General features: G+C 34.0%; 1 protein-coding gene and 1 long non-coding RNA gene across 3 annotated transcripts; both read left to right on the top strand.

The window, feature by feature from the left end:
• Positions 1-8,800: 8,800 nt before the first annotated feature.
• LOC114318768 (uncharacterized) lies at positions 8,801-17,656 on the top strand. 2 transcript variants are annotated; one of them, XM_028265736.2, is made up of 3 exons: positions 8,801-8,879; positions 9,357-9,400; positions 16,621-17,656. In XM_028265736.2, the coding sequence occupies exon 3, from the start codon at positions 16,768-16,770 to the stop codon at positions 17,437-17,439; it is 672 nt and encodes a 223-aa protein (XP_028121537.2). In that variant the 5' UTR covers positions 8,801-8,879; positions 9,357-9,400; positions 16,621-16,767; the 3' UTR covers positions 17,440-17,656. The 2 variants fall into 2 exon arrangements, with proteins under 2 accessions (XP_028121537.2, XP_028121532.2); XM_028265731.2 differs by having other exon boundaries at positions 8,873-8,960.
• Positions 17,657-55,947: 38,291 nt separating this feature from the next.
• LOC145789619 (uncharacterized) lies at positions 55,948-57,750 on the top strand. Its single transcript, XR_014327730.1, has 3 exons — positions 55,948-56,112; positions 57,155-57,335; positions 57,721-57,750. It is a non-coding gene; the product is annotated as an uncharacterized LOC145789619 (long non-coding RNA).
• Positions 57,751-72,089: the final 14,339 nt, after the last annotated feature.

Here is a 72,089-nt window from a genome sequence, read left to right as displayed (position 1 = left end):
GATGGTATAAACAAGTTAGGTTAGCTCAAAGATGACTTGTAATGGAAGAAGGAGGAGACAAGAGCTCTCAAGGTGTATATATGGTTTCTAGATTTTTGTTCAACCCTTAAAACAATCCCAGAGCTTCGTTTTTATAGAATTCAAGCTCAAAATGTGATAAATATCTTTAAAAATGGACAACTGGCGGCCTCCTACCCAGAACAGTGTTTATCGCCATTGACGGCCGGCCGGCCGACCATTCATAGCCACGACCGACCATCACTGATGCACGGCCGGGCCTTGATGGCGTCCCCTGTTTTTTGGTTCAAACTCAGCTCAGGGTGGGAAAAGGTCCAAAAATGAAACTCACAAGTTTAAACAAGGTAAATGTTGAAGATTTGAGGTTATTTCAAGGGCTTGATTAAATCTGAATCGCTGCAAATTCACAATTCAACTTTTATCATCGAGTGTATTGAACCAAGCGCCTAAGTCTTGCGAGCGGTCAAAAATGGAGTGTCTACATTATGTCAAGACTTTACTTTGTCTTGGTATTCCTATTGAAGATTCATTAAAAATTATTCAAACTGATGCCTCTGACAATGGTTATGGTGGCATCCTCGTTCAGTAAGTCCATCTCAAGTCATCTGGACAAATTGTTTATTTTCACTCTGGTATCTGGAACAAAGCATAAAAAAATTATAATACAATTGAAAAAGAAATTTTATCTATTGTATTATGTATTAGTAAATTTCAAGATGATATTTTAAATCAACGATTTCTAGTATGCCTTGATTGTAAAAGTGCAAAATATGTTTTAGAAAAAGATTTTCAAAACATTGCTAGTAAGCACATTTTTGCCCGTTGGCAATCTGTTTTAAGTATATTTGATTTTAATATTAAATATATTCCTGGTAGTCAAAATTATATTCCTCGTAGTCAAAACTTTATTCCTGATTTTGTTACGCGTGAATTTTTACAGGGTGGCTAGAGAAAGTCATAAGTATATTTATATTACGAATTCCATAGTAAAAATGCCAACTCCATATTGTTCTACCCATAGACTACAAATCACCCGTTATCACAAAATTATTTACCATTATACCTTTGAAATAGTCTACTTAAAGTCAATTGACCAAGATCCCTTCCTCTAATTTCACCAAATTGCTAGCGGATGCAATTTAATTGCTCATTACACAAATCTTCTCAATTTCCATACAAATAGGCTAGATGTCCTCAGTGGATGCTAACCTATTTTATTTTTTTTAATTATAGATGTCAAGTTAGAAGCCTTCCTCTAAACCACTTGCTATTATTCCAACCAGTCAACCCATTGTTGCACCCCCAATTAATTTAGTCAATAGATACCAAATTCTTGGTACTATTCCTAAACCTAGTTATACCTCTGCTCTTTCCACTGACCCCTTTGCTTCCCAATCAATTACATTCATGCCTCCTAATTATCCATATCGGTCAACATCAAGAACATATTATGTTCTTAAAACTCAATCACCTAAACTTTTTTTTTTTATAAAGAACCAGTACATAAAAACAGTCATAATGTCATTGACTTAGTCAAAACCTATTTCCCTCCTATTTGGCATTTCGTTCCATCTCATCTAGACAAGTCAATCACCTTCTGCAAAGATATCATATTCCATCATAAGTCTATAGTCATTAAACCCATTTATGACAGAGTTAATACCAGTAAAATCATTTACCATTCTTTGCATATACACAACATTGTATCCCTTGGTGAATAGGGTCTCCCTTTCTTGTTGCGAAATCTTCCTAATTATACGATAAAATATAGTTATTTTGATTATATTAATGCATAGCTCAAAGTCCTCTTGCATGAAAATGAAACATACAGTCACTCTTAGTTTTTCTCCTTTGATCATCAATTCAAGTCAAAATTTTTTGGTTTCTAAGATGGTGGTTTCAACATGGTGCCATTTCAGAAATCATCCCTTCAAACCTCATGAATCTCATTTCTCCAGAGTCTACAAATTGAGTCAACACAAGAGTCAATTTCCAATATTGCTTTATTTCATGTCCAAATATAAAGTTCCTTGGATATTCAAATGGCAATATCATATTGAAGATAACATAGTCATTAGACAACATTTTGTCAAATGGTGGGGTGCATTTAAAGACCATCACATTATTGATCAAGTCAAAAAAAATTTCCGGTAAATATTTATGCTCCTACTCCAACAATGGTCAAGTCTTCTTAGCAGAATCCAACTGCTTCAGTCACTCAAGGAAGCTCACTTCCTCTCACAATAGTCAGACTTGGAAGCCCAACAACCAACTTTGGGCTTCCCAAATTCAAGTCATCCAAGTTAAAGCCCAAAACAAAGCCCAAGTAAAAAACAAGCAATGAAGAACTCATCCAGATTGCAAAATTATTATTAACGCAAGCCAACTCACAAGATAAAGACAATACTTTAGATGGATCAGCCTCTTTTGATGTCTCTACTAGTCATGATTCATATGGCTCCCAATACCAAGATGCTTAGGACCCATATGCTTAATACAGTCATCAATATTGGATACCAAATATATTCAAAAGCTTCAATCAATACTCTTCTTTTGAGAAAAGCTGCTTCTGAATATATTCAGATTCCCAATCAGTCACTATGAAAGTCACGCCTCTCCAGCTTTTCAAAAAAAAAAAAAAAAAGTAAAAAATGGTCTTTTCAATTACTCACCCCAAAAAGTAAAAATAGAATCCATGAACGGTCACAGCAGCAACCACACAGTTCACATTTGGCTTTTTTCTGGCCTGTGAATTTTTCCCAGGGAGAAAAGAGAAGAATTCAAGTCACCTGCGTCTCTATAAAAAGGGACCTCCTCAGTCATAAGAGAACACATGAAATTTTGGGAGATTTCAAAAAACTCTCTCAAACTCACTTCTTCTAATTTTTTATTTTGTAATCTGTATTTGGAAGAACTTGTATTTTGAAATAATGATTTCTAGTTTCCAGTAAACAATAAACAATTGTAAGTTACTCTTATTTTAGTCTATTTTAATTTGTATTTTGTTTTGATTAAAAATTTATTTAGCCTAGTTTTCATGCTTTTCTATTTAAATAAAAATATTTGCTAGTTCCGCTTTATTTAGACGTATTTTTCACGAAAATGTTGGGATATACCTCCTTATTGGAGTGTGGGACCCAGTTGATTTATTAAAAGAGGTTTAATTTGGCTTGGTTTAGTATAATATATTTTTATATATTATATTTGAAGAAACCCAATTCAATTTGGATACAATTAGGTTTTGAGAAGAAAACCCCAGATTCAAAATATGATGTGTATTGTTTTTCCCAAGAAAAAAAACGCAGCAGTAGCAATTCTTTTTCTTCCCGTGAGAGTGGTTGGGGTATCAATCAATTTGGTGGAATCAAATTTTGGGTGCTTTGGTTTTTGTTCTTGGAAGCACCATTAGTGTGCTTGTTCGGCTGCTTCGTTTTGAAGATAGTTTGGTTCGTTATTTTGGGTCTTCTTCAACTTTGGTTCTGAAGATTTTGGTTCATCTATTTGGTGAGGTCTTTCCTCTTTGTTTATTTGTGATTATTTGGAATTCACCTAAGGGTGGTTTTGTGAGACCATTATTGTCTCGTTTGTAATCGTTTGGAATTATTTGGTTGATAGTGGAATCGGATTTCAATCCCGTGGACGTACCTCACATTGAGGGAACCACGTAAAAATTCTTGTGTTGCCTTTGATTTAATTTTTCCGCATTAGTTTTTATTCCCATTGATTGATTTACTTGTGGGGAATCACATCGATTTTCCCTAACAACTGGTATCAGAGCTTACGGTCTATTTGAGTTTATTTTTTTTGTATAAATCAATGGAAGGGAATGTGGGTCGTATGTCTAGCTTCAATGGAAGCAATTGGGTAACTTGGAAAACTAAAATGGAGGACCTATTATTTTGTAAAGATTTGTATGGACCCATTGAGGGTGATAATGGCAAACCTGAAGGTATGAAAGATGATGAATGGAATAGGCTTAATCGAAAAGCTGTTGGTGTTATCCGTCAATGGATTGATGATAGTGTGTTTCATCATGTTGCTACTGAAACTTCAGCACATGATTTATGGAAAAAATTAGAGGGTCTTTATGATAGGAAATCAGCCACAAATAAAGCTTTTCTGTTTCGTAAGTTGGTTAATTTAAAATATAAAGAAGGCAGCCCTATTCCGGAACATCTGAATGAAATAAAGAGTATTGTTAACCAACTTGCTTCTATGAAAATTATTTTTGATGATGAGTTGCAGGCTTTGATGCTACTTAGTTTTTTGCCCGAAAGTTGGGAGACTTTGGTTGTGACCGTCAGTAATTCGGCGCCTGATGGAGTTGTCACAATGGGCCAAGTCACTAGTAGCCTGTTGAATGAAGAAACTAGAAGAAAATCAGCGGGTTCCTCTCATTCGGAAGCATTTGTTGTGAGAGGCCGAAGCAAAACAAGGGGAAGGAGTAAGACTCCTCATGGTCGTGATCAAAGTCGTGACAAATCAAAAGATGGTTCTTTTTCAAAGAAAGACATTGAGTGCTATTATTGCCATGAGAAAGGGCACATGAAGCGGGAATGCTGAAAGCTCAAGAATAAGGAGAAAAGGCGTGACAAAAGTGTGGACAAGAAGCAAGAAGACACAACGGCAGTTACTACCAATGCTGATCTCATGGTCGTTTGTGAAGATGATTGTATCAATTTTGTGGGCCAAGAGAGCAATTGGGTGATTGATTCCGGTGCTTCTTTTCATGTGAATTCTCGAGTTGATTTTTTCACTACCTACACCGAAGGAGATTATGGTTCTGTTCGAATGGGTAATGAAGGTTTGTCCAAGATTATTGGTATGGGTGATGTTTGCTTGGAAACAAATTTCGGCTGCAAGTTGTTGCTTAAAGATGTGAGGCATGTTCCCGACATTCGCCTCAATTTGATCTCTACTAGGAAGCTAGATGATGAAGGCTTCAACAACAAATTTGGTGATGGAATATGGAAGCTCACAAAGGGTTCCTTGGTGGTGGCTAAGTGTAAGAAGACTCATACACTTTATTCGATGCAAGGAAAAATTTGTAAAGGTATTGTCAATGCACTTCAAGATGATACTTCTACCGAATTGTGGCACAAGCGGCTTGGCCATATGAGTGAAAAGGGGCTGCAAGTTTTGTTCAAGAAAGAGCTTCTACCCGGTTTGAAAGGTACACATCTCAAAACTTGTATTCATTGTTTGGCGGGTAAACAACATAGAGTTTCTTTTCATAAAAATGTTGTTTCTAGAAAAGAAAATGTTTTGGAGTTGATTCATTCTGATGTTTGTGGTCCTTTAAAAGTTAGAACACATAGTGGTGCACTTTATTTTGTTACTTTCATTGATGATTATTCAAGGAAAGTTTGGGCTTTTCTACTAAAAACTAAAGATCAAGTTCTAGAAGTATTTAAGCATTTTCAGGCCATGGTTGAAAGAGAAACAGGGCAGAAATTGAAGTGCATCCGATCAGACAATGGTGGTGAATACATTGGGCCATTTGATGAGTATTGTCGCAGCCAAGGTATTCGGCACCAAAAGACAGTTAAGAAGACTCCTCAACAAAATGGAGTTGCCGAGAGGATGAACCGCACCATTGTGGAAAGAACAAGGTGTTTACTTTCACAAGCTAAATTGCCAAGATCCTTTTGGGGTGAGGCATTGAAGACAGCGGTTGACGTGATCAATTTGTCTCCTTCCTATCCATTGAATGGTGATGTTCCAGAAAGAGTTTGGACCGGCAAAGATGTGTCTTATGAGCACTTGAGAGTGTTTGGTTGCCGAGCCTTTGTTCACATTCCAAAAGATGAAAGGTCCAAGCTTGATAGCAAGTCAAAACAATGTATTTTTCTTGGCTATGGGCGTGATGAATTTGGTTATAGATTGTGGGATCCGGTCGACAAGAAAGTCATTCGAAGCCGTGATGTTGTGTTTCTTGAAGACCAAACAATTGAAGACTTTGGCAAAGGTGATCAACCGGAGCCAAAAGCTAGTGATCTCATTGACATGGATTTATCTCCTTCACCTTCAGTTGATGATGAAAACGGGGGAGATGTGCAGCCACCTATTGAAGATGTAGAGGATGATGCTAATTCTAATGAAGTTGAGCCAGAAATTGAGGAAGAGCATCCAACTCAAGAACTACCACCACAACTTGAGTTGAGGAAATCTACAAGGGACCGACAACCTTCAAGAAAGTATCCTCCCAATGAATTTGTGTTGATTTCTGATCAAGGGGAGCCGGAGAGCTACCAAGAAGCAATTGAGCATGCAAAGAAAGGTGATTGGAAAAAGGCCATGGAAGAGGAGATGAATTCCTTAGTTGAAAATCACACTTATGATTTAGTGAAGTTACCTAAGGGGAGGAAAATTCTGAAAAATAAGTGGGTCTTCAAATTGAAGAATGATGGCAAGAATCTGAGGTACAAGGCACGTCTTGTCGTGAAAGGCTTTGGGCAAAAGAAAGGTATTGACTTTGACGAGATTTTCTCACCGGTTGTAAAGATGTCTTCTATTCGGGTTGTACTTGGCATGGCTGCAAGTATGAACCTTGAAGTTGAGCAACTTGATGTGAAGACCGCATTTCTGCATGGTGATCTTGAAGAAGAAATTTACATGGAGCAACCGGAAGGCTTTGTGGAAAAAGGGAAAGAGAAATTTGTTTGCAAATTGAAGAAAAGTTTGTATGGTCTCAAGCAAGCCCCGCGGCAATGGTACAAAAAATTTGACTCTTTCATGATGAATAATGGTTTTTCTAAAACCACTTCGGATCATTGTGTGTTTGTGAAAAATTTCCCAGATGGTAAATTTATTATTCTTTTGCTTTATGTTGATGACATGCTAATTGTGGGTCAAGATTCTACCATGATAAACAGGTTGAAATTGGAGTTGAGCAAGTCTTTTGCTATGAAAGATTTGGGACCGGCAAAGCAAATTCTTGGTATGAAAATTGTTCGTAATCGCAAAGAGGGGCTGATCTGGTTGTCTCAAGAAAGATATATTGAGAAAGTTCTTGAGAGGTTCAACATGGATAAAGCGAAGCCGGTTAGTTGTCCACTTGCAGGTCACTTCAAACTTAGTTCGAATCAATGTCCTACAAGTGAGAAAGACAAAGAAGAGATGTTGAAAGTTCCTTATGCTTCAGCAGTTGGTTCTTTGATGTACGCCATGGTTTGTACAAGGCCGGATATTGCTCACGCCGTTGGTGTGGTGAGTCGTTTTCTCTCTAATCCGGGTAAAGAACATTGGGCAGCGGTAAAATGGATTCTAAGATATCTTCGAGGGACTTCGAAGGTGTGTTTGTGTTTTGGAGATGGTAAGCCGATGCTTGATGGGTTCACTGATTCTGACATGGCTGGTGATGTTGATTCTAGGAAATCTACTTCGGGGTATTTGATGACTTTTGCAGGGGGAGCTGTGGCATGGCAATCTAAATTACAAAAATGTGTTGCTCTCTCAACTACCGAAGCTGAATTTATTGCCATTACAGAAGCTTGCAAAGAAGAGTTATGGTTAAAGAAATTTTTGCAAGAATTGGGTTTGAAGCAAGAAAAGTATGTGCTTTATTGTGATAGTCAAAGTGCTATTCACTTGAGTAAAAATTCTACTTTTCATTCGAGATCGAAACACATTGATGTGAGATACCATTGGATTCGTGATGTGTTAGATTCGAAGTTATTACAACTCGAAAAGGTTCACACAGATAATAATATTTCAGATATGTTGACAAAGACTTTGTCGAGGGACAAACATTTGAAGTGTCGAACTTTGGCGGGTATGGTTGATCTCTCCACCTAAGTCGGTAGGGGGAGAATTGTTGGGATATACCTCCTTATTGGAGTGTGGGACCCAGTTGATTTATTAAAAGAGGTTTAATTTGGCTTGGTTTAGTATAATATATTTTTATATATTATATTTGAAGAAACCCAATTCAATTTGGATACAATTAGGTTTTGAGAAGAAAACCCCAGATTCAAAATATGATGTGTATTGTTTTTCCCAAGAAAAAAAACGCAGCAGTAGCAATTCTTTTTCTTCCCGTGAGAGTGGTTGGGGTATCAATCAATTTGGTGGAATCAAATTTTGGGTGCTTTGGTTTTTGTTCTTGGAAGCACCATTAGTGTGCTTGTTCGGCTGCTTCGTTTTGAAGATAGTTTGGTTCGTTATTTTGGGTCTTCTTCAACTTTGGTTCTGAAGATTTTGGTTCATCTATTTGGTGAGGTCTTTCCTCTTTGTTTATTTGTGATTATTTGGAATTCACCTAAGGGTGGTTTTGTGAGACCATTATTGTCTCGTTTGTAATCGTTTGGAATTATTTGGTTGATAGTGGAATCGGATTTCGATCCCGTGGACGTACCTCACATTGAGGGAACCACGTAAAAATTCTTGTGTTGCCTTTGATTTAATTTTTCCGCATTAGTTTTTATTCCCATTGATTGATTTACTTGTGGGGAATCACATCGATTTTCCCTAACAGAAAATTCAATATAAATTTAGTATATTTTTTTGTATTTTTGTATATTTATTAATTTTTTAAAATATTTTTCCACAAATATTTTACTTTTTAAATACATCTAAGTAAAGTGCATCTAAAAAAGTAAAAAAATGCTTAAAATTTTAAAAAAATATTCATTAAAAACAAAAAAAATACGAAAAATAAAAATTTCAATTTTTTAAAAACTGAAACCAAACACATTGAATAGTAATTGACCAAGTTTTTATATAATTAACAGAATATATGGAATTATGTAGAAAGTTCTATCTATCTGCCACTCAAGTTCTATATATACTTGGTGGCCTACTTAACAACCACGCTTTAAATGAGTTTGTGCCATTTTCTGTGTTCGTCGACAGATCTACAGGTATGTTTACTAAAGTTTCGTTCTTTCTTGTCTGACTTCATGTTCATCAATGTTAGTTGATCTTGCCCATCCTTCTCCAAAGTAAGTTTTATTATGCTTGATTAAATAGATTTGTTAATTTCATGTTTCATATAGTATAGTATATACATGTGGATGGTTTTTGTGAATTTGTTGATTTCTCTTTTAGGATGTGTTTGGAGTTGGATCTAGATAGAGATTTGTAGAGAAAAAAGAAAATTTCTAAAAATATGAAGGGAAAAAAAAAAACTCATTACATATTTCTCTCTCATTGTTTTTATTTACAAATTTTTATTCATATTCTAGATCCAACACTATCTTGAGTTTGCATCTCATCTAACCGATAATTTTTTTTTTGTTCTCTATGCATATTTATGATGATTTGTGTGTTTCATTGTTGATATGAATATTGTGTCTGATTAAATTTATTTTTTTTTATTTTTTATTTTACTTTTGTAGTTGATCTAGAGCAGATCGTGATTCTGTGGCATTGGTGGTGCAAGGTTTGGGTTGTTTTGCAGATGTGTGATATTTAGTTTTGGATTTGGATGATTCGAATTGTTCATTTTATAAATTAAAAAAAAAATTGTGCAAATTATTCACACAAAAAATTAGATTGATTGGATGATTATAGTTCGATGAATATAACTTTTTTGTATGAATAATATGCTTGAAGGACTATAGAACACTTCGGATCATCAAATATGAACTTGACCTCATGTTTAAGCTCGTGGCGTTCGTTATGGATCCTATTTCGACAATCTATACAACTCATTTTGTAAAACCCTTCATGCATATTATCCATGAAAAAAAAAATTAGATTAATCTGAAAATCGTACAATTTTTATTTTATCATGTTTGTCTCTAAAATATTTTAACAATAATTTATTTATTTTTTCGGAGACAATGTGATAAAATAAAAAGGTGACAATTATTTGATTAACTTAATTTATTTTAATGGAGTTATATACAGAGAGTTTTATAAAATAAATTATTTAGATCATTAAAACGAGACTCGTAGTGAACATCCGGAACCCGAACATGACGGATCAACTATTTATTTATTGAATCTATTCTCCTTTTTGTTGTGCTCTCTCTATACTCATAAGTTTCAACATCAATATATATATATATATATATATATAATTTTTACAGATAGAAACAAAGAAAAAAAAAAATTGTATGTATGTGCAAATATGTATTCATGTATGTATGTAAATATATTATTCTAATTATAATGTTTTACAAATTGAAATAAATTTATATTTAAATTTAGTGTGGTGTTAGTTATATTCAAAATGCATAACTAACCAACACATTTAAAAATGTAATTAACATTTTTTTTTGTTTGTTTTGGTAATTGAAATTTGTTTGTTGAGGACAAATATACTTAATTTTTGAGTTGGATTTCTCTCAATTTAAATATGAATTTTTTGAACTTCAAAGAATTGTTCAAGTTTATTACAGGTTCTGTTTCGATAAACAACTCATTTTGTAAGGTCCTTTGTAGATATTATTCATAAGAAAATATTGATGTGACTTTTATTTTATCGCGTTTGTTTTTTATTCTTTTATTTTAAATAGATAGTCTATTTTAAAAAACATATTTATTCATTTATTCAGAGACAAATATAATAAGATGAAAAATGATATAATTATTGAATCGATCTAATTTTTTTGAGTATTATTATTCAAGATAAAAAAATTAGACCCAATTTTCAAGTCTAGTGATATGACAATCAATTAGAATATTGGAGGTAACACTTTTTCTCATATTTTCTCTAATTATCAACCAATCATATCACTTATACATCATTGAGTCAATGGGTCTAAAAAGTAGACCTGTATATCATTTTTCAATTTTTTTAGGAATGATAGTGAGGGTGTTTGGCAAGAGCTTTTTGGCTAAAATAGTTAATAAAAACACAAAATATTAAAACAGTTAATAAGACAAAATATTACATTTTATACATTCTACATATCAATCAATTATTTTTTCTCTCACAATTATATCTATTCAACAACAAAAAAATCCATAAATCATCCCCAAAATATTTTTTTTCATCTCATAAAATAGCCAAAGTTTACAAAGGAGGCCATACACAAATGATCTTACAATTTTTTTTTATTTTTTTTATTTTTATATCGCTGAAACAGGACGTTTAGTAATTCCACATGCCTATGAAATTGAGAGAAATTCAATCCTTTTTTTTTTTTTTTTGTACTACTGTTTTGTATCACCAATTTTTTACTTGGCAATATTAACTCCTTAATTGAAACAATTATAAATATTTATATATAAAAGTTGATATAAAATTGGTGACAATATTTCGGTGATACATAGCATATTTTTTTTTTTGGATTGTGATCATTTTTATTTCATATATATGTAATGAATGATTTGTATTACATGTCTATCTAGATGCAGAGAGAACTCCTTATTAAATTGAAGAACCAACATGGCTATTAAATAGCCTTACATCAAAGCAGAAAGGAAAATAACAACTCACGACTTTAAAGCCCTAGAATCGTGGTGCATGACTAAATCTAAACAGAAAATAACTTGCCCCTTAAGACTAGGGATTATTATGCAAGACTTCAAAGTACTACAATCCTAAAAACAAGGAAACCCGAACCCTATCAGATAGAAGATCCTAATAACTTTAACATCCTCCCTTAAACTGAATGCTATCAATATTCAGTTTATCCCTGGATATTCACAAACATCCATAAGACCACGCATCTTCACGAACATCTCGAGCTTTAGTGGCTTTGTCAAAATATCTGCAATTTGCTTATGAGTAGAACATTGCACCAATTCAGCAACTTCATCTTTGATGAGATTTCGAAGAAAATGAAAGCGCACATCAATGTGTTTGCTACGACCATGCATGACTGGATTCTTTGACAGTTTAATAGTTGAGATGTTATCGCAGTAAACCACCGTTGGTTTGTATTGACTATGATTAAGCTGCTCCAAAATCCTCCTTAGCCACACAGCTTGGAAAACACTAGATACAGCAACGATGAACTCAGCTTCGATAGTTGAAAGAGTGACTACTGGCTATTTCTTAGAAGACCAAGACACTGCACTTGAACTCAGAATAAAAACATAGCCAGAGGTGCTCTTCATATCGTTCTGATCACTAGCGTAATTGCTATTTGTGTAGCCAACAAGTTCCTTAGTTCCTCCATTCTTGTAGAATAATCCAAAACTGACTGTACCCTTCACATACCTTAACACTCTTTCACTGCTTGCAAATGAGTCTTAGTGGGTCGTTCCATGTATCTGCTAATTAAACTTACTACAAACATCAAATCGAGATGAGTGGCAATCAAGTACATAAGGCTTTCCACGATTTGTTTGTAATATGTCCCATCAATCGTTACTCCATTTTCATCCCTAGTGAGTTTAAATCCAGGAACCATTGGATTGTGCACTGGATTGCACTGGGCTATATTGAATCTCTCCAAAACCTCCTGAGCATACTTCTGTTGACTGAAGAAAATGCCATCCACCCTTTGCAAAACTTCAATTCCAAGAAAATATCTTATTTTACCAAGATCAGTCATGTCAAATTCCATCATCATGGATTTCTTAAAGTGTTCAAACATAATCTCATCATTACCAGTGAATATAAGATCATAAACATCAAGGCACACAATCAAAACTTTACCTCCATCTATCGTTTTTAAGAACAAAGTGTGCTTATAAAGGCATTTCTCAAAGCTTTCTTGAACAAAATAGGTCTCTATTCGACTATACCAAGCTTGGGCAGCTTGTTTGAGTCCATACGAAGCCTTCTTCAGTCGACATACCTTATGTTCCTGTCCTTTTTGTTCATAACCTGGTGGTTGATTCACGAATACTTCTTCATGTATCTCTCCATGTAGAAATCTAGATTTGACGTCTAGTTAGTAGATCATCCAGCTTTTCTGGGCAGCAAGTGAGATGACCACTTGACTGGTATCCAAACGAGCTATTGATGCAAACACGCCAGCATAATCCACTCCATACTATTGACTGTACCCTTTCGCAACAATCCGAGCCTTATGTTTGTTCACTTCCCCATGTTCATTGAGTTTCGTTTTAAAAACCCATTTTACTCCAATTGTCTTTACTCTAGATGGCAGCTCGGTAAGTTCCCATGTATCATTCTTCACAATAGCTTCGATTTCAGCATCCATGGCCTGTCTCCATTTGCTACTCTTCACTGCGTCCTCGTATGTCAATGGATCATGTTCAGAGAATAAGGCTAGATGAGCCACATCGACATTTTCTTCATCGGAGAAGCCCTGCCCACTTAGATAATCTTGCATCTACCCTGGTGGTCGTCGAACTCGTCCTCCATGAAAAGGACTGCCATCACTTGAAAACTCTCCCCTTTCAAGTGAATCACTTGGAACAGATCCTATGTTTTCAAGTTCATGTTCAGGAGCGAAGTTTGCTTCAGTTTCCTCCCCAAGGCTTTCATTTGTCCCTGCATCTTCATCTTCCTCAAATTTCAAATCAGCCAAAATAGTTTCCTTGTGACTATCATCCCAGTTCCACCGTTGGTTTTCTTCAAAAACCACATCTCGACTCACAATTATTTTTTTGAGAAATTGGATCAAATAACCTGTAAGCCTGGGATGCTTCACTTACCCCAAGTAATATGCATTTCAGACTTTTGGCATCGAGCTTTACTCTCTTGCTATCAGGTACATGAACATGGCAAATGCATCAAAAGACCCTAAAGTGACTTACTGAAGACTTGAACCCACTCCCAGCTTCTTTTGGTGTCTTACTTCTCACGGCAAGTGTCGGGCTTCTATTCAAGACATGCATTGTCCAATTCACTGCTTCAAGCTAGAAATTCTTTAGGATTTGCTTCTCTGACAGCATGCTGTGCATCATATTCATGATAATGAGATTATTTCTTTCTGTGACCCCGTTCTATTAAAGTGTGTAAGCTGTCGTTAATTACCTTTGAATGCCATTCTCATCACAGAAGTAAGTGAACTCTTGTGATGTAAACTCACCCCCACGATCAGTTCGAAGACTCTTTACGAATGCATCGGTTTCTTTCTCAACTCTAGCTTTATAGGATTTAAAGGTAAGAAATAAACCCAAGTTTTTCTGCTAAAGTCATCAATAAAAGTAATGAGATACCTTTTTTTGCTGTTCGAGATTGGTTTTATTGGCCCACATATGTTTGCATGCACTAACTGAAGAATTCCAGATGCCCTCCATGTGCTTTCCTTTGGAAAAGGATCGTGATGTTGTTTTTCTATCAAACAATCTTCGTAGATCTTCGAAGGAGCCTTCAACTGAGGCAAACCATCCACCATATTCTTTTGTTGGATTACTTTGAGACCATTCCAACTAAGATGACCATAACGACAATGCCAGAGTTGAGTTTGACCTATGGTTATAGAGGAGAAGCATTTTTCCTCTTTTGGTGGATAGTGACCAAGCACAACAAACATTTTGTTGCATGCCATCTCAGTGTCCATGACTAAACCTTTTTCAGGATGATAAATCTTGCACTTTCTATGTTGCATGAGCATCGCAAGACCCTTCTCTTGCAATTGACCAATGCTTAGTAAATTGTTCTTCAACTCCGACCAAAGAAAACTTCAGTAATCACCTGCACGATCCCATTTATCTCCATTCGAATGTTGCCCTTCTCTTGCACAGTGAGACTCATATCATTGCCCAGCTTTACTTTTTCTCTGAAATTGTTGTCAAATTGTGAGAATAACTCTCTTTTCCCACACATGTGATTACTACACCCAGAGTCAAGAAACCACAAGTGATCTCTTCCTTCCTTGTTGCCATCCACATATGCCATTAAAAGCATCTCTTCACTGGTCTCGACAAAGTTGATCTTTGTATCTCTTGCTCTTTGGGGGTATTCCCATTGAAAATGACCCAACTCATGATAGTGATAACACTCTAGGGTAGATTTATCAAACCTACCCCTACCTCTTCCTCTTCCTCGGTAAGAACCTCTACCACCACCTTTTCCTCCTAGTTGAAGTCCGTGAGTGATCTGAAGGGCTTGTTCATCCACATTGTGACTGCTAATCTGTTGTTCATGCACTAAAAGACTGCTTTGAAGGTCATCTATGGATAAAGTATCCAAATCATTTGATTCCTCGATTGAGCATATAACATAATCGTACTTTGGAGTCATGGATCTCAAGATCTTCTTGATGATCACCACATCCTCCATCTTTTCGCCATGAATGCTCATCTTATTGGCTGTGATGAGGGTTCTTCCAAAATAGTCATTTACCGATTCCCCAGTTTTCATGTGCAACACTTCAAACTCTTTGCGAAGAGCATGGAGTTGAACACGTTTAACTCGTGCTGTCCGTTGGTACTTCTACTTCAAAGAGTCCCAGATATCCTTTGCTGTGTCCTTTTTCAATATTGTCTCCAAAATGGATCGATCAATGGCTTGGAACAGATAGTTTTTAGCCTTCAGGTCTTTCAGCTTTTGATCCTCAATCACTTTCTTCTGTCCTTTAGTGAGATCCGTCCCTTCCGCTACTGCAGAGATCCCAGTTTCCACCAAACTCCAATACACCTTTGGACACATAAATTCTCCATAAGCATACTCCAATGTTCGTAGTGTCCATCGAATCGTGGAATAGTAGGCTACACAAAGTTGCTTTCGCTTGTCATGTTGTGCTTTCATATTGATGGTTGTGATACAAGCTGTTGGTCAGGTCCCGTGATAGAGCTCTGATACCAGATGTTAAAACCAAGCACAATTACCCTTAGATGCATAGAGAACTCCTTATTAAATTAAAGAACCAACATGGCTATTAAATAGCCTTACATCAAGGCAGAAAGGGAAATAACAACCCACGACTTTACAACCCTAGAATCGTGGTGCATGACTAAATCTAAATAGAAAATAACTTTCCCCCTTAAGACTGGGGATTATTATGTAGGACTTTAAAGCACTACAATCCTAAAAACAAGGAAACCCGAACCCTATTAGGTAGAAGATCCTAACAACTTTAACAAAATGCAATTTTATAATTAATTTAAATTAAAAAAATATCATTACACTAATATACAATATGATCACAATCCAACTTTTTGTTTTTGTCTTGCATTTTCACTTTTTAAGTGCAGAAAAGCTTCTTTGACTAGTGCTCTTCAATACTTTTGTCAATCAATCTTGATTTCTCTCTTTTTACCGTTTCTCCGGCCATGTTCCTCCATCATTATCAACAATCCATACATTTTTTCTCATCGAAACCAGTCTTTTAGTATTAGATCTTGATGAAAGTTTTTATTTTTATTATTTTATATATATATATATAAAATCATTAAAAATAACAATTTTGAATATGAACAAGCACCATCAAATCAAATTCATGACTGTGTAACATCTAAGCAAACCCTCCCTCCTCTGTTGTCTCTTTAATTGCATTCGCCTCGGCTGATGACATGTGTTTCAACTCCATGGTAGAATAGCCATATAGATTGCCTTTTTCAAATTGTCCATTTTTTGTCAAAAAATTATTAAATATTCCCAGAATACCATGTGAACGTTCCTACTCATCTTCCATCATCACTAGACTGCAATGTCATGCAAGGGTAAGTATGCCTGCATGTTAACATTGACGTGGTGCAACCATCTCAGGTCATCGGATACAACATTAGGGCTTTATGTCATTTCAAAATCTGTCTCTATTGTGATTTATTTTTTTGTTTTAGCAGAAAATTTTCAAAGTCTCTCCAAAGAGGTAGTAGCAAGCAAGATGGAAGAAAAGCATATTTAGGGGTTGTCCTCCAATTCAATGGGAGCTCCAACTTCAAAGTTTTTTTTTTGTCGAACTAAAAATCAACTTCAAAGGAATTGAGTACATGATCGAGAACGCGTTGCTGAAAATTGATAAAGGGGAGTCAGTTTCTATGGATGCAAAACAAGAGAAGGTCACCATTAAAGGTTCTGCAGACCCTCACCACATCATAAAAGAGCTTAAAAAAGATTTAATAAAAGCAGTTTTGGTGGAAAAAAGGCCACAAATGAAGCAATTTGCATGGGGTGGTTGTTCTGGTGATGGCAATGTTGGTGGTGCCTCGCCAGAGCAAGTTCCTCCAGTACCAAGGGACTTCCCACCACCAAAGCCGCCACCGGGATATAATTATGTTCTATCAGCACCTCCACTTGTTATTGTTGGTGGTAGTGATAGTTATCATCATGGTGGTGGTATTGATGGTTGTAGTGGTGGTCGTGATAGTGGTGATAGTGATGGTCATCATGGTCGTGGTGCTGATGATGGTAGTGGTGGTCATGGTAATAGTCGTAGTGACGGTTATCACTATCGTCACGGTACTGATGGTCGTAGTGGTGGTTATGGTGGTGGAAGAAGTGGTTATCGTCGTTGTGGTACCGGTGGTCATGATAGTGGTGATAGTGATGGTTATTGTCGTTGTTATCGTCATGGTATTGATGGTGGAGGTGAGCTTACTGGTGGTGGTCATGACATGAGCAACAGCTGTCATGGAATTGGTGCAAGTTTCTATTTGGTATGAGCCATTTTTTCCTTTTGTGGTTCATATTTACCTTGTTTGTTCTTTCTAGACTGTTCTAAGTTCACAATTTACTACCAAAATGTTATAATAACTCTGTTGAGGTGTTGTACTGCTGCTACTTATTTTTTATGGAAAAATGTTGCGACCTCCTCTTTGGGAATTCCCACCACCCCTAATACATTGTGATTGGCTAATTTATTTTATTTTTTCCTCTTTATCTTTGGCTGACATGTTTTAGGGTAGCCACTTGGAACATAGGAACCTTAACTGGAAGGACGATGGAATTGGTAGATGTTATGATTAGGAGGAGAGATAGTATAGCTTGCATACAAGAAACTAAGTGGACGGGAGAGAAAGCTAGGGAAATCGAGGAAACTAGTTTTAAACTTTATTATAGTGGTAAGGATAGACGCAAGAATGGGGTAGGAATCATAATTGCCAAGGATTTTGTGGAAAGTGTGGTGGCAGTCACTAGGAAAGGAGATAGGATTATTGTGACGACCCAGAATTTTTCCCTCCGCTCGAGCGGAGGAGTTGACGCTCGAGCGGACTTTTGGGGTTCCCAGCAATTTTGCAGATGGCCTGAGATTCTGGGAGTTGTGAATCTCCGCCCGAGCGGAGAAGTTGGCGCTCGAGTGGACTGCTTTATTGGTCTGTGCGCGCTCGAGCGGTTGAAGCGACGCTTGAGCGTGAAAAGTAAGATTACCCTTGGCATTGTAGTAGTGTATTTGGAACCTTTCTATTTTATTTTGGAGTATTGATTGAGATGGTAATATGATGGCAAAGTAAGATCGGACCAAAAACCTTTAATTCGAACAATTTGTTTATGTTCAACAGTCACTCTTTTGCCCTTTTCTTTTTCCACACTTTGAATTTGGATGTGAGGTTAGAACCATTGAAAAGCTTACTTTTGGGGCTTCAATTTGGGCACAAGAACGACCTAAAACGAAGTCCGGATGGGAGAGTTACACCTGTTTAAAGTTTCGAAATCTGTGCTAGGTACAGGTCCGCTCGAGCGGGAATTGGGACGCTCGAGCGGGAATAGCGGGTACAGCAGCTTAAAATCGGGATTTCTAGATCATTCTTGATATTTTCCTTTCCCCTCTTCTTTTCTCTCCTTCAAGGTCCGAAACCCTAGCCCCAAAACCTTGATTTCCTTTACTTTGATCAACAATCCACCATGGTTTTGGCATCAAGAATGGAGAACAAGGGAGGATCGATGTTTTTACCCGATTAGAACTTGGATTTGTGAAGGCTTCTTCTCAAGCTCACTTCTTTGCTTGATTATTGAGGTAAGGGTTTGCATACTCTTCAATACTTATATCCATAGATAGATTTGTGACTTTTATTATCTAAATACACAATTTCCATATTTAGAGCATGTAGTGTATAGTATGAGATTTGGGGTTTTATGGTTTGAAGATGTTGGGAGCTAATTAATGGGTTAAAATGGTGAATTATGAGTCCTAGGTGTATAATCAATGGAAAAGTTGGAATAAAAAGTGTTAGGTCAATAAGTTCGATTATTTCTTGAAATCTTCATATTTTCTTGAAACCGTAGGTTGTTTAAAGATGATAACCAATGAATTGGCCCAAATTGAAAGTAGAGTAATGAAATTGAGATATTGAATTAGATGTGTTCAAGTTTAATTGGAATTTGGGAATATTTGGAAATTATGTTTACAATTTGCGAATGAACCTTGCTATAAATGTTGGAATTCATGCTATCATGGAAAGGAAAAATTAGGAGAATAATTTAGTAAGGATATGGATGACATGAACTCGATTTTTGGAATGTTAAAATGAGATTCAAGGGTTTATTTTGTATTATGTTGAATTGCCAATAGTATTAATGAACTAAATGATGTTGTACTATGATGAATTATGTTTGAATTACGTGACTTGTGTAGGATTAGCTACAAGGACGGACTACGCACCTGAACACTGTGAGTAGTAGTACAAAAATGTACATGTTATTTATTGTTGATAATTATTGTCACTAATGCTCTGTTCTTTGTAAGTGTTCTACGAATACTATAAAAATTGGAAAGTTATGTGACTCCATGTGAATTGGAAGTTATTTTGTTGTGTTACAAGTTTTTAAGTTAAGTCTGTTATAAGTTTGCATATGTTATTAGTCAAGTATGTTATAAGCTCAAGAGCGTTACAAGTTTAATTGTGTGGCAAATTCAAGTATATTTCAAGAATAGTTCAAGTATGGATTCAAGTATATTTCAAGAATAGTTCAAGTATGGTTTCAAGTATATTTCAAGAATAGTTCAAGTATGGTTTCAAGTATATTTCAAGAATAGTTCAAGTATGGTTTCAAGTATATTTCAAACATGTTTCACGTATGGTTCCCAGTATATTACAAGTTCAAGTATGTTTCAGGTATGCTTCAAGTAAGTTACGAGCTCAAGTATGTTTCAGGTATATTTTAAATATGTTACAAGTTTAAGTATGCTTTATGCCACTTTCAAGGGCTTCATGCCACTTTCAAGGGCTTTAATGCCAATATGTTTACAAGGGCTTCATGCCACTTTCAAGGGCCTTAGTGCCATATGTTACAAGGGCTTTATGCCATTTTCAAGGGCTTTAACGCCAACAAGTTTCAAGGGCCTTAGTGCCATATGTTACAAGGGCTTTATGCCACAAGTTACAAGGGCCTCGTGCCACACGTTTCAAGGGCCTCGTGCCACCATGTTTCAAAGGCTTTATAGCCATCATGTTTATGTTGCAGGATTGGGCTTAAGGCCATATGAAATGAAAACAGGAACAGATTAACTACATGATCTTCGCATTTATTTATGCATTGTTATGTATTATGTTTAAATTGTGCATTTATGTTTCATACTATTCACTGAGCCCGGCTCACTCTTTGTTATGTCTGTTTCTGTAGGCACTCAACCTGGAGATTCAACCTTCACCTGTGGCTTTTGTTACCCAGTTGTCAAACCCTGAGTATCAAAGCTATTAGATGTTGATTGTTCAAGTTATGGAGTTTTGCTAAGTTTTAATTTGTACCCTAATTGTCTGTTAAGATTGGCGTATATGTATATGTACATAGCTATCTTCGGGTGCATGACAATGTATATTATCTGCATTATGTTTTGTTTGGGATCCTGGCATAGTAATGGTAGCTCAATGGATATGTTTATTATTATTATTATTATTTTACGCTATTATATACTATTAAATGCTTCCGTTCAGGCCCCATAGATTATATTCTTCAGGCTTTATGTCTTTTTTCTGAGGTGGTCATGCCCAAACTTTTAGGGGCGAGTTGTGGGTTGTGACAATTATGCTAGTTAAACTAATTATTGGAGGGAATATAGTGAACATTATTAGCGCTTACGCCCCTCAAGTAGGGTTAGATGATCAGACTAAGAGGGATTTTTGGGAGCAAATGGATGAGATCTTACAGGAGATACCCATAGGAGAGAACCTGGTTATAGGCAGAGATTTTAATGGCCATGTGGGCATAGATAAACTAGGTTATGAAAGGGTGCATGGTGGATACGGTTTTGGTGACAGAAATGAGGTTGGAGAGAGAGTCTTAGACTTTGCGTTGGCTTCTGACCTGGCGACCTGGTGGTGGCCAATACTATGTATAAGAAGAGGGAGGAGCATTTGATAACCTTTAAGAGTGGATTAGTTAAGAGCCAAATAGATTATTTCTTAGTGAGAAAAGTGGATTGCCTAAAATGCAATGATTGTAAGGTGATTCCTGGAGAGAGTCTGGTCTCTCAACATAGGATTTTGGTACTAGATTTATGTTTTAGAGGGCAATACCAAGCTAGGAAGGATGGTGGACGTCGTAGGACGAGATGGTGGAACCTAAAAGGGGATAAACTAGAAATATTTAAGAATCGAATGGATAAGGAAGGTACTTGGGACTTATAAGGTGATGCTAACACTATGTGGAATTCGCTGGCCAATTGTATGAGGAGAATCTCAAGGGAAGTGCTTGGAGAGTCGAAAGGAACGGGACCCAGCTCTAAGGAAACTTGGTGGTGGAGGGAAGAGGTTCAAGTGGTAGTTAAGGCAAAAAAAGAGTGCTTTAAAAAGTGGCAGAAGGATAGAGGAAAACCTTAAGAGCTATAGATTGGCTAATAAGAAGGTCAAAAAAGTAGTGAGAGAGACTAAGTTGAAAGCTTATGATGACCTATACACTAGACTAGATAGTAAGGAGGGAGAGAAGAGGATATACAAACTTGCTAAGATACGGGAGAGGAAAACAAGAGATTTTAAACAAGTAAAGTGCATCAAGAGTGAGGATTCTAAGGTATTGGTGAAGGATGATGAGATTAAGGAAAGATGGAAGAATTATTTTGAGAAACTGTTAAATGAGGAACATGGAAGTACGACAATAGGGGAAGAAATTGCCAGTAATACGATAAACCAAAACTATAGGTTCTATCGCAAGATTAGGAACTTTAAAGTGGAGATTGCACTTAAGAAGATGAAATCAAATAAGGCTTTAGGACCCGATGATATCCCTATTGAAGCTTGGAAGTGTTTGGGTAAAAATGGAGTTGCTTGGTTGACTAGGTTGTTTAGCAAAATTTTGTTGACTAGGAACATGCCAGATGAGTGGGGGAAGAGTATTTTAGTGCCAATCTATAAGAATAAAGGTGATGTCCAGAATTGTAACAACTATAGAGGAATCAAGCTAATGTGTCATATAATGAAAGTGTGGGAGAGGGTGATGGAACGCCGATTGCGAGACATAACAGAGGTGTCAGTGAATCAATTTGGGTTTATGCCTGGTAGGTCAACAATGGAAGCGATCTATCTGTTGAGGAGAGTAATAGAAAAGTATAAAGAAAAGAAAAGAGACATTCATATAGTGTTTATTGACCTTGAGAAAGCATATGACAGAATATCCCGAGATATAATATGGGGGGTGTTAGAGAAAAAATGGATGACAAAAGGCTACATTGACGTGATTAGGGACATGTATGAAGGGGTGGTGACCACTATTAGATCGCCAGCTGGAGAGACAAATGAATTTCCTATCACTGTAGGGTTACACCAAGGATCTATCTTAAGTCTTTATCTTTTTGCTTTAGTTATGGACGAGTTGACGATAAATATTCAAGATGACGTGCCATGGTGTATGCTTTTTGCAGACGATATTGTGTTAGTGGATGAGACTAGAGAAGGAGTTAACACAAAGTTGGAGATTTGGAGAAAAGCTCTTGAATCTAAAGGATTCTAGATAAGCAGAACTAAGACTGAGTACATGGAGTGTAAATTTAGTAACAATAACAATGAAAGCAGAGGGGAAGTGAAGATTGAGAACCAAGAACTGCCTAAGAGTGAACATTTTCGTTATTTAGGGTCGATTATCACAACAACGGGAGAGATTGATGCAGATGTGGCCCATAGGATTAAGGCGGGATGGTGTAAGTGGAGAAGTGCGTCTGGGGTATTGTGCGATAAACGAATACCCATTAGACTAAAAGGTAAGTTTTATAGAACGACTATTAGACCAGCTATGTTGTATGGGACGGAGTGTTGGACAACCAAGAAACAACATATAGATAAGATGAGTGTGGCTGAGATGAGGATGCTAAGGTGGATGTGTGGTAAGACTAGACAAGACAGGATTAGGAATGAGTGTATTCAGGAATGGGTAAGAGTAGCACCGATAGAAGATAAGTTGGGAGAGAATCGTTTGAGATGGTTTGGTCATATTCAACGGAGACCAACAAAGACAGTAATGAAGAGATGCGATACTGTAACGGTAGATGGAAGTGTTAGGGGACGGGGTAGGCCTAGATTAACGTTGACTAGCATTATAAATAGAGATATGAATTTACTTAATTTGACTAATGAAATGGCCTTTCATAGGGCCGCGTGGAGAAGAAGGATTCATGTAGCCGACTCCATTTGATGGGATTAAAGGCTTGGTTTGGTTTGGTTTGGTATCTTTGGCTAACATGTGTCTGTGGGAGTTGTGGGGACCAAAAAAAAAATGAGGTCCGTATCATTTCTGATTTTTGATTGTGGTTGATAACTGCTGTTGCTTATTTTTGTTTCTGGTTATAGATTTGGTTTGTTTCTTTTATCCCTTGTTGTGATTGGTTTCTCTCCAATCCTTGGCAGTTGTGCTAGCAAATGATAAAGTAATATATTCGGTGCCCACCTAATTGGGATTACGGTTATTTTGCTTTGATACTTTTTGCACTTCCCTTTCATTTATTGTTGTAATATCATATATTTGTATTTTTTTCATTAATAAAATTCTTTTTTACTGATAAAAAAAAACTCTATTGAGGTGTGGATATTATTCTTCGTGTGTGTTTTTTTTATCCTACCCCAACAGTTACTGTAATTTGTAATGGCGATAAGTGGATATTATTCTCCTTATTTGGGTTTTTTTTGTCCACTTTAAGTGCTACTTTGTAATAATAATACATTCTATGTTATCTTTATGGTAATTATGATTCATTGGACTTCAATATGAGATCTTTTCTCATTGTTGTTTATTTAGAGTATATATATAATAAAACACTATAAATAAATTAAAGTATGAAAAATCTTTATAAAATATTTTATAATATTTTTTTTATGGTCCCTATCATTATTCTTATTTTTTTGCTCATTATAATTATTTTTGTGTTGGTGTTGTATTGGGTTTGTAAATTTGTATTATTGAATTATTCAGTTTGAAGTATTTCAAAGTGTGTAACTACATGAGAATAATAATTTAAATAAATTCAAAAAAAATTAATTAAGGGTGATAGTTGAAACGTACTAGTTTGAAAATAAATTATTTTAGTAATTTTTGATTGAAATATGAGGTAAAAAAATTAGTATATTTGAAATGATCTTTTAACTTTTTATAACAATATGTATAAAAAATAGAGGGCGAAAAAAAATCTTTTAATTTTTTATATAATTTATTAAATTTTAATTTTTTAAATAATTTTTTAACTTTTGAATTAAAATTTAATCTTACCAAACAAGACAAACTGAAGAAAAAACAAAATATCTCAATACCGACCTTGCAACCTTGCATTTTAGCAGCAAATTATCCTTTGTTTCAAATCTGAAAATAATTTTGCTTTCACTATTCTGTAAGTTTTTTATATGCAAGTTTGGACATTCACAAAATTTTGTATCCATGTTTGGGTTTTTTTTTTTTGGCAAACGGTAAGAGTGTTAATAAATTAGTAATTTAGATTACAACAAAAGGATCATAATCGTTTTATCGACTCGAAATCCTGAATTTCATGAACTAGTGGACCAACTATCCTATCCGTCAAAGTCTTCTTTACACTCCAAAATTGTGTGAGTCTCGAGATCAGAAGTGGATAACGGAAAGGTTTTCTTGCATGAAGTTCCAACAAAGTTTTTTCTTTTTTTTTTTTGCAAGTATTTGGGATTTTTTTTGACTAAAATAATTAATTAAGAGGCTAAAATAGTCAATAAGATAACATGTTACATCCAAACTATAATCATTTAATTTTTTTTTTTACAACTATCAAATCAACTACAAAAAAAAAAAAAAAAGAACTTTCCACACAACTTTTTTTATTCTGGCTAAAATAATCAATAAAACTAAAATACTAACTAAAATGGTTAACTTTCCGAACGAGTCCAGAATAAAATTACCAGTGTGGGTGCATTTATCTAAAATGAATTTTTACCGATCCAAACAAAAAAAAAATAAAATAAAAATAAAAATTATCTTCCGTGGCAAATACCAAAGTTGGACTCTAAAATTGCTATTGACAACAATATTGTACAAAATTTTAACTAAACTGGCCTCACGCTGATGGCCATTTTTTAAGGAATAATGGTAGGTATTATAAAAAAAATATCATGAAAATGATAATAAAAGATTTTTTACCATTAAATTGCACATATAAAAAAATGCCACACATTAATCAAATGACGAAAACTCTTCATGAAACATTTCATGATATTTTTTTTAGGGCGTCTGACCCAAAGGTCCAAGCCCAACATATCATAACCCATTTAGACCCAAAACAAATTTAATACTCAATTAAGTCCTCAAATTAACAATAAGACGAAAATGCCCACAATATATCATCCAATTTACACGCGCGCAACCATCTCCCACGTCCCCATCATCTCAGTCCGATCACTACACTGTCACGTCTCTGCCGCTCGAAATCGACTCCTCAGTCCTCCATCTCTCTTCCGTTCAACTCCATCCCCTCTGAAACCCTAACCCTAACCAGAAAACGTAACCGTTCATCTTCATCACCCACAATCATCTCAGTCTGATCAGTACACTATTACATCTCCGCCGCTCGAAATCGCATTCTCAATCCTCCATCTCTCCTCTGTTCGACTCCATTCCCTCTGAAACCCTGCCCTAACCACAAAACCAAACCGTTCATCTTCAACACAACACCAAGCCGTTCATATTCTCCAATCGCCGACTCTCAACAACACGAAGAACCATCACCACTCTGAAGAGATTTCATAGTTCCTGACTTCCGATTCACAAAAATGGGGAAAAAAAGTAACATCTCTCTTCATCTATTCATTATTTTTCATTCACATTTGTACATCATTTTTTCATATTTCGTATATACACATTTTACATACTTCCAAATGTATAAGCCCTCTTTTATATATAGTCCCCTGTTTTTCAACATTCTAAACACTGTTTTTACACATAAATCCCTATTTTTACACATTCAACACCTTATTCTTATTCTTGTTGTTCAATATTGGCTACTCTTGTTCTTATTTTTGAATTTTTAATCTTCTTGTTGTTATTGTTGCTTTTTACAAAATACAATGGGCTGTTCCTATTGTTCATACTGTTTCCTTATAAAAACTGCAACATCATAATGTTTCATTTCATCACTATACAAGTAACATATCTAAATTTATTCAAACTGCAAATGAAACTGCAAAATTACACAGTTTAACCACTACTCAAAACAAATAGCTAACTTATTATAAAGTGCAAATCAAACTGCCAAATTATACAGTTTCGTAACTGTTACCAACAAAATACATATAACTTCATATTAAACTGCATATAAAAATTCAAAATTATACAGTTTTGTCACTATATTACTCATACCCTGCTGTCACTTTCATTTTTTCAGAAATAGCTGTTGGAAGATATTGGAAGAAACAAACCCGTATGCCCACAAATCCAATCAGGGATTTAACCATCTCCCCTTTGGAAAGTCCATCTCCTGTATCCACTAAAATGCCACCACCATCTCCTCATCCACAAAAAACCAAACCACCACACCCAAAAACAACCAAACCCAACAGACCCCACCAAAAAACCCACAAAACAACCACACTACCTACAAGAAAAAGCCCAAGAACTACACCACAGACCCCACCCACCCAACAAACACCAACCACACCTCCAACCACAACAAAAACAAACAAAAGAAAGCCAACAAAAAACCAAGAAGCTCCTCCAACCAAAAAAAGAAAGCTCCAAGAAAGCCAATCAACTCCCAACACAAAAACCAAGGCATCAAAAGGAAAAAAAGCAGCAGTCCCTGCAAAGAGAGTCCAACAATTTAATTATCGTTCCAACATCGGAACGGTAATCAAACTGTTGAAGGGGGTCAAATTCACAAGAGCCCAACAGACAGAGCTGCAAAAAATCCCTTTTTGGCCCCTTATAAATGCTCTCTCCTCAACACAACTGAAGGCCTCTTGGTGCAGATGCTACAATTCCATTGTAGCAGAAATGACAACACTCTACAACAAAAGAAAAAGATCATTTGTAGCTGGCAAAAAGGAAATGAAACTCAGAAGCAGTGATGTCAAGCTCATTTTTGGTATCGACTGTGGAGAAGACAGCATCACCACCAAATCCTATGCAAGACCAAAGGATTTTGAGCTTCCATTTTACAAACGAAGATGCAAATCAGTCAAGAGATTGGATGGCAAGTCTTTGACCAAAATGTTTCAACAAACAAAAAAAGGAAAATCAACCAATTTGAAACTTCTCATGCCCACAACAGGCCATACACTCAGTTGGAGTTTCCTCAACTATGTTGACAATCTCAACAACATCAAGAAGTACAATTGGGTTGAGGCAATAAAAGACACACTGATCAATTCAATGGCAAATGCAAACAACAACCCAAGGCATGTCACTGGATGCGTCATGTTACTCTTGGTAAACACATTACTTAACTACTTCCCACAAAAATATCAGACATCCACCTATTTCTAACTATCTAACATATTTCAACTTTTTTTTTTTTTTACAGTACTGGTACTGTGAGCACAGTAAACTCCTCCGACCATCCAACAAAGAAGGCTTCCCAAGGTTTATGAAATGGAACCTTGGCAAAATGTACTCCAAGTGGAAACACATCAGCCTTGCTCACTTTGACAAGGTACTCAAACTCTTCTATACTATCATAGCACAAATCTATTCAACACTCTTTTCAATATTCATTGTAGTACAAATCATATTATGAAACTGTGAAAATTTACAGTTTCAAAGCACACACTTCTTTAACATCACTCATGTTATGAAACTGTAACATTTTTCAGTTTCAAAAAACATATTTCGACACTTAACCCACATTACTCACAGTACAACTCATCTTATGAAACTGACCAAATTTACAGTGTTACTGATATATGCCACATTGTTCCAATGCAGGTTAACCAAAGTGCTTTAACCCCAACTGAACAAGAAATACAGTTATTGCATATTAATCAAAGCACATCAACAGACTCTTCAGCAAAGAAACAAGACCACAAAAAGGACAATAAGCAAAAAAAGAAAACAAAAGCAACAAAAAAAAGAACACTTCTAGACAGTGATGATGATGACTTTCTCGAAGAAGAACATCATTCAGAATCAGAATCACAATCAGAACAAGAAGAACAACAAAAAAAAAAAAAAAAAAGAAAGCAAAAACCACAAGAAGAACCAGAAAGTGATGAACAAGAAGAAAAGAGTGATGATGAAAAAAATCAAGTGACTGATGAAGAAGAAACTGATGAAGAAGAAACTGAAACTGAAGAAGAAGAAGAAGAAGAAGAAGAAGAAGAAGAAGAAGAAGAAGAAGAAGAAGAACAAACAAACCAACAAGAAGAAGTCAATGAATAAGAACTGACAAACCAACAAGAAGAACTGCAAGAGAAATCTAACATATTTCATGCACAAGGTAAACTATTGTCTAATACTAAAGCATACTGCAAAATTTCATTAAACTAACCAAAACACAATCCAACATTTTTATAGGTCATGACCAACCACAAACACCAACCAAAGAGGACGACAAGGACAAGATCATATCAGCCATGAGAGCACAAATGCAAGAAATGGAACAAAAATTCATGGCTGAATTGCGTAAAAAAGAAGATCAATTGAAGGAAATGTCCACCAAAAAAACTGGCAGTCCCCAACAAAGATCCATGGTCAAGAGAATCAAACAAAAATCAAGAAAACAAGCACATGACCCAGATTTTGAATACCAACCAATGACCAAACCCAAAGAAGATGCAAGAAACAAGACACAAACTGCTGCTGATGTACCCAAACCAACACAGGGTACTGATGAAGAAAAAGAGAAGAAGAATGACAACAAAAAAGAGGGTGCTCATGAAGCAAAACAACAGTAGAAAGAAAAGATGCAAGAACATATTGGCCAAGAGAAAGCATTTGCTACTGAAACAAACCCAAAAGAGCATGCCAATCAAAAGAAGACAAAACTTCAAGTATTGGAAAGTGATCATGATTTCCAGGAAGAATCAATCCCAAACAAGCCACTCGCCATTTCATGCCGCAAAACAAACAAGGTTTGGCATACCGTATCCAAAAAAGACCAAGACCAAATTCAACTCATCAACAACACACAATCAAGTGCTTGTGTTTGGTCTGGCAGCGAAGATGACAACTGCGTATACTTTTCAGATATATGCAGATTGACCAACAGGGAACCCTTATATGGGAATGTAGGTCTCCAACTGCACAATTTTACAGTTTCTGTACATATTCAATAACCTATTCCACAAACCTAACACATTCTCATATATAACATGTTTCAGGTCATTGATGCCTTCTCAGAAAAGCAAATGGCACTCCAACCAATCATTGAAGAATTTGAGAAAAATGATCTAGTCTTTGCAAGCAATCTATATGCAGGAAGATCTTATGTTTTCTCAACACTCATCAATGTAAGCAAAACTTAACATACCTTACAACTGCAAAATTTTCTACTTTCTCAGCATGTATTACTACATAGTTTTATAACATATTTCAAACATATATATAACTTACAGACTCCACTACAAAACCAAGATCAAGCACTGAGAGAAAAACTGATGGACAGCCATTTTCCAAAAGCAATGAAAAACAGATATATCCATTTCCCAATCAACCACGACAACCATTGGACAATTGTGGTCTTTGACAATGCTGATGGAATATGGAGACACTATGACTCTTTGAGACCACCAAAAGATTGCCACAACAAGCACTTTGAAATTGCAAAGCAAATTGTAAGTTAAAATAAAATTTCATACTTAGTTCCATTCCTTTACAAACATCTCAACTCATCACTATAACTAACAAAAACACCCACTAACTATTTTGTAGCAACAATATCAACTGAGATGGAATAAAGCATTACTCAGCAAACAGGGAAACATGTTATCATCTCAAGAGTGCGAGACAGAAATTGCATCAATTGAGGAATGCCCACAACAAACCCCACACTCGTAAGATACAAAATCCATAAACTAATCTTCCAATATGCTAAATTTTGCAGTTTCACCTAACTAATTAACTTCATCTCAAACACTGCAGGAATGATTGTGCAATCGCCGTCTGCAATGTTATCAACCAATATCTCAACTGGCAACCTGTGCAGAAAAAACTTCGTCCAACTGAGTGGGTCAAATTTCAAGCACAAATCATCAGTCAATTCCTCAATGATGAGAACCGATCCTGGAAACTCGAACACTACCAAATGTTAACAAAACATACCAAACCATAGAAACAATGAACAAACTTCTTGACAATACAAATATTTAAGGGAACATATCTTTGTACCTTTTTTTTTTTTTTTCTTTTTTTTCTTTTTTAACATGTGACAAGTACTTTATATACTTTTGCGAATGATCTTTTTCTGGTTATTATGGTTATGGTGAAAATGATTGATGTTGTTGTTTCTCTCCTTCTTGTTATTATTATTGTGGTTCTTCTTCTGATTGTTTGTCTACTTGTTTGTGGTTGCATATATTTTCATACAGTAAAGGTTGTTTCTAATAATTCTTCAAACTGCAAAATTTTGCAGTTTCATCTGCTTGTTTCTAATAATTTTCAAAACTGCAAAATTATGCGGTTTCATCAGGTTGTTTCTAATAATTCTTAAAACTGCAAAATTATACAATTTTCTCGCTATGAAATATGAACTGCATTTCCATATTATACTGTTTCAATAAGAAATTTTCAACAACCTTCTCTACATTCCATAAAAATAAAAAACAAAACCAGACTGTTACAAAACAACTTCAATAAGTAAAGAACACATCAACAAACAAAAAACAATTCAACCAACTTTATTCATTACTTCCATAATACCAAGTATCACATTTTTTATTATCATAATTCCTCAAATTCAAATACAAATCCAAAACAATAGATTGTCGCCTCAAATAGCAGTCTTGCACGTCTTCTTATTGTGATTCACATATTTCAAGCACCTCCCACACTTGATTTGCTTCACATTCTCACCTCTAGAAGGTATCCTCTTCTTCTTGTTCCGCCCAGGCTGCTTCTTCGTTATAGGAGGTTTGATAACCGAACTACTGGCACCATCAAAGTCAAATCTCTCACTTGAAGGCACTGGATAAACAGATTCCTTGTATGACTCTCTAAAACAATCTACATGAAAAAAAGGATCAATGAAACCATACACATCTCTACCACTACTACGCAAAGCATGCACAGCATGACAACAAGGAAAACCATTCAATTGCCATTCATGGCAAGAACAAGTCTGTCTACCAATATCAACATAAAAAGAAATAGAAGAATGAACCTCAAGCACAGTATCACTAGCAACAATCACATCCCAAGACTTAGCTAGCTCCAAAGAGTCCACCAACTTCTTTTCCATAACTGGACACAATTTCGTAGTCCATCTTCTAGATTCAGCTCTTCTATCCGAGAATTGAGTCATGATTTGAACCCTAATCATATCAACCATACAAGTAATAGGCAACTCACGGGCCCCACCAATCCAATTATTGTAAGACTCGGCAGCATTAGATGACATCTCACCATATCGTTTCCCTCTAAAAAATGCATTGGCCCACTTATCATTTTGCAAACCATCCAACATACTATCAACTTTCCCATTCCCAGCAATACGCCTCAATTTCTCCATATAATGTTGGAAAGAAGCAACCGTTGGCGCATAAGCACATTTAACTAATATTTTCATCAAACACAGCTTATAGTTAGTACGAAGTCCTACCAATTTGTCAATCAAATTTCTCTTCAAATGATTCAAGCAATAAGCATGATGTGCATTGGGGAAAACCACCGAAAGAGCGTCTAGCAATCCATGTTGACGGTCCGATACAAAAGTCAATCTCCGGCCTGAACCAACAGCCTTCAACAACTGACTTAAGAACCACATCCAATTATCTTGATTTTCAGCGTCAACAATCGCAAAAGCCAAAGGAAACAAACCTGCAAACAAAACCACATGAAACTGCAAAAATTACCAGACTCACAATACAATAACACACTGACAAACTAAACCAATACTAACTGCAAATAAATACATACCTTGATTACCATCCTTTGATGTTGCTGCAAGCAAATGCCCCTTGTAACGCCCCTTCAAAAATGTACCATCAACAAACAACAACGGACGACAAAATTGAAAGCCATACAAACATCCATGAAATGCCACAAACAACCTCCGAAAACACCCACTACTTTCATCCACATCTAATTCAAACACACTTCCCGGATTCGTTCTCAAAGCTGTCTCAAGGTACCATCGAAGCTGGTCAAAAGAAGTTGCAAAATCACCAAACAACCCACCTCTTGCCTTATCAACTCCTAACCATGCAACCCGATAAGAAACATCTATACCATATTGCTTCTTCAACTTTTTTTTAACTTCAATAGGACGAGTCAACGGATTATCACTAATATCATTTTGCACAATATCAGACACAAGTCTAGAACCAACCATTTTGTTACAAGATCTACGAGCAACAACCCCACAAGTATGCACATTATCCAATTTCATTATAAAAAAAACACCAGAATCCATCAACACCCTTCCATGCACAAACCATTTACAACCCGTAGACGACTTCATCATACATTCAGCGGTTACTCTTGTTGCATCGTTCTTCAAATAATTCACTGCAAAACCACACTCAACTGCATACTTAGCCAATGCAATGCGGAACCCCGGCACTCCACCTTCAAATTCTTGACCAACACTATGTATAATCCCCTTCCAACTAGCAGACAACAAAACTCTCTCTGGTTCTGGATAAAAACTACGCAATAAACCACCAACATCATCACAATCATTCACAAAAGAACTCTCACAACTTACAGAATCAATCCTACAAGAATTACCATCATCAACCTCCACAACTCTCTTATCCTCCATAATAACATCAACAACATGACAACCACTACTACCTACCATTGACAGCATATTCCCCAAATCATCATCACATTCAACAACACAATTAGAATATCCAGGAATAGAGAAAAACAAACAAAAGTTACCAACACTCAACTCCTTGAACTTCGCACATATTTTCTTAACAACTTCATCATAACTACATCCCTCACTAATCTTAATAGCAGCACAACAATTACTGCATTTACACATTAACATGAAACACCGCTCCATACTACAAAATCACAAACCAACAAACAATTGTTCACAGATTCCAAACTGCAAAAGTATACAGTTACAACATATCAATATCAACAGTGCACAATTTACAATTCCAAATTGCAAAATTATACACTTACAACATATCAGTATCAAAACACCAGAATTCACAATTCCAAAATACAACTTCAAAACACATTACACTATACGACAAACAAAATCAACAAAATCAAAATCAAACAAACAAAATTCGCCAAACATAAACCACATATCACGCAAATTTGCTTATCTATATATACATACATATATATCGACAAATACAAACCACATACACACACAGACATATACATATATATACATATATATGTATATATATGTATCGACAGATACATACATACACATACATATATCTATCACCAGAGAGAGAGAGAGAGAGACAACGTACGCAGATATCGCCTGTACACAGAGATTCAAATCGCACAACCAGATCCACCTCACAGCACAATGAGATCGACCACACAGCACAATGAGATCGCCACAACGAAGAGAAATCGAGATCGCGCAGACGAAGATTTGATTTCCTTTTTTTAAACGGAGCAAAAATTTGATTTTTCACGTACATATAGATCTCAAAACAAAGGGTAATACAGTCATTTAAAAATACGAAAATAAAAAACAGGACCTCTGGGTATAAAACTTAAAAAACTGTGGACCTATTCATCTATTAAAAATAAATTGGGATTAGAAGGGAAATAGATCCCCTACATAGGACTACATGGTAATTTTTTCTTTTTTTTATGATCCCTAGTATTATTCTTTTTTAAGGCCCAATTCTGGGTTTAAAAGTTGAGATAAATTACGAGTTAGTTCTATGTGACAGACTTGATTATTTATAAGTTTTGTATATTATTTTAATATATTAATAAGTCCTAAAATACTTATTTTAGTCTAATACTTTTTTATGAATATTGATGCATGAAAAAAATGAACATAACTTATAAATATACAAGTTTGGTAAATAGAATTGACCAATAACTTAAATTTTTTTTCCAAAGTAACAGCCTTAATTTTTCTCTTGAAGGTTCGGAATTAAAATTATTATGTAGCAAAAACTATGCAGAAAACTCGAAAGCTCAATTAAAATTTTGTGGCCCAAAATAAAAGGTTCATTTCCCAAGGCCTTAATATATTCAGCCCACTAAGATCAACAATTTCAGCCCGCTAAATGGTAGACCAGTATATATGGACCTCCACAAATGGACTTCCATCGTGGCCCACGAAATGGACAACACAAATCGCAGGCGTATAATAGGCCGATTGTTGCCCACTCTACAAATGGACTTCCATCGTCTTCCTTATTATAATTTTTCTAAATGTGTGTAACACTCTAATATAACATATAAAAAAAATTCTTAATATACTTTTTCTAAATGTAAAAAAAAGATGTGAGATTCTTCAAACTATTCTAAAAGGGTGTGAGATTCTTCCAACCATTTTAAAAGGAGTACAAAAATTCTTTAGTAAGTTTTGAGTAATTATATAAGTTCAAACTGTGAGTATTACATTTGAAAAAAGTACACTAAATAGTTTTTTAATATTTTTATAAGTGTTACATTAGAGTGTTACGTTTGAGATTATATTGATTGAAGTGTTACATTTGGAAAAAGTATACTAAAGAGTTTTTGTGTGTTACATCGGAGTGTTACGTTTGGGAAAGTTTAGAGTGTTATGTTGTTACCTTTAAAAAAAAATATACTAAAGAGTTTTTTAGTATGTTACTTTAAAATGTTACGTTATTAGTGCGTTACGTTTTTATTCGTTATGTGAGATTTATTTCAGAATGAGAAAAAATCTAAAATCTCTATAATGCAGATTGTCTAAATGTGTAATTTCACATTTGGAGAAACCCACTTTTATTTCTCAAAATTAAACCAAAACGTGTAAGTGACTATCATTTTGTGTAATTTTTACTTTAATGGAATTATTGGGTTCATAAGAAAAAAGGAAGAACTAAACAGTTCATAAGATCACATTTTGAGATGTATTGATACTTCACCTATATATTATTTATACATTATATTTATTCGTTAAAGTATTAAAAATGAATTTTTTCCTTTTCAAAAAAAAAAAAAAAAACAGCACAACAGGCCCAAACATAAGCCCTTATTTTTTTAACCCAAAAAAAAAAAAGAAAAAAGAAAAAAAAGAAAAGGGTTCAAAGAATGCCCAAATCAAAAAAGAAACTGATAAATAGTAAGGTTCAATTCGCCAAAGACAATCTATATTCACCCGCTTGACCTACATGGTCTACTTGGAAATCATAAGTAATCAAATGTGGATAGTGGTAATTGATATGCGACCTGACTCCACCCCACCACCCCACCCCTAGCCCAAAGTTTCATTACCAAATTAATTTTGAGTTCTTAAATCTTGTATTTTTAGAATATGCTTTTCACATTTTTTGATATTTGATATGATAAAAAATGAAGGTCAACAAAAATAAATTTCTATAATTAATGAAACCAAGCTCTAATTTTTTTTAAAAAATTAAAATTTTGCTAATACCATCACAGTATCATCACCTCCGCACCCCACCAACACTACACTACCGCTAACACCACTATTAACGCATTGCTTTCTATAAAAAATTTTTTTGGCCAAAATAAACAGTTTTATAGTTGAGGTGTGCACAAATGAGTTTGAACACCCTGTTAAAAAATACATATCTATACAAAAGCGTTGGTTGAGGCTTGCTTTTTCATTTTTCCATTTTACCCTTTTATTTTGTATTATTTACTCATTTTGGCTTATATTTTAGAATTTTTCATTTTGTCCTTTTTTTTTTTTGTAATATTTACCATTATTGGTGGTTCTAATTTATATGTAGGTTTTATCATAATTATGCACAAAATCTTGGTCAGTTATGAAATATAAATATTTTATTTTTAAATAAATTATAAATACACTCCTGAGCTTCCTTTAAAATATGAAATATCTCTATAATATTAGAGATTACAACTACTCCTTGTTAAATTTTTTAATTTAACTAAACAAACATAAAAAAAAAAATTCTAACCACTCTCTTATTCAACAATAAAATTATCAAAATTATTTATTGAAAATTATTTTTAATAACATTAAATTTGTTAATTGACTTTACGATTTATTTATAAAAATTTAATTATTAATATTGCATAAAAAAATTAATTATTAATATTACATACAAATTAGAAAATAAGTTTTAAATTAAAATATTAAAATGTATAAAGTGATAGTCTGAAAAAAATTTCGTATTATAATTTTAGAATCACGTGAAATAAAATATTTGGATTGAATAATTCTCCATTAACCGAATTCCGCAAAGCCCGAGTCACCCGGATCTCACGCGGAGCATACACGTCAATCATTTTCCAATCTTATATATTATAAGTTTCCATGTCATCACATTACCAAATCCACATCACTTGGGTAAAGTTGAACTAGTAGAAACCTAATGGATCCAGCACCACCCTTCGAGATTTCTACGAAAATGAAAAAGATAATTCAAAAGAAGTTTCATATTTTGATTTTGAACTTGTCAAAAAAAAAAGTATTCCAATTTTGGAACCACACGCCAATAAATTTTTGAATGACCACATCACTATAATATAATGGAAGTTACGGATAAATCAATCTAAAAAAATGAAAGATTATTATTATTTATTTTTTTATTTAATGGAGAGGACATAATTTATAAATATTTTGAAAGATTTATAAATTAGATAAAAAATTAAGAATAAAACAATCTATTCAATAAGGAATTGACAATTTTAATTAGCGTAATGTGAAAAATTAGAAAATAAAAATTGATAGAAAATACAACGGTGGTAACTGTGGTGGATGCAGTAGCGGCGACAACGATGAGGCTTATTTTGGCAATTGAGTTAAAAGTTAGAAAGGTAGCTTTTTGATTTTTTTGAATCATATCATCTCTCTATTTTTTTTACACATTTTTTCATTAAAAACTAAAAAAAGCCAAAAAAATTTGGCTTTTAACTTGCTTTCTAAATAGGTCAAAGGAGGTGGGTATAGAGACAGACAGGTACCTATATTCAATTCGATTAAATTTTTATTAGATATATAATATGCTATTTATTTACTTTTATTTATTATTTTAAGTGAATTTAAATAAAATTTAAATGAATTTACAATTTTGAGTTAAGTTTATCACCTTTAATAATTGATCAAGTCATTGCCATGTCGAATGGCAAAAAGTTTCACATGGCGATTCTATGAAATTTCTTGTCCAACTAATCCACATGGTTAACTTATAATTCAACATTGCTTCCGGTTCAAGTGATTCAAATAAAAATGAAAAAATCTAGGTGTATAGAATTAGTCATAGAATCGGATACACAGGACCGGCTTTAGCCATAAGCCATCGAAGCCGTCGTTTTGGGCCCTCGAAAATTAACTAAAACAAAGGCTCCAAAATTTTGTTAACTATTATATTATGCTATAAAAAAAAAAATTCACTGGAATTTAAAAGGTATCAACAAAATCCAGTTATGATTTAAAACTAACATATAGTTGATATGGTAAATTATTAAAACTAATATATAGTTGTTTTTAATTGAAAGAAGCTAAAAATCTTATTGATGTGGTGAATTGTTTAAAATTATTTAATGGTTACTTTCTAAATTTATAGGTTATGTATAGAATACGATTGACTATATTACTTACAGTTGCTCTTTTCAAATTAAAATTGATTAAATCTTACATTTGCTCAACTATATCAAATGAAATATTAAATAGAGTAACAATTTTATCCATCGAAAATGATTTAGCTTATAATTTAGATTATGCAAACTAGATCAGTAATCTTATAGCTAAAAATGTGAGAAGAATGATATTTAAGTGATTTTTGTTACAGTTTGCTTAATTTTTATTTGATACTTAAGTTTAAATTATTTTGGTCATTTTTTTTATTGTAAACTTTAATGTATATTTAAGTAAATTTTAATAGATGTATATTGGAAATAACCTTTTCATGAGTACCATCAAATATTGAAAAAAAATTAGACACATAATTTTTTTTTGTAAATATATGTTGAAGGCCTTGTATTGAAAGTTTTCTTTGGGCCTCGAAAAAGTCAGAGATGGCCCTGCAAATACAATACTAGGAAAAAAAATTTAGCTTAAATTTTATTCGTATTATTTTTATATTTTTCTTTCTCTTTTTTGAATTTTCAAATCTTAAAAAAAAACCAAAATATTTTTAAATATCACTCAATGTGAAAGAGTTATATCCAATCATAAAATCGTGTAACAAAGCTTAAAAAAAAAACAAACATATACCATTCAACAAGAAGTCGTGTAACAAAGCTTAAAAAAAAAAAACATATACCATTCAACTAACTTTATTGAATGCCTTATTCGTTGCATAGATAAGAGGTAAGTGCAATTTTTAATTTTCAAAAGTACACTGTCAATTAGTTTGGAAGAGAAGGAATTGAACACTTAACTCGAGTGCACTTTTAAGACTTTTAAAAATAAGATTTGACATTGATTTTCTGTATATTTATATTTTTAGAGAAAATTGGTGAAAGTTCATTCCAAATGGGTATAAGTAGGGGTGTGCATAATACCGCCGAAACCGTCGAAACCGCCAAAACCGCACCGAACCGCACCGCCAAGGCAAATTCGTTATTATTTGTCAATCGAACCGCCGGTTTTTGGTAAGAAAAATGGCAAATTCTAGTAACACTTTTATCAATCCGCCGGTTTCGATTTTTCTTCCAAACCGCACCGACCCGCACCGTTATTAAATCATGTTTTATAAGATTCTAAAAATTCTTTTTTACTTAAGTTTGCTTGTTGTTCTATACCTTAGAATATAGAATTACATTACTGCTCGAGGGGAATTTTATATATTGTATTTGATCGTTGTAGCTTCCACAGATGCTTGTAATGAACTGATGGCATAGTCGTTGATATTATCATGTTGTTGCTACACTTCTGCATCAGAAGAAAGCTTCGCAAGATGCTTAACATCACGGTATCTCTCGTCTTTTTTTTACTCTTTGATTTAAGTTTTGTAATTTGAATTATATTTTTTATAAACCGCCAATCCGCCCGAACCGCCAAAGCAAATCCGCCATTATTTGCCAACCGAACCGCCGGTTTTTTATAAGAAAAATGGCAAATTCTAGTGACACTTTTATCAATCCGCCACCCGCCATACGGTTTCTATTTTTCTCTCAAACCGCACCGACCCGCACCGCGCACACCCCTAGGTATAAGTCATTAAATTTAAGGTAAAATCTTAATTGGTGATAAGAATATGCATGAAAGATCACCAGAAAAAGTTACCAACAATGGAAAACTCGATGGCACCAAAAAAGTTATCGGGAAATTCGTTGGAAAAGTCACTGGCAACAGCAGATGGTGGTAGTGGTGGTGGTGAGGTAAATAAATGTGTGATATACAACCGATAAAATGTTGAATGAATGACATATGCGACATTTTAATAGATTGTTAGTTTGATAAATTTTGATAGATAGATAGATAAATTAATTTCAACAAATAATTGTTATTTTGGATAAATTATATTTTTTTGACCCAAAAAATTAAAACCTGGCCTAATGACTTACGGACGGAGGGCCCATATTTTTATATACATACTTTGTTTGCCTTGTGGGATTGAGAAACAGGGACATTCTAAAATAAATACATATTTTTTATTTATCAAACCGACAATCAACAAACATATGCATAAAATTATAATTGCCGAACTGTTATATATTTAACTAAAAAAAAAAAATTAGGATTAAAATATTCTTATAAAAAATTTAAACATAACTTGTCATGAAAATGATGTAATAATGACATTTTCTTCATCAACAATAAACTTAGTGAGGGTTTTCTTTTTTTTTTTTTTTTTTTTTTTTTTTTTTTTTTTTGGTAAGCGATAGAACTACATAACAACCACGTCATTTTGTATTGATTTTCTGCATATTGTGTCTGAGATATTAATTGATCACATTTAAAAATAATAATGCTATATATAACGAGACCCAAATTAATAAATGCATGTGAGACATTACTTTTATGTTTAGTGATAAAAAAATGGAAAACTTTTTCATAAATTCATTTTAATCTACTTATGTTCTATGTGGTTTATATTATTTTCTTATATTCCAATAAATCCTATGAATGATATAATTACTAAAATAACTCTAATAATATTCAGATTTATAGTGTGAATATTCGGTGATGTGAATGTTTACACCGTTAATGTAAATATTTACATTGTAAAATATGAATGTTTACATCACCAAATTGCCAACCATTCAAAAACTATTTGTAAGGCTAGAAATGTCCATAAAATACTTTAAATATGAGAATTAAGATTTGGTAGATCAAATGTTTAAATAATAAGACTTATTAAAATACAAGATCATCTTATGGACTAATTGGGATACAAACACTTGAAAAAAAGTTTCTAATAAATCTCCCTAAAAAAATTTAAAAACATTTCACAGGATGCAAACACTTCAAAATTCTTGAAAGTTATGTCTAATTACGAACAAGGGGAAATTACCACCCAGGTTCACAGGAAATTATAATATTTTGTGGTTTTCTTATCAATTAAGTCTTTGAATGAGTTTCTTTTATGTTTCCGTGTAACTTCGTGGTTGATTTTATGTATATAAAAAAGCCTCTAGCTTCATATATTGCACTTGCTATTCGTACACCGATCTAGAGCAACGTTTGTTAGAGTAAAAGTTTCTTCTTTAACTTTGTGATCATCAATATTAGGCCAAGTTTGGCATCTCCCCAATAATATTTATGTCATATATTTATTGACATATTATTCTATACCAAAACAAAGTTGATACTCAGATTAATTTTGAATTATACATTTTTTTTTGGGGGTATAATTTTATTTTTCTCGCTACGTAGTCTAATTTTTTTCATTTTTTGGTTTCAGCACAGTTGATATATTCAATCTCCAATATACAGAAGGCTAGAAAGTTTTATTTTTTATTTTTTATATTTTTGGTAACAAAAAGTTTAGAAGTTAAAGAAAAGATCAAGAAAAGTTCTACTATTCTTTTGGAGGAATAGTTTTTCAGAGACCCCAAGGAGAGGAGAAAGCAAGACAGAAGAAAAAGCATATACTACAATGGAGTATTCAATGGCAGCTCCAAAGACTTTTGTCCTCAAACTGACCAAGCAGTGCCAATGCCAAGGATGTCAGAGAAAGCTCAAGAATCTATTGCAGAAAATTGATGGGGTACACTCAACTTCCATAGATCCCAACCAAGGGATGGTCACCATTACAGGTACTGTAGGTCCACAAAGAGTCATAAAAAAGCTTGAAAAACAATACAAAACAGCAGTCTTGTTGTTCTTGGAACAAAGCCCACAAATGGACAATCAACACAACAACAACATGCAAATCACTGTACAACCACAATCACAAAAACCAGTTGTTAAAGAGTTTGATGACCAAAACTTGGTCGCTCAAATGCAGCAATTTGGAGGAATTCGAGGATTGAAACATGTGGAGGTGACCTATTCCAAGACTACGAAGTTCACATTCAATGACAACAAAAATGATGAGCATGGTGGTGGTGTATACAATTTATACAGCAGTGGGAACTTTCCACCACCACGGGAGCCGCTGCCGCCACCGGAATCCAATTATGGTCCATCGGCACCCCCATGTGCATACGGATATCCTTACACATTTGAGGAAAATCCGAACTGATGCACATTGTATGCACTTCTTCTTTCGCTTAATTTGGGTTTTGCAATTTTTTTGTTCTTTTTTTTTTTCAGGCAGTTTTAAGTTCTGAAAATTTGTGTTCTGTAAATTGTTGTTCTCTCCATTTTTCTTTTTTAATGACCTTCATCTGTAAATGGGTATATTATTCCCTTGTATGTATTTAAGTTTCGTTTTTTTTTTTTTTTTTTTTTTTTTTTTTTTTTTTTTTTTTTTTTTTGCATTCCACTTTAAAAGTTACGTTGTAATAATAATGCCCTTCGCTGTATTAAATTATTTATTTTTTCTCATTATGGTTATTTCCTAAGTTAGTATTGGACTCGTAGATTTGTGTTATTGGATTATGGTTCTCATCATATTTGTAGAGATATCTTACCGAGTGATAAAAAATAAATAAAAAAAACTCTTCCACAACTTGATCAGTTTGTTTTGTTTTGTACATCTTTCTTTTCCTCTTTAATAATTCTCATTCGCTACAATTTATTGGGAATAAATATAGAGTTTCTATTTTTATATATTTAATTTTAAGAATATGTGTCAATGTGGTTACTGCAACTTACTGTTTACAATTTACAAAACAAAAATAATTTAAATAAATTAAAAAATTAATTATTTAGACGTTAAGGAAGAAATAGTTTTAACTTTAAAGTCATACATTATCAATTTTATGTGATTTATTTTTATATTTATTGTTGAGGAATATAGTTCAGCTAGCTCAGATTCAAGTAGTGCAGCAGCTCAGGTGCAAGTAGTGCAGCCAGCTTAGGTGACTCTGGCTCAGAATGCAGCTCAATAGATTGTAGTTCAAGAAGTTCATCTGTGTAAGAGTTAGTTATACAGTTAAGAAGATGGTTAGTTTGTTAGAAGATATTTTGTTTTAGATGATTAGTTGAGTTCCTTATTACTTTGTATATAAATATAGTTGATGTATTATCAAATGGGTTGTTGAATGAGAAAGTATATTGGTTTCAGTTTTGTTTCATATATTCTAAGTAATACAACAGATTATTTTGTGCTTTTAATTCACACAAAATGTACAAGTTGAGTTTCTTATTACTTTAAGAGGCTCCAGCACTTAAAAGGGCGAAAGTGATTGGCAAGTTGTTGCCGCTGTAGATGCTTGGAAACATTCAGATTTCCTGTGCAGAAACTACATCATCAATGGCCTTGACAATATGCTGTATAATGTTTACAGTCCTTTGAAGTCAGCAAAAGAATTGTGGGACTCTTTGGAGAAGAAATATAAGACAGAGGATGCCGGTACGAAGAAATTTGTCGTCAGTAAATTTCTGGACTTTATTATGGTAGACTCTCAAACGGTAATTTCTCAAGTTCAAAGTTTTCAAATAATTTTGCATGATATTCATTCCAAAGGTATGTCTCTTAGCGAATCTTTCCAAGTCGCTACTTTAGTGGAAAAGTTACCATCGACTTAGAAATATTTTAAAAATTATTTAAAACATAAACGCAAAGAGATGACCATGGATGAACTTATTGTAAGACTAAGAATTGAGGAAGATAACCGTAAGGCTGAAAAAAGGAATGGAAAAATCCCATTGAGTCCAAGGCTAATGTGGTTGAACAAATTCATAAACCATATAACAAAAAGAGGAAGTTTACTGGAGATGGTCCTAAACAAGGCGATAACAACTAGAAGTTCAAAGGAAAATGCTATAACTGTGGCAAGACTGGACACCGGGCTTCTGACTGTCGCCGCCCTAAGAAGGATCATGGAAGTACAAGTAAGAAGACCACCAATCAAGCCAATGTAACTGAATTAGATTACATCTCTGACGGAGTGAATGACATCAACCTCTCTGCTGTGGTGTTTGAGGCTAACTTGGTTAGAAATCCCAAAAAGTGGTGAGTTGACACTGGAGCAACTTGTCACATTTGTGCGGATAAGAAGATGTTCACTACCTACAATGAGGCTGCAAATTATGCACAACTTTTCATGAGAAATTCTTCTACTTCTATTGTGGCTGGACAAGAAAAAGTGATATTGAAGATGACATCAGGGAAAGAATTGACCCTCAACAACATACTGCATGTACTTGATATCCGGAAGAATTTAGTTTCTAGTTCTTTGCTAAGTAAAAATAGTTTTAGGCTTGTTTTTTAGTCTGATAAATTTGTATTAACAAAGAGTGGTATGTATGTTGGTAAGGGATACATGAGTGATGGTCTTTTTAAGTTGAATGTAATGACAGTTGTACTAAAAGTTACTATGAATGAGAATAACACATCTTTTGCTTATATTATTGAGTCGAATATATGGCATGGTAGATTAGGACATGTAAATTATGATGTTTTGCGTAGATTAATTGGTTTGGATTATATACTAAAATTTAAAATTAATCCTAATCATAAATGTGAAGTTTGTGTAGAAGCGAAACTAACTAAGGTTCCATTTAAATTGATTGAAAGGAAAACCGAATCTCTAGAATTAATTCATACTGATGTATGTGATCTAAAATTTGTTCAAACTAGAGGAGGCAAAAAGTATTTCATAACATTTATCGATGATTGCACAAGATATTGTTATGTTTATTTACTTAGAAATAAAGATGAAACCTTAGAAATGTTTAAACTCTACAAAACAGAAGTTGAAAATCAACTTGGTAAAACCATTAAAATGGTTAGAAGTAATAAGGTGGTGAATATGATGCACCATTAAATGAATTTTGTACACAACATGACATTATTCACCAAACTACAGCACCTTATTCTCTACAGCAAAATGGAATTGTTGAAAGGAAGAATAGAACCCTAAAAGAAATGATGAATGCCATGTTACTAAGTTCAGGCTTACCACAGAACTTGTGGGGGGAAGCAATATTGGCTGCTAATTATGTTCTTAACAGAATACCCCACAAGAAAACCAACAGCACCCCTTATGAATTGTGGAAAGATCGACTGCCTTCCTACAAATACTTAAAAGTGTGGGGGTGTTTGGAAAAATTTGAAGTTCCTGTTCCTAAAAAGACTAAGATTGGAACAAAAACCGTAGATTGTGTGTTTATTGGTTATGCTCAGAATAATAGTGCATATCGGTTTCTGACTTATAAATTAGAAATACCTGATATAAATGTAAACACTATTATAGAGTTAAGGAATGTTGTGTTTTTTGAACATGTCTTTCCTCACAAGAAATGACAGGAATTAAGTTCACAGAAAAGAACTTATGATTGTACACAAAGTCAAAAGACTAATGACAATCAAACATAAGAGACTAGTAATGGTCTCGACCAACAAGATTTAACTGATGATGAATTAAGAAGAAGTAAGAGAGCGAGAACATCAAAATCCTTTGGTCCAGATTTTCTGATATACTTGTTAGAAAATGAACCTCAAAGCTTTAAGGCGGCAATAATAGGTCCTGAAGCACCTTTGTAGAAAAAGGCTGTTAATAATGAAATTGAGTCCATTATGCAAAATCATACTTGGGAATTGGTGGATCTTCCACCAGGTTCTAAACCTCTTGGATATAAATGGATATTTAAGAGAAAAATGAAAGTAGATGGTTCAATTGACAAGTATAAAACAAGACTTGTAGTTAAAGGTTACAGACAAAAGGAAGGTCTGGACTATTTTGACACATATTTCCCTGTGACAAAAATAACATCTATTCGCATGCTTATTTATATAGCAGCATTGTTTAATTTAGAAATACATCAAATGGATGTTAAGATAGCTTTCTTAAACGGTGATCTAAATGAAGAGATCTATATGGAGCAACCCGAAGGGTTTGTAGTGTCGAGGCAAGAAAAGAAAGTTTGTCGGCTTGTAAAATTTCTTTATGGATTAAAACAAGCGCCTAAGCAATGGCATGAAAAATTTGATCATGCAATGCTTACTAATGAGTTTAAGATAAACGAATGTGACAAATGCGTCTATATTAAAAACACTGACTAAGGATATGTCATAGTTTGTTTTTATGTGGATGACATGCTTATCATTAGAAGTAGTCAAAACATGATCAAATCAACTAAGCAAATGTTTAACAGAAGATTTGATATGAAAGATATGGGGGTCGCAGATGTTATATTAGAAATGAAAATTACTAAAACATCTGACGGATATGCATTATCTCAATCACATTATATTGAGAAAATTCTTGGTAAATATATCAAGGATATATGAATTTAGCTAAACACCTGTAGACGTCAATTTTTATTTATTAAAAAATAAAGGTAATGCGGTGTCTCAATTAAAACACTCCCAAATCATTGGAAGCTTAATGTACCTAATGAATTGTACTCGTCCTGACATAGCTTTATGCGGTCAGTAAATTGAGTAGGTACACTAGTAACCCCGGAGAAGACCATTGGAAGGCGATCATTCAAGTTCTTAGATATCTAAGATTTACCTATGATCATGGTTTGAACTTTACTCGATATCCAGCAGTACTCGAAGGTTATTGTGATGTCAATTGGATATCGGATACTAAAGATTCAAAATCTACTAGTGGATATGTCTTTACTCTAGGAGGTGCTGTTGTTTCTTGGAAGTCCACGAAATAAACTTGCATCGCACGATCCACAATGGAATTCGAGTTCGTTGCTTTAGACAAAGCAGAAAAAGAAGCAGAATGGTTTCGTTACTTCTTAGAAGACATTCCAATGTGGCCAAAACTTGTGCCAGCTATTTACATTGATTGTGATAGTCAATCTACTATAGGCAGGGCACAGAATCATATGTATAACGGTAAGTCACGACATATTCGTTGTCGACATAATACCGTTAGGCAATTTTTGCTAAATGGAATAATCTCATTAGATTATATAAAATCTAAAGAGAATATTACGGATCCGTTAACAAAAGGTTTGACAAAAGAGCTAGTGTATAGTTCATCGAAGGGATGGGATTAAAGCCTATTACATAAGTGTCATCATAATGGTAACCCTATTTATATGACTGGAGATCCTAAGAATTAAGTTCAAAGGGACAACTAAGTTATGTGTGACTCACCAGAAATCACCAAGGGATTAAAATTCCTTATCCATTCCTATGGTGAAAGTGATATCTACAATATATGTTGTATGCATGGGTATAAGGATAAGCTTTGCTTTTAATGATTACTTATATCTTGATTAAGGCATAAAATCAAGACGAATATAAGGAGATACTCACAATAAGAATCACCTATATGAGTGTCAAACTGGGAGCCGGTTCTATGAGAATGAAAAAGGCTAAATTCTTTAGAAACACTCATGAAAACCAGGAGTGTTCAAGGCCAAAATGAACACAATAGTGAGAACCATGATGTGTTAGAAGATATTTTGTGTGAAATCTATTATCTTGGCTTACACAAACGGCTGAACAATTCAAGGCATCACGTCCATTGGTTAGCTAGTAAGTCCGATAGGTTATCACTAGGGAAGGTTCAAGGCCGAAAGCTACCTATCTTGATGCAAGATATTTTCGACTTACACTCTTTCGATTAAGTCTGCATATTGTTGCATTTCCGTTTTCATCAAATTCTATTCATGCGGGGGATTGTTAGAAATGGTTTGGAAAATCTGGGTATAAAACAAATTTTTTCCTAACTTTGGTCTAATATTTAGGTGGGACCCGTGCGTCGATTTTCGCGGGTCAAAGTGGTAACGCGTTCTATGCTGTGTTGTGATTCACGTGGTATATTTGGTTGCTCAAAACCATTACCGAGTGAATGGAAAATTGAAGCCAAAGTATGCTCCATGAAAATGGAGTTTTGGTGCAAAATCCTTAAAGGTTTGAATAAGGCTTGTCCCACATTAATTTGGTGGTAAGTTTTGAATGGGTTTACAAGGCATGGGATTGGAAGTTGGGGTGTGCCCCAAGGGATACCCAAGTGTTTTAGAGAGGAAGGTTATGGGCAAAATGGGCTAGACCCATTGGACCCAAAAATCACCACACGCGCGAGCGCGCCGCCGCCGCCGTCCGTCCGGTCGGGCGGGCTGGGCTTGGGCGCGAGTGCGTAGTGTGAGGTTGGGTTGGGCTTGTCTGGCCCAATACCTATCTTTTTGGGTCAAATTAAATTAAATTTTATTTTTTTGGTAAAATAAAATCCAAAATTCAAATTAATTCCAGAAATAAATTGATCCGGCTTTTACTGTACACCCAAACAAGGCCATTTCCGTTTTTATTTGTTTGAATTGTGAACCCAATAGATTCAAATTTGTTTAAATTCAAAACCAAACAGGTTTCATACCTGTTTAAATAGGTTTGCACCTGTTTTATTCAAAACCTGCAGCCACCAATCCATCTATAAATAGGACAGCCTTTATTTGATGTTTTAAAAAATTCAGAAATTTCGTACTTCACCTCTGTAAATTTATTCTTCATTTTGCTGCATTTAATTTTTGTGAGAAAGAGTATAAACACTTAATGTGTTCGTTAGGCAAACAATTTATAGTGCTGCTATTGTTTGTAGTTGATCATTTCATCCTGAGAGATAGACGTCCACATTCTGAAAGCACCGCGGAGAGGACAAATCTATCTTAAGGACATAGTGTCAAACACTGGACTTGATCAGATTATTATTAGAAGAAATTAATCAAGTAAGTTGTTTAAATTATTATTCTATTTTATTTGTTTATTTAAATCAGATTTTAATTTTATTTTTGTAACAAAATAAAATCTATTTTTATTTATTTATTTCTTGTTTGATTTTTGTAATCAAACAAATTCTCTCATTTCTTTTATTTCTTTATATTCTAGTTGTTGTTTAGTACACAACAGAATTAAATCTATTTAAATACAGTGAAGATTGTCTAACAAATATGACATAGGGCCCGTTTGGCAGAGCTGTAGAAAAATGATTATAGATTATAGCTTAACAGTTTATGACTTATAGCTGTAAACATATGCTACTAATCTGTTTGGTGTAGCTATGCGATTATGGATTTAAGCAGCAGAGTAGTGTTTGGTTAATACGCTGTAAAATAGCTTTTTACCGTATAATTGTCCTTTCTTCCCTTATATGATATAAAAATGATTATTTTGCCATTTTTTTTAGTTTTAATTTAAAAAAATTATTTCATTAATAAAAGTTAATATAATTGGTATTAATTAGTATCAATAAATATAAAAATTGATATATTTGATAAAAATGTAATGGAAGTATTATTGTTACAATTTTTTCCATTATAAATTAATTAGTATCAATTAATGGCTTAATTAGTCTCAATTAATACTAGAATTATTAATTAGTATAAATTAATATTAATAATTAATTTTTATTAGTGTCAATTAATATTAATAATCAACAATTGTTATTAATTAGTATCAATTAATAATTAATTCATTACAAAAGTATACAATATTAATTTATTAATAATTAATATCAATTAATATTGATTTTTTATTTAATATTGATTTTTTTCTTTTTCTTCAGAAATATATAATTTTTTATTTTTTAATTAATATAAAAATATTAAATATGATACCAATTAATATTTATTTTTAATTAATATTGAATTTTTTTCTCTTTCTTCAGAAATATACAATTTTTTTATTTTTTTAATTAACATAAAAATATACAATATGAATTTATTAATAATTAATACCAGTTAATATTTATTTTTTAATTAATATTGATTTTTTTCTTTTTATTCAGAAATATACAATTTTTTCTTTTTTAATTAATATTAATATCAAAATTTGGGTATTCATGAGGACATTTAAGTAATTTTAGCCCCCCTCCCCCACACAAATTGTGCGCTTAAGTTGAAAATTTAACATTTCCTGATCAGCTTTTGAGATAAGCTGAGAAATAGCTTAATTTAAGTTATAAGCTGGTTAACTTAAACTGTACCAAACACAATATTTTAGCTTAAATTAAGATAAAAATTGAAATAAACAGGCCTATAATTTACTTTGAATTTTGAAAAAGTATCAATCCAAGCTAATTGATGCCACGTGTCTTTTGTGGACAAAAACTCATCCTATGCCCTCCAATTAAGCATGGCCATTTTTGGTCAAATAATCAAACGTCCATTAGCAAATAGACTTATTTAGAATGAAATGAAAAAATAAATAAATAAGCAAATGTTTCACAATTGGAATTAAAAATAATTTTTCCAAAAAAAACTTCCACGAAAGCATGAAAGAAGCCTCCCTCATTTGCCATTGCTTAGAAATATATATCCATATATTTTTTTTTTGGATAATTAAAAATTTAAAAGTTGAACACAAAGTTATGGAAAAGTCTCTTTTACTCTTTTGGAACAATTCTTTTTTGAAGTCAATAGGGGTATTCAAATGGTAGCTCCAAGACTTTTGTCTTGAAGCTGAACATGCAGTGCCAATGCCAAGGATGTGAAAGGACACCAAAAAAGAAAAAAAGAAAAGAAAAGAAGATTAATTATAACCTCTTTATAATTCAAAAATATATTATTTATTTGTAATTTGGAATTGTAAATTTAACCTTTCTTGTAACACACGCACTCAAGATTGTTCACCTTCAGATAACACCTCTCTCTTCTCCTCAAGGTCTCAGTCCCTCCATCTTTCTCACCCCACCCGAAACCCTTTCCCAACCCCACCTGAACCTCCCTACTCTCACTCTCTTTATATTTTTTTAAATCATTATAGAAATTTTCTTTGTTGTTTAATCATTTATAAATTGATTGATTTTCTTTATTGTTTTCTTTCATCTCATGAAATAGATTAATCAAGAAATCAGACATTTTAGGTTGGACAATTTTTGGGGATTAATCATGAAATCGGACAGTTTTTGGCCAATATATTGTCCGCTTTGGCCGGAGTCTCACGGTTTTGTTCCTCCTCGGGAGAAAAGGCCTATTGACTGATGGAGAGGGCCAGTACGCTTATAAAGTGAAAGTGGGAGATTGACCCAACAGTTTCATTTTTTTCCTTATAAAATTATAAAAAAATAAAAAAATTATCTCAAATAAAACTTTTTTAATTAGACTATAATAATCAAAAATTAAAAAATCAAATTAATTTTTTTTTTCCACAAACGAAGGCTATAATAAATACTCTACCCAAATACGTACGCAGTGCATGTGTCTCTTTCACTTCAATAACTGAGATCTTCTCCGGTGGTAGGTCTCACAATGATTTTGCTATAGTTTTGGTGGTGTGATTCGATGGGCTCTTTTGGAAAGTGAGTTAATAGTCAAAAGTCACTTTTAATTAATTTTGGATCATATCATTTCTTACATTTTTTATACATTGTTTTTTAAAAAGTTAAAAAATTAGATTTTAACTATTTTTCCAAAACAACTCAATGTTATTTCGAGATAAAATTATAAATCAATCTATAAATAATAGATTGACAAATAATTAAAGGTAAATTATAAATTTTAAACTGTGAATTAAACTAATCAACGATTAATGAACAGATTTATGTGAATCTAACGATTTTAACTGATTTGATGATATTTTGCACCAATCCAATTTTAACCACAACATAACATATCAGTGCGGATATAAGAGCAATGCTTGGTAGCCCGAATATGAGGTGACTCGAATGGCTTGAAATTCACCTTGCTGGTCGTTCGAGCGAATGTCTGACCGATCGTCCAGCCGGTCATTCAGCGAGGAGGCTGACAGCCACGATCGACAAAGGTGACAACCGCGGTAGACAATCTTTCATCCAGTCATCCGGCCGGTCATCCGGGCAAATGACTGACCAACACCCATCCGGGCCATTCAAGTCCCTCATTTTCGGGCTGCCAAGCATTTTTCCAGATATAAATGGTTCAAATTGATTTTAAAATACCATACTCAAAACAACATGATTTAGGCAGCCAAAAAAAAAAAAAAAGCCAATAGAGAAAATGTAAATTACACGGACCTGCTTGAATATTATCGAAAAATTACACCCAGCCCCTCTAGTATAGGAAAATAACACAGACTTATCCTAACATAACACTTGAGTCGTATTGCACCAAACCCCATTCTGTCAAGTATCCGTTAGAAAATTAAACAAAATAAAAATATGATGCAAGTCATTTTCGCGTTGAATTTCTTATTTTTCCTTGTGGGGAGATGTTTTATTTTCTTTGGTTTTTATTTTTATTTTTATTTTACGAGTTTATTTTTGTCTTTTTATGTGTTATGTAATTTATCTCAAAGAAAAGGAGAATTTTTTTTAAGTCCCTAATATTAAGATTTTATAAGATAAAGGACATACAATATTTTCATAGTAGTTAAGGTACCTCAAAATTTTCACAGAGAAAATTTGACTTAGTGAAATTTCACCTCGACTCAGAGAAATCTCAATTTTTACAGAGAAATTTCAAAATTTCTCTGTATCATACTAGAGAAGTTTTGAAATTTTTATGAGTCGGGTAAAATTTCTCTTTGTTGAATTTTGCCTGTGAAAATATTAAGGGACCTTAGCCAATAAAAAAAAATATTTTGGACCTCTTCTACTACTCAAAGTTGGAGAGGGATGTTTCATTAATTTTCCTCAAAAAAAAAAAAAAAAAATCTCATCCAAGTGTGTTTAACTTCCATCTTCATTCTCTGCTAATGTCCATTCAAAATAGCAGAATAGAATAACATTGAAGAAGACAACGGCTATCAATTTGTAATTTTTTGCACTAAAAGTATGCCTAACAAGCAATTAGGAAGAAATCCTGAGTTAATTACATGTGCATTACATTATTTTTGTGTTTATATCTGTTTAACGTAAGAAGATCTGTTCATGTTTTCGTTTCGATTTGTGAGTTGAAGGCCCTATTGGCATCTGATTTACAAATTGACTTGATATATGTGTTATTTGGAATTTTTAGGAATTTATAGTAAGTTCAATTTGAAATTGATTCGGAATCAAATAATTAGAATAAAATAATTCCAATTGATTAGTCTAAGCTTGAATTAATTAAGCTCCACTAATTAGCCTATATAAGGCCACTACCAAGCCCAAGACTTCTTTTCTCTTCATCCATTTTGAGCTCAAACGTGTAGAAGAAGGAGAAGAGAGAGATTGAAGCCAAACATTTAAGGAATAAGAGAATTAAGAAAGAATTATGGGAGATTGAAGGGAATTGAAGAAGTTTAGCTCCAACACTAGCTAACTCAAGACTTGATGTAGGAAATTTAACTCTTTAATTATGAAATTGAATTACTTAGTGCAAGAATTCAAGGGAATTAGAGGTTTGAGCATGAGAATTGAATTAAGAATGTAAAATGAAAGAATAATTCATGTATACATACATAATTCATGTATTTTGAGTTTAAATTCTAAGAATTCCCTTATGCATGTCTTGAATTCACACTAGTTTTGGGAAATCATAAAGTTTCATGTTGTTTTGTAGCATTTGATCATGTTTTGAGAAGATTGGGTTCAAAGGAATTCATGCATGTCATGTTCATGGAATATTCATAAATTTTAAGTTGAATTTTTGCACAATTGGCAAGCCATTGGGCCATGATTTCTTGAAATGATCCTTAATTCATGATGTTTTATAAGTTTCTCAATGTCTCCTCTAGTTTTGGCCCAGAAAAATTGAGCTTTAATGCCTTAAGAATGAGTTTTGAAGCTTGGAAGCAATTCTGGAGATTCCAGAATTCTACTTCTACGCTCAAGCGACGGATTCCACGCTCGAGCGACCACTATGTGTCTTACACTTCCGCTCGAGCGACCAAAGGCTGGCTTAAGCGTGAAATGCATGCTTCCAGAAGTTCTTATGTTTTGTAGCACGCTCGAGTGACAAAAGTTGCGCTCGAGCGAGGGAATGTCTCTCACTCTCGAGCGAGTGTCGAGCGGGAAAAACAAGCAACCAATACTTTTTTCAAAGTTTGCAGACTGCTCGATCGAAGGAAGTTATGCTCGAGTGGATCCACACATTTTGCATGTACGCTTGAGCGTGGAAAGCCACGCTCGAGCGTGGACCTTGTTTTCAGCAAGTTTTGAAAAATATTTTCAAGTACATTTTTGCGTCCTCATTCCATCCTAGGCATTCCTAGGCCAAGATTAAAACACTATGATAAGGATAAAGGCTAGAAACACACTAAGAACAAATGAAATGAGTCATGTACAATCTGAGCGTGTGTTCTAATGTATGAATCTGTCATGTTATGTAGGTCAAGCACCTCAAGTTAAGTGAATTGCCTACTCTATTTGTATATTTGGAGCCACCGGTTATCTATGAGTAATGACTTAGTAAAGCTGTGTTCAAATTAAATTACTTTCTGTATATGGACTAAGATCTATACCATGTATGCTATGTGTTTACACTATGAATGATTGTCCGCCTTTGGCAAATATTTATGACATTAATGCTATGATTCAAGTATGCTATCTATATCCGGACCGGAGGTTCCTTTATGGAAGTGGCAAGTTATCCGTACTCGGCCGAAGGTTCCTTTATGGAACTGACAAGTATGATCTATGATATTCTATATATGCTCTGTTAGCGCTAACGAATGAACTATGAATGATTAAGCATGATTCCTGAATTCTGTATACGCATTGAATGAAAACATGAACATGAATTAGTTCTATATACGGACTTAATTATGGTGCATCATTTATTTAACCCTTTACTCTGTTATTATTCACTGGGCTCCCGCTCACTATTTATATTACGTATGTAGGTGATCAGGCACGTGACCAGGCTCAGAGTTGAGGACCTGGAGTTTCAGTTTTGACAGCTAGCCTTCATGCCTTCTAAGGAGGTTCCGGTTTGAGTCAAGCCTAGTGGCTGTGTTTGGGAATGTATAAGTTTTTGTTCCTTTTGATTTACAAACAAGTTTTCTGTTGTGTATACATGAAGTGACTTAATTGCTGCATTTTGTTTTGATCATACGTATGATTATGAACGTTCGAAGTTATCAGTCTCATGTATGTCGTCATAGCTCGTTGGACTATGTATATTTCATGTATTTGCTTCCGCAACCCCTATTTATATGCTATTATGTTAAGAAGCCTTCGGTAATCCAAGGATTACTGGCCGGTTACGACACTAAACCTACAGGGGCTAGTTTGGGTCGTGACAGTTATCATAATTTGCATCTCCTTTACTGAAGTTGGATCAAGGCAAGATATTAACTCAAGGTTCTTAGACTGACTGGTATTTTCTTCCTTTCAAAGAATAAATGGTAAGAGAAGAAAAGAACAGAGATCAGAGTTAAGAGTAAAAAGAACAGAAGGATCGGATAAGAGAAGTGGAAGAAGTGTAGATGTGTGTATTTGAGAGAGGGAGTTATTGACAATGCCTTCCAAATAAATTCTTTTTTAAATTATCTTGATGCATAAAAATCCAATGATTGCGACCTTTGGAATTAGGATATTTATAGACTTCATTTTGACTGGAGTACATAAGGACTATAATGTCCACCAATTTGAAAGGTTGGTACTAGAGGATAATACTTTTATGATGTTTTGGTTTGATTGGTTTTATTTTCCTTTTGGGTTATGTTAAGTGAGCATTGAAAATGATGCTAGAGTTCTCCCTTAGTTTATCATCTCAAAATGCACAATCATTCTTTTAACTCTTTATGGCAGTGATGTTTTTCTTCATGTTGACAAAAATTTAATGCCCAAAAACCCAGCAGCATGGAGTGTATGGAGTTTTCTTGGAACTATGGATAACAAAGTATGTGTGACATATTGGCTCAATGTGCTCCAGGTTGGTAACACATTCTCCTTATGTGAACTGGAGTCATTTTTATATTTTTATCAGTACATGACATTAGAATGTGGTGATGTTGCAATGCTGATATGTCGCAGAGCAGCTAATATGCTCAAGATTTTTTGATCCACCATAATATGTATTTAAGCTAGTCATAGTTTCAGTCATTACACAAAAAATAAATGGTCAAACAACTAAATTTCTACTTCTACAATAAATGAAGTGAACTCCAAAACAGAATAAGGAACACCTTAAATCTCTGCTTTAAAAATATGAATACAACATAGAGCAACAATAGTTTGGGTTTCTGATTTTTAATTTTTTTGGTCTAGGTTTCGACTTCTAATATGAGATTAAGATTGCTTCCTGCAAATGGGTATTTGGGCAATCGTCAATTCAATGTGTTGAATGAGTTCTCCAAACAAGTTAAAGGCGAAGCTAACAGGTTTTGTTTTTTGTTTTTTTTCTAAGTAACTTGAATATATGTCAATAATTGTCTGAAACCTTAAAAAAAAAGATTTTTTTTTTCTTGTTACTTTGGAACTTATATTTCTGGGTTAGATTTGTTTAGTTGGTTCTTTATCAGCTCAGTTCTTTTGTTTTTCCCACTTAAAATGAAGGCTACAAATATTGACTTATTATTAAGCTAAGAATACTATTGCTGTTAGTAAATTATTACCATTTTTTATTTGTTCATATAACATGTTGACATTTTTAGGGCTTTAAAACCCATTTGAAATCCATCAGGAAGGATGTTTCTTTAACACTATGAAAAGATTTGACATCACTATATCTACAAACAGTTTTTTTGTTATGCATCATTTGAGCATTCTTTCTGTATGATTACTCCACATATTCTGTTTGCAATTTATTGTCAAATTTATATGCCTCGTGCTATTTTCAATCCAATAATATTTAAAATGTTAAAGATACAAAGGTTAAAATTTTAATGAAATAAATATGGTGTAATATTACATGGGTCAAGTCAATCAAACGTAATGGTTCTACAATTATTATTATTTTTAAATTTGTTTTGAACAAAAAGCATACACGACTTTTAAAGTGTTTTACGTTTTAAAATAAATGATTCCACTTAATTCTTCCAATTCACAACGATATTCTTGATTTGACAACTATGATTATGAGGTTTGAATGCACAGTGTGTTGACTTCTCAAAACATGCATATCTTAAAACTGAACATAGATGTCATCATCTACTATCTTAACAACATTTATTGCTAAATGTTGCTCATTTTGGTTGGTTCTAATATTTATATAAGATTTCCAAAGTATACTACTTTAGACTTGTAGAACAAGCATAAAATGCTGATCAAAATTGCATAATAAATGTCCTCATCATTAGCAGTAAAAAAAATAGAGTTATTACATAATCACAGCTTTAATAAAATTGTCATCGTCTCCCAAACCAAGAGCTATTTTCTGAAATTAATATGTTCATTCGTTCCATAATGTTTCTTGACATGCAGAATCTTGGTGAGACAGGGCTACCTTATTTGGTAACTCTAAATCCATCACATACCCCAGAACATAAACTGCTCAAGTGGTCAACCGGACATCCATTCCTATCAGTTGCTGCATCAAAAGCATTATTTAAGCTTGATCACATTCAAGGGAAAAGAGGAACATGGTTCTGCGGAGCATACCAAGGTGAGTTTCTTTCATTGTTAGGAGAAAGATACTGTGAATCAATTATTTTTTTACATCAGATAAAATTCACGTCAAAACTCAATTCTCCAAATAAAATTGAATACAACAAGAAAATGAAACATATATTTTTTATGTTATAGTACACTTACAATCTCCAGAAAGTATCCTTGTTTTCAGTTAAGTGATGCAATATACTTCAGTATGTTTTGCAAGAGAAACAATGCTTTGATTCTTTAAGCTATCATTGCAATTTACTTTTAATTGTAATAGCCATAGTATTTTTATCGCTTTTAGAAAAATCTAGTAGCTTTTGTTGTTTTGAGGCATGTTAAATAGCATTTAGCATAGTGACTGATTTGTGCATTTTGTATCGCATTTCTTTCAGGCTACGGCTTCCATGAGGATGGACTAAAGGTAACATTCATTTACATATAACAAAGATTTAAAAGGAAACATTCGTTTGCTCTTACATGTCAGAATAATAAACTGAGAACTATTGCCTTCAAGAAAAATGGTAGCTAATCTAATAAGTGTTTTCAAAATATTTTTTTTAATATGTTGATTTATTTATTGGTATTATGCGGTTGTTTTCTAGTAGTGTATCTTTTATGTTCTTCAATTTCTGCTAAACCAGAAAATTTTAAGAAAGTATAATGAAATCCCATGGGATTTACATGTATTTAGCACTTGTTAAACTCACTAGGTTAAGGAATCAATTAATTCAATTCAATTAAATGAAGAATTCAGTTCGAAAACAAAATTATTATAGCGCTGATAGGAAATTTGCTGACTGGAATATAGGGAGAAACTGAGGCTGGGCAGAAAACAATTCTCCTGATGATGGTTTATGAAACAGATTTATGCCATTCAGACTCAAGTATGTGTTCCATTAGTTTAATGGTATTTTAAAGTGTGTAGGTTTTTTTATTTTTCATTCAAAAAATTTTAATGGCAAACATGATTCAAGCTCCAAGGTTTATTTGGTAGCACTGCTTACATTGTTGTTTTTCTTGTCTTTCTCTCCCCCATTTGCTTGGATTTTTAAAGCAACTTTTTTTTTTTTTTTTTGCTACTGGGGAGAGAATTTACTTTCCCTTCATTTGTGAAGCAAATCATACCATAATAAAAAGCTATTGTGATGATGAGAGAATGGTGTTATCTTCACACAGGCAAAGCGTTGGTGTCGATTAAGGTGTCGTTTAGCAACATAGCAACTGTGTTGTTGGATTGGGATGATGTTCACAACGATGATTTATGTTCATGGTGTGGCGTCTTCTGTGACAATGCCACCCTATCTGTTGTTTCTCTGTATGTGTTTTCTGTTCATGCTTATTTTTCTTCCTCTTTTTGCCATTTGATTCTACTAGAGTTTTTATTTTTATTTTTAATGTGTGTATATATATATTTATTATATTTGTTTGTTGAAGGAATTTGTCAAATTTGAACTTGGGTGAGGAGATTTCATCAGCCATTGGAGACTTGAAGAGTCTACGGTTCATGTAAGCTTTCTTTGCTAATCCTGTTGATTTGGTGTTTTTGCTCATTGTAACCAGGTTAACATAATACTACCTTTAGATGTTATAGTTGAAGTATTTTCAAGGATTTTCAGGGAACAAATTAACTGGTCAAATTCCTGATGAGATAGGCAACTGTGTTTCTCTGATGCTAGTGTAAAATTTTATCTTCTTTTTTCATTGCAATTTTATATACATATATATGGATGTATTAATAGCTTATTCTGTCTTTAGGTGATTAAGATTTTAGTCTTTATTTTAATGATTTATTAGTTTTTATTCTTGATTCGATTCAATTCATGATTCAGAAAATTACAATCTTAATTATTTATTTACTTATTGAAATAAGGAAAATTTACCAATAAATCCTATTTCATAAACTCTTAAACCAATTAGTCCCAACTTTATTCTTTTGTTCGGGTAAGTCCTATCAGTGGGGAAGTTTGTTACTTGTTGATCCTATTTTCCATATTTGGTCCTTTTTTATTTTTTTTTATTAACCATGTGAAGCACACACTGTATCCAACATTATTCATCAAATTCATTATATATACATATATATACATCCACATAGATGGGTGATATCATATAATTAATTACCAACGAGATCCTCAGTCTATGGGCTTCAATCAACACCACCACAACGCCAAAGCCTATTGGATTTGGATCTGCTGGTAGCGTAGAATTGGGATTTGGGTTGAGAGAGAAAAAGAAAGGGTTTCAAAATCAAGATGAGAGAGAACATTAGGGTTTCAGTAATGGCGATCGACATTCATCATCAACATCAGGGCCAGCGATCAGCATTCATCATCAACAGTGGTTGAAATACTGTTGACGATGCACAATGGTGTGTACTGTTAGATTTGAGGGGTTTGATCGGGTTAGAGAGTGGATTTCGATGGCGGAGGAGTTGGAATCGGAGTCGAACACGGCGATGTTGATGTTTGTAGTTAAGCCACTCTGTTTTAGGTTCAATTATTTTTCACATTGCTAATAGGGAGATCTCTTCAGTTATCAAAATTTTTGAGAGACGAGTGAGGCTATGAATCCTGTAGTGACAGATTCATTCTCATTTGTGAAACAGAGAAATGTGTGTATCTGTGTGTGTGTATCTGTCTATGTGTATCTGTGTGTGTGTGTCTGTGTGTGTGTATCTGTGTGTGTGTATCTGTGTGGGTGTGTGTATATGTCTGTGTGTGTATCTGTGTGTGTGTGTCTGTCTGGGTGTGTGTATATGTGTGTGTGTATCTGTGTGTGTGTGTCTGTCTGCCCCTCACAATGTATGTGTGTATCTGTGTGTGATAGGAGAAAGATGGGACTAAACGGTTTAATAGAATAAAAATGGGACCAATTGGTTCATAAGTTTAAATTTTGGGATTTATTGGTAAATCTCCCTTGAAATAAATATAAAATATTTCACATTTTCTGTAAGTTTGCAATTAATTATATTGTAAATGATGATTTTTTTTGGCTTCTTTTTGCAGATGCAACTTTTTTGAGTATGTGATGATATCTTTGCATATCGATATTGGAGCTTACTGCTGATATTAAAACAAGCTATAATATATATGTTTTTTTATTTGTATTGTCGATACTTTTGTTTTATTTTAGATACAAAAATTTGAGTTCTTGAATTATTAAAAATTATTAGTATTGATGGAGGATGTTTTATATATTTTTGTAAAGAATATTTGTTTGAAAATTGTTACAGGGTACATATATATTATTATTTGTATGATTTTGTGGATGTGGATGTAGATGTGGATGTTTTTATTTTAGAAAATATTAATAATTTGTATAGGAAATAAATTTAAAAAATATATATTTATTTTATGAAAATAATTTTATTGCGACAATAATAAACTGTCGCCAATGTAATCATCATTTTCGTACATTTTGTTAGCGACGGGTTAACCTGTCGCATATACATATTAGTTCAAATCTTTAGCGACGGTTTAAACTATCGCAAATAAGGTCATAATGTAATTCTAATTTTTTGGCGATGTTTTAGACTATCACTAATAATACTTTTTGCGACAACAAATGTTGTCGCTACAAAATTTTTTGGTGACGGCAACCAAAAGCGTCACTAAAAGAGAAGTTTTTCCCCATTTTTTGTGTCGGTTTAAACCGTCGCAAAAACTATTGATTTACCGTCCCTACAAGAAAGCGATGGTTTGTAACCATCGCAAATCACTACAACAAAAAAGGTCTTTGGTGACAGACTGATTTTGTCTCCAAACATCAAAATTTCGTCACTAAAGTGATCTGTGACGAAAAAAATTTGTCACCACGTTCGTGGCCTATACGTCGTCACAAAAAGTACCTGGTGACGAAAAACAGTTTCGTCACCTATTTTTCATTTTTGGCGACGAAATGTTTCGTCTCCAAATGTTGAATTTTTCATCCTCTAAAACACCAATTTCGTCACCAAAACTAAATAATATTTTATTTTAATTGTTTTTTACGACGAAATATTTCGTTACCAAATATATTTTTTTGACCAAAGTTTTCCTCACCAATGATATAGATTAAGGTGACAAAAAAATTCGTCACTAAAATGAGCAAAAAAGAAAATTATTCAATGACAAAAAATATTTTGTCACCAAATATTTCAATTTAGCGATGAAATATTCAGCAAATGTGACGAAATTGTTTGTTTCGTACTATATCATTAGTGACAAAATTATTCGTTATGTTTTTTGAAAACTTATAGCAACATTTTTTATTTCGTCACTAATAAAAATTAAAAATTTTGAAAATGGGGGTACTATTTTCTTCCGAAATTTTTTCTTTTCAGTAACAATTCCCTGCGCATTTCAATAACCTGTTCAATAAAATATCTATTACAAATCAATACAAAAATCTGTTCATTTTCATAAACATCACAATCGAATTTTAGCTCTATCCATAAAAATACAACATGAATTGCATGCGGATTATAAACATGTCTCCTAATATCTACAAAAACGTTTACTAATATCCACAAAAATATAATATCAACCATATGCAGATTACCAAACATATCTCCTAATATCCAACAAAAAATATGTCTACTAATATCAACAAAAATAAAATATCAAGGGCGGATTACCAAACATGCCCCTTAATACTAACAAAAATATAAAATTTACAACACAACCAAAATACATGTAAGGTAATATGAACAAAAACACAAAATGAGCTACCATTGGCCCTCCAAATTACCAAACACGTCCATATCAAATCTCGAATCTGCAAAAAAATGAAAAAAAAAAAAAAAAAGTTAGACAATTATTATCTTATCTATAACATATACAATTTAACATGCATTTTTAGACTTAGTTTTCAAACCGGGAGTCCCGTGCTAGTTCCGTAAGTTTACACAACTCACATTGGTCCATCCCGAGGTGTTTGAGGTGTTTCCCGGGCCGTCTCGTGGCCGTTGCACAATTTTCGCCCCCGAAGGCCTATTTTCAAGCTTAAGTGTGAAAAAGTGCATTTTTGGACTTAGTTTTCAAACCGGGAGTCCCGTGCTAGTTCTGTAAGTTTCCACAACTCACATTGGTCAATCCCGAGGTGTTTGAGGTGTTTCCCGGGCAGTCTCGTGGCTGTTGCACGATTTTGGCCCCCGAAGGCCTATTTTTGAAGCTTAACTGTGGAAAAGTGCATTTTTGGACTTAGTTTTCAAACCGGGAGTCCCGTGCTAGTTCCGTAAGTTTCCACAACTCACATTGGTCCATCCCGAGGTGTTTAAGGTGTTTCCCAGGCCGTCTCGTGGCGGTTGCACGATTTTCGCCCTCGAAGGCCTATTTTCAAGCTTAAGTGTGAAAAAGTGCATTTTTGGACTTAGTTTTCAAACCGGGAGTCCCGTGCTAGTTTTGTAAGTTTTCACAACTCACATTGGTCAATCCCAAGGTGTTTGAGGTGTTTCCTTGGCCGTCTCGTGGCTGTTGCACGATTTTGGCCCCTGAAGGCCTATTTTCAAGCTTAATTGTAAAAAAGTGCATTTTTCGACTTAGTTTTCAAACCGGGAGTCCCGTGCTAGTTTTGTTAGTTTCCACAACTGACATTGGTCTCTCCCGAGGTGTTTGAGGTGTTCCCCAAGCCGTCTCGTGGCTGTTGCAGGATTTTGGCCCCCGAAGGCCTATTTTCAAGCTGAAGTGTGGAAAAGTGCATTTTTGGACTTAGTTTTCGAACCGGGAGTCCCGTGCTAGTTTCGTAAGTTTTCACAACTCACATTGGTCCATCCCGAGGTGTTTGAGGTGTTTCCCGGGCCGTCTCGTGGCTGTTGCACGATTTTGGCCCCTGAAGGCCTATTTTCAAGCTTAATTGTAAAAAAATGCATTTTTGGACTTAGTTTTCAAACCGGGAGTCCCGTGCCAGTTTCGTTAGTTTCCACAGCTCACATTGGTCTGTCCCGAGGTGTTTGAGGTGTTTCCCGGGCCGTCTCATGGTTGTTGCACGATTTTGGCCCCCGAAGGCCTATTTTCAAGCTTAATTGTAAAAAAGTGCATTTTTGGACTTAGTTTTCAAACCGGGAGTCCCGTACTAGTTTCGTTAGTTTTCATAACTCACATTGGTTCCTCCCGAGGTGTTTGAAGTGTTCTCCGGGCCGTCTCGTGGCTATTGCAGGATTTTGGCTCCCGAAGGCCTATTTTCAAGCTTAAGTGTGAAAAGTGCATTTTTGAACTTAGTTTTCAAACCGGGAGTCCCATGCTAGTTCCGTAAGTTTCCACAACTCACATTGGTCCATCCCAAGGTGTTTGAGGTGTTCCCTGGGCCATCTCGTGGCTGTTGTAGGATTTTGGCCCCCGAAGGCATATTTTCAAGCATAAGTGTGGAAAAGTGCATTTTTGGACTCAATTTTCAAACCGGGAGTCCCGTGCTAATTCCGTAAGTTTTTACAACTCACATTGGTCCGTCCCGAGGTGTTTGAGGTGTTTTCGGGCCGTTTCGTGGCTGTTGCACGATTTTGGCCCCCGAATGCCTATTTTCAGGCTTAAGTGTGGAAAAGTGCATTTTTGGACTTAGTTTTCAAACCGAAAGTCCCGTGCTAGTTCCGTAAGTTTCCACAACTCACATTGGTCTGTCCCGAGGTGTTTGAGGTGTTTCCCGGGCCGTCTTGTGGCTGTTGCATATTTTTTCAACTAGTTCCATGCCTACATGTTGGAATAGTTTTCTACTTAGTTTCATGCCTACATGTTGGAATAGTGCAAATGTCAAAGTAGTTTCCTAATTTGGAGCCACGTACATATTTCAGTGTTTGTGATGTTTCTCGGGCTTTTACGTGCATAGTTCACTATCTTAGTTGAAGGAGAAATTTCTACTAAATTAGCATAGAAATATAATATACTAACCAAGAAGCTTGTTAATCAGAATCTGAACTTTCCCTACTCTCAAAATTTCCCGTGATACCTTTCTGTCTCAAACACTCGATGATACTTTGTATCTTCTTGCTTTGTTTCTTCTCTGACTTTTCAAACCTTGCAATTTGTTCTTTTTGTTGTGCTATTTGCAGCTCGAGGCATTGAACATGGTCACTATTTTCAGCAGGTGCAACAGTTGTATTCACAAAAAAAGAAGGCCTCATACCGAGTCCTTTTACATAACCTGGCCTTGGCTGAAGCACCTTCACTGACAACTCCTCTGGGGTCAAGGGGATCGCACTAGTCTGCGAGAGGTGTTTTGCTTGCGTCTGTATCAGGTTGTCCTATTAATTTGAAATAAATCAAAGTATAAGTTATTCTACCCTACATAGCAAAATAAATAATATTATCAAAATTGAAAGGCATTGCCTTGTACATACATAATTAACTTGGCTCTCCGATGAAATCCATTCATGCGTGTCTGAATTGTAGTGGATGGACTTGTAAAATTCTGCTAAATCGGGCACTTTTCCATTTGCAATTATCTGCTTCATTTGTTTGTCAATGTTAATTCAATGATTTAAATAACAAAGTCTACTAATCCAATAAAATAAATGTGTAGAACGCACCGAGCTGTGTACCCTGACCGGGATTGATTTTGATCCACATCGATGTTTTGTTTTCATTTGCATCCTATTATTCACACTAGCTAGTGATTGTTCCTACACAATTGAAACACCAATACAAACAAGAAAAGATAACATTAGTAAGAAAAAACTTAATTTTTGACAATTAACATACATAAAACATTTTACCTTGAATTTTTGACTATTCCACTTGTCAATTAGAGATGTCCACTGATTGAGAGTAACTCTTGTAGGTGGGTGGCTTCTCGCGTAATCCTCCCCTCTTGCATCCTTAAGTTGCTTGTATTGTTTGTGCAACTTATAGGTGAAACCACTCAATCGTCGACCAAACTGTGTGTCTAAAGCCTTTGCTACATCAGTCTAATTGCCTTGTAGATCAAACTGATCCTGTAAAATGAAAAAAAATTAAAAATTACAAAGAAACAAAGCCTAAACATGAAAAGAGTTTGTCAATAATTACCGCTAAGCGTTGGATCATTGGCTCCTTATCAGCAACATTCACCTTCTTCCACCTACGAACACTCAGGTCTGGTAACTGCGTTCGAACCTCTATACCAATTTTGGAGACTAGCTTGGAGGCGTTGTCTCCTACTGGTGCACGAAACTGTTCAGGTATAGGAACTAAAATCTTCCCATCCTTCTCGACAATGCGATGGGCCTGTATGCCATGTGTTGGGCCACGACCACGTCTGTCATGTGATGCTGTAAGGATATAATATTAATTGAGTTAGTAAGTAAACAAATGCAAGTTAAACCTTAAAAACAACTTTGCAAACTTACCAACGATGGTAGATGCAGTCACCTCGTCCTCAGGTTGCACATTATGAGCTGGTAAGGGTTGGGTACCGGCCTCTTCACTTGGGGGATCCATCATTTCCTCTGGGGTGGGAGGTAATGGCCTTGAATGAGACCGTAAACGAAGTCCTGGTGCCATCTGTTGTTCCTGAAAGAACATAATCAAATAGTGAAAACGAGATTTAAAACAGTTAAAATATATTTTATAAAAGATATGATGTGTAAGATATGTGAAGAAGAAATGTAAAAAGTAAAAGACATGTTCACTCACAAATATAAAATGTGTATAATACCTCGCGGTCAAAGGAACCCAATGACTCATCATCGTTGTCATCCTCACTCTCTGAAGGGTTATACTCAACATCATCATCTACCTCAACCCTAATTCCCTTTTCCCTTGCAGTTGCACATTTGGACTGAACCACACTCCCTAAAGAATTTGTAATATTCTTCACTCCAAGATTATTCATTACCTCACAATTCTCCTTGATTCGCTTATTTCTTTGTTTCTCGTATTCTGTTAGCTTCTTGGTTCTCAAATCACCTGGTTTCAGCCATTGTTTTTTGCCTCGGACCATTTCTACAACTATATAACATAATTCAACTTTAATTGAAAAATATAGACAATGTCATCATTCACCATTACATAAAAGAAGAAAAAGAAAGTAACATAATCATATAAAATAAAAATTACATTAATTAATAATATATGTTCGAAAATAAAGTGATCTACTAAAAATTACATATCATAATCCATATCAGGATCCATATCAACATCAGGAATGTTATGTTCTTCATCTCTTTCATCATCTCTATTCTCTTCCATTATCGCATTTGATGACCCTACTTCCGAAATAACATTGAATTCAACATCATCCCTACAGTATCGAACAATTGGGTCAATGTCAATTGGAACAACATTAGTAATGTTTTCTTGTTGGAACACATCATTATTTTCTAAAGGATCCAATAATTCTCCATCACTAGTGTCTAGAACATCAAAGACACCCCTATGTTGCACCCTTTGTACGACATTCCAAGGCTCACCCAATTTGGTATCATTCAGATAGAAGACTTGCTTAGCTTGACTAGGTAGGATAAATGGGTCAGATTGGTACCACCGACTTGTGACGTCAATGCTTGTGCAATATGTATCAAGTCGTATTGTTCTGTTTCTACCAGTGTTACCGGTGTTGTACCATTCACACTGGAACAAAACAACCTTTTTGCCACATATGTAGTCAAATTCCAAAACCTTGCACAAGTGACCGTAAAAGTCATGCAATTTTCCTTCATGATCCCCGTGTGTAAGCACACCACTATTCTGACTCGTACGACGGTTGTCTAGATCTCGAGTATGGAACCGGCTGCTATTGATTATGCAACCTGAGTACTCTTTCACTAGCAAATTAGGACCATTTGCTAATGACCACAATTCATCAGTTGCCTCTAATGACTCTTCCATTCTCAATGTATTTATCTACAATTACATGTAACAAACAATAAGTAAATAATTTATGAATGACGACATTTTATAAAAATTTAATTTTGTTGAAGTTGTAAATGTTGAAGAATTATAAATATTTTACCCTCTCTTTGAACCACTTGGGAAATTCTTGTCGTTGTATGTGGGTTATGTCATGTCTAGCTTGAGTTTGTAATAGATTTTTGTGTTCCCTACTCAAAAAAAAAAAAAAAAAAAAAAGTGATTACTACGTAGTTCGACAAATAAAAAAGCTAAGCATAAACATAATTCAATGAAACACATACTCCAAATACTTTTCAATCTCCGTAAGTTTATCTAGTGTTGCATTCTCCTTCCAAAATAATACACTTGGGAAATTCTTGTCGTTGTATGTCGGACATTTATCTAGTGTTGCATTCTCCTTCCAAAATAATACACAATCATTTATGCAAGCATGAATGAGCTCATATGACAAGCCCAAGTCACGTAGTATTTTCTTAGCTTCATAAGTTGACTTTGGAACCAAATTTTCTTTCGGTAAAAGTCTACTTAAAAACTCTAGCATCATATCAACTGACTTATTGCTCCAATGATTTGTTACCTTCATATTAAGCACCTCAATCACAAACTTTAACAAAGTATAATTTGTACAATTTGGGAACAACTCACACTTGGCATCAGTCAACAATTGATCAAAAGTTCTCACTTCCTCCCCTTGGGTTGTATTAGTCGATTCCCCTCTTATTCGATCTTCTACTAAGGCGTCAATACCACCTACAATTTCAGCACCATCAAGTCGCATCTCATCATCATGGTAAGCCTCGTTTGAAACACGGGGTTCCCCATGTTGGTGCCATACAGTGTAAGTTTGCATAATCCCATATTGGAGCAAATGAATTTCCACATTTTGAAGATTTTGTCTACAAACATTCACACACTTCATACATGGGCACAACAGATTACCATTATGGTCTAAAACCCCCATTGCAAATTGAAGAAATAACTTGACCCCATCATTATATGGTTTACTCATCCTTCCATTAGCCGTCCTACCTAGGGCAATCCAACTTTTATCCATGTCTGATCACAAATGAAAGATTAGGAACAATATAGTATAATGTAGACTTGTGTATTTATGAACTAATTAAATTGAAAAATTCAATAACAACTTCACCAAATATATGTCCAGATCTTTAATGAAGATTCTTATACAAGTTCTAATGTTATATGCAAGTAAGGAATAAAAACTAACAAAAATGGTCATTATTGATTTTAACATTCTAACACCACCATGAACAACAAATCGTTAAAAAAAAAAAATAATCGCACATGATGTATATTATACATTGAGTTATATTCAACAAATCATTAAAAATAAAAAATAATGGCACATGAATCTGTGTGTATACCTTGAGTTATATTTAACTATTGAGTTATATTCAACAAATCATTAAAAAAAAATAATGGCACATGAATCTGTGTGTATACATTGAGTTATATTCAACTATTGAGTTATATTCAACAAATCATTAAAAAAAAAAATAATAGCACTTGAATCTGTGTGTATACATTGAGTTACATTCAACTATTGAGTTATATTCAATAAATCATTAAAAAAAAATAATAATGACACATGATGTATATTATATATACATTGAGTTATATTCAACTATTAAGTTATATTCAACAAATCATTAAAAAATATATATATAATGGCACATGATGTATAGTATATATATTGGCGTCCATCCATCTCCTTGGGATTATATGATCCAAGCTTGTACTATTTTCCACTTAGCCTCTTATATCCCTAAGTTTCAAATGCATTTCATGACAAATTAGGCACTTTATAACTGATGTAGAGATGCGTATGAAATGAACGAAAAACACAAAGAAAACAAGAATAATATTTTATATATTTCTCTGAATTTTATTACTAAAAAGATAATTACTTAATCTCAAAATCTTACATCCCAATTTATAATAAAAAAGAAAATCATGACTGTGTCAATAACTTCAATATTGGGGTAAATGGAATGCATCATATGTCATGCAATTCAAATAACTACTTGAACAACAAAGGTCTTTTTCTTCTCATGTGGTTCATAATCATACAAATCTTAAATGTTCAGTCATTACCAAAACTCCGATTCGAATTACAATCAGAAAGTATACAAAAAAGTAACTAAAGAAAGAATTAGGATGGAGAAATTAAACCTAAATCTTTCCCCTCCAGAAACAATACTTTAATTTACTTTCACAGTATCTTAATCAAATTACAAGGTTCATATCTTAATCAAATTATAAGGTTCATATTCAGAATCTAATTATATTCAGAATCTAATTATAAATAAAATAGAGCAGGATATATATATATATATATTATATCTATAATAATATCATGTATACAGAAGACAGAGTAGCAAAAGAAAAGATAAAAACAGAGAGCATCAAGAGAAAAGAGCAACGAGAGAGAGAGAGACTAACAGATTAGCGGCGGTGAGAAGAGGAGATGAGATCGGCAAGGGAAGGAGACGCTAGATCGGCACAGCAGCGAGGGGCAGTGAGGCGAGGAGAAGATAACAGATCAGCGGTGGTGAGGAGAGGGTGACGGCGGTGAGGAGAGTGAGCCGATCGGCGCTGAATCTGTGTCTGAATCGATGAGGAGAATGAGCAGCGGCATCGTCTCTGTGTGTGTGTGTGTGTGAGTGAGAAATAGGTCTGAACTGATAAATTATTGTGAGTGTTTGAGGCGCCAAAACATTTTTATTTCCCTCTAAAATATTTAGTGACTAAATTATTTATTGGTGACAAAATTATTTCCTCATCAAAGATAAAAATATTGACCACAAAAATCGTTGTCACTAAATGATATTAAAATATTAAAATTATTGGTGACAAAAATATATTCGTCATTAATAATTTTATAATTGGTGACAAATTTTTTCGTCACCAAAAGTCTCAAAATTTTGGCACCCTTCCAAAATATTAGCGGGAAAATATTTGGTGACAAAAAAAATATAAATAATGACGAAAAATAATTTCGTCACCTAATTTTTTTATTATGATTTAGATTGGTGACGAAATTTTATTTTTGTCTCCAAAAATGGTACATTTGGAGACGAAATATGATTTTCCTCATTAAAAGATACGTATTTCGTGACAAAAAAAAATTTCGTCATTAGTTTTCGTCTCTAAAGACTATTTTTGTTGTAGTGAATACCTTTTGTCACGCCCCCTTCCGCCACCCCTATTTCCCGTCGCTACTCTATTACAAAAAGCCTTTTGTGACGACATGTGAACCTTTTACGACGTTTAAGACCGTCGCAAAAGCTCCAACTTTTAGTAGTGTGAGTTGTGGCAGAGGCATAAACCAAATTTAGGTTATTTGAGGGTTTGGGGTTGTTTAGCTTTTGTGAGGCTTGCAGATCCTAAACGACCTAAATTGGGCTAACGAGCTACCAGTTGTGCTTTTCTTGGGTATGCATTGCATAGTATAGCTTATAGATTTTTTGATGTGGAAAACAATATTATTTTTGAATCAGGTGATGCTATTTTTCATGAAAATAAATTTTCTATCAAATCTAGAAATAGTGGAGGTAAAATATTTTCTGAAAATATTTTATCCATGCTTAGCTCTTCTACTCCAGCTCAAGTTTTTCAAGGACAAGAAAATTCTCAAATCCAACCAAAGAGGAGTAAACGAGCTAGAGTGGAAAAATATTTTGGCCTTGACTATTATCTTTACAATGTGGAAGAAATTCCTCTTACAGTGTAAGAAGCTTTATCATCACCTAATGCTATTTTCTGGAGAGAGGCTGTAAATGATGAAATAGATTCACAACTTTCAAATACAACATGGAAGCTAATGGATTTACTTCCGGGTTGTAAAACTATTGGATGTAAATGGGTTCTCCGTAAAAAACTTAAATCGGATGGAACTATAGATAAATATAAAGCGAGACTTGTCGTTAAAGGTTTTAAGCAACAAGTTGATCTTGATTTCTTTCATACCTTTTCTTCGGGTACTAGAGTTACATTCATTAGATTGTTGATAGCAGTGGCTGCAATTCATGATTTAAAAATTCATCAAATGAATATGAAAACAACATTTTTAAATGGAGATCTAGATGAGGAGATTTACATGAACCAACCCAAGAGCTTTGTGGAGCCTGGCCAAGAAAGCAAGGTGTATAAGCTAACTAAATCCCTTTATGGTTTAAAACAAGCTCCTAAATAGTGTCATGAGAAGTTTGATTCCTGCATACTTGATAATGGTCATAAAACTAATGAATGTGATAAGTGCATATTTTATAAAACTTGTGAGAATGCGCATGTGATTATTAGTCTATATGTGGATGATCTACTTATCTTTGGCTCTAATTTTTATATTATAAATGAGACTAAAAATATATTTAATAGCCACTTTGATATGAAAGATTTTGGTGAAACTAATTTTATTTTGGGAATTAAAATTACCAAAACTAATGATGGCATTTTTCTTAATCGACTTATGTTGAGAAAATTTTAAAGAAATATAAGTTACGTTTGGTAGAGTTTTCTAAATATGATTTGAGAATGGAGTTGTATTTTGAGTTTGTGAGTTTTGGAATTATAATTTGAGTGCAGAAAATTTGTTTGGTGAAAGAGTTTTGAATTGAGTTGGGAATTTTTGATGTGACAAATGATATTTGATACAAAAACTTACAACTCATAACCAAACACACAACTCAAAATTCTATTAAAACTCATAAAAAAAATTAAAAATTCGAAAATATTTTTTATTGAATATATAAAAATTAACACGTAAAAAAAAAAATTACACTGTTCTGGTCAGCTGGCCAGACGACCGGTGGGACATCCGGTGGGATGACCGGTAGCCCAAATTTTTCTCGCCCCCTACCGCATTTTCAAAAGTGAGTGTGGAATTAATTTTTGAAAATCCTAAACAAACATTATGTTCAAATGAAGCTCTAAAACTAACT

This window comes from Camellia sinensis, chromosome 1 (assembly GCF_055761805.1).
Source record: "Camellia sinensis isolate YWXY chromosome 1, ASM5576180v1, whole genome shotgun sequence".
Classification (NCBI taxonomy): Eukaryota; Viridiplantae; Streptophyta; class Magnoliopsida; order Ericales; family Theaceae; genus Camellia; species Camellia sinensis.
This window is presented reverse-complemented; position numbering and strand designations above follow the sequence as displayed.

Bases quoted from the DNA above. Each gene is read 5' to 3' on its own strand.
- LOC114318768 (XM_028265736.2), top strand. From the start codon at position 16,768: ATGATCGAGAACGCGTTGCTGAAAATTGATAAAGGGGAGTCAGTTTCT.